Genomic DNA, 72,089 nt, shown 5'->3' with positions numbered 1-72,089 from the left:
CTGTGTTGTACCAGCCAGCTCTATATAGTACAGTACCATCAGCTCTGTGTTATACCAGCTCTATACAGTACAGTACCATCAGCTCTGTGTTATACTAGCCAGCTCTATACAGTACAGTACCATCAGCTCTGTGTAATACGATCCAGCTCTATACAGTACAGTACCATCAGCTCTGTGTTATACCAGCTCTATACAGTACAGTACAATCAGCTCTGTGTTGTACCAGACAGCTCTATGTAGTAGAGTACCATCAGCTCTGTGTTATACCAGCCAGCTCTATACAGTACAGTACCATCAGCACTGTGTTATACCAGCTCTATACAGTACAGTACCATCAGCTCTGTGATATACCAGCCAGCTCTATACAGTACAGTACCATCAGCTCTGTGTTGTATCAGCTCTATACAGTACAGTACCATCAGCTCTGTGTTATACCAGCTCTATACAGTACAGTACAATCAGCTCTGTGTTGTACCAGCTCTATATAGTACAGTACCATCAGCTCTGTGTTATACCAGCCAGCTCTATACAGTACAGTACCATCAGCTCTGTGTTGTACCAGCTCTATACAGTACAGTACCATCAACTCTGTGTTGTACCAGCTCTATACAGTACAGTACCATCAGCTCTGTGATATACCAGCTCTATACAGTACAGTACCATCAGCACTGTGTTGTACCAGCTCTATACAGTACAGTACCATGTGCTCTGTGTTGTACCAGCTCTATACAGTACAGTACCATCAGCTCTGTGTTGTACCAGCTCTATACAGTAGAGTACCATCAGCTCTGTGTTGTACCAGCTCTATACAGTACAGTACCATCAGCTCTGTGATATACCAGCTCTATACAGTACAGTGCCATCAGGTCTGTGTTGTACCAGTTCTATACAGTACAGTACCATCAGCTCTGTGATATACCAGCTCTATACAGTACAGTACCATCAGCTCTGTGTTGTACCAGCCAGCTCTATACAGTACAGTACCATCAGCTCTGTGTTATACCAGCTCCATACAGTACAGTACCATCAGCTCTGTCTTATACCAGCTCTATACAGTACAGTACCATCAGCACAGTGTTATACCAGCTCTATATAGAACAGTACCATCAGCTCTGTGTTGTACCAGCTCTATACAGTACAGTACCATCAGCTCTGTGTTGTACCAGCTCTATACAGTACAGTACCATCAGCTCTGTGTTGTACCAGCTCTATACAGTACAGTAACATCAGCTCTGTGATATACCAGCTCTATATAGTACAGTACCACCAGCTCTGTGTTATACCAGCTCTATACAGTACAGTACCATCAGCTCTGTGTTGTACCAGCTCTATACAGTACAGTACCATTAGCTCTGTGTTATACCAGCCAGCTCTATACAGTACAGTACCATCAGCTCAGTGTTATAAAAGCTCTATACAGTACAGTACCATCAGCTCTGTGTTTTACAAGCAAGCTCTATATAGTACAGTACCATCAGCTCTGTGTTATACCAGCTCTATACAGTACAGTACCATCAGCTCTGTGTTATACTAGCCAGCTCTATACAGTACAGTACCATCAGCTCTGTGTAATACGATCCAGCTCTATACAGTACAGTACCATCAGCTCTGTGTTATACCAGCTCTATACAGTACAGTACAATCAGCTCTGTGTTGTACCAGACAGCTCTATATAGTAGAGTACCATCAGCTCTGTGTTATACCAGCCAGCTCTATACAGTACAGTACCATCAGCACTGTGTTATACCAGCTCTATACAGTACAGTACCATCAGCTCTGTGATATACCAGCCAGCTCTATACAGTACAGTACCATCAGCTCTGTGTTGTATCAGCTCTATACAGTACAGCACCATCAGCTCTGTGTTATACCAGCTCTATACAGTACAGTACAATCAGCTCTGTGTTGTACCAGCTCTATATAGTACAGTACCATCAGCTCTGTGTTATACCAGCCAGCTCTATACAGTACAGTACCATCAGCTCTGTGTTGTACCAGCTCTATACAGTACAGTACCATCAACTCTGTGTTGTACCAGCTCTATACAGTACAGTACCATCAGCTCTGTGATATACCAGCTCTATACAGTACAGTACCATCAGCACTGTGTTGTACCAGCTCTATACAGTACAGTACCATGTGCTCTGTGTTGTACCAGCTCTATACAGTACAGTACCATCAGCTCTGTGTTGTACCAGCTCTATACAGTAGAGTACCATCAGCTCTGTGTTGTACCAGCTCTATACAGTACAGTACCATCAGCTCTGTGATATACCAGCTCTATACAGTACAGTGCCATTAGGTCTGTGTTGTACCAGTTCTATACAGTACAGTACCATCAGCTCTGTGTTATACCAGCTCTATACAGTACAGTACCATCAGCTATGTGTTATACCAGCCAGCTCTATACAGTACAGTACCATCAGCTCTGTTTTATACCAGCTCTATACAGTACAGTACCATGAACTCTGTGTTATCCAGCCAGCTCTATACAGTACAATACCATCAGCTCTGTGTTATACCAACCAGCTCTATAGAGTACAGCACCATCAGCTCTGTGTTATACCAGCTCTATACAGTACAGTACCATCAGCTCTGTGTTGTACCAGCCAGCTATATTCAGTACAGTACCATCAACTCTGTGTTATACCAGCCAGCTCTATACAGTACAGTACCATCAGCTCTGTGTTATACCAGCCAGCTCTATACAGTACAGTACCATCAGCTCTGTGTTATACGAGCTCTGTACAGTACAGAACCATCAACTCTGTGTTATACCAGCCAGCTCTATACAGTACAGTACCATCAGCTCTGTGATATACCAGCTCTATACAGTACAGTACCATCAGCACTGTGATATGCCAGCTCTATACAGTACAGTACCATCAGCTCTGTGTTATACCAGCTCTATACAGTACAGTAACATGAGCTCTGTGATATACCAGCCAGCTCTATACAGTACAGTACCATCAGCTCTGTGATATACCAGCTCTATACAGTACAGTACCATCAGCTCTGTGATAGACCAGCTCTATACAGTACAGTACCATCAGCTCTGTGATATACCAGCTCTATACAGTACAGTACCATCAGCTCTGTGTTATACCAACCAGCTCTATACAGTACAGTATCATCAGCTCTGTGATATACCAGCTCTATATAGTAGAGTACCATCATCTCTGTGTTATACCAGCCAGCTCTAAACAGTACAGTACCATCAGCTCTGTGTTATACCAGCTCTATACAGTACAGTACCATCAGCTCTGTGTTGTACCAGCTCTATATAGTACAGTACCATCAGCTCTGTGTTATACCAGCTCTATACAGTATAGTACCATCAGCTCTGTGTTATACCAGCTCTATATAGTACAGTACCATCAACTCTGTGTTATACCAGCTCTATATAGTACAGTACAATCAGCTCTGTGTGATACCAGCTCTATACAGTACAGTACCATCAGCTCTGTGTTATACCAGCTCTATACAGTACAGTACCATCAGCTCTGTGTTATACCAGCTCTATACATTACAGTACCATCAGCTCTGTGTTATACCAGCTCTATACAGTACAGTACCATTAGCTCTGTGATATACCAGCTCTATACAGTACAGTACAATCAGCTCTGTGATATACCAGCTCTATATAGTACAGTACCATCAGCTCTGTGTTATACCGGCTCTATATAGTACAGTACCATCAGCTCTGTGTTATACCAGCTCTATACAGTACAGTACCATCAGCTCTGTGTTATACCAGCTCTATACAGTACAGTACCATCAGCTCTGTGTTATACTAGCCAGCTCTATAAAGTACAGTACCATCAGCTCTGTGTAATACGATCCAGCTCTATACAGTACAGTACCATCAGCTCTGTGTTATACCAGCTCTATACAGTACAGTACAATCAGCTCTGTGTTGTACCAGACAGCTCTATATAGTAGAGTACCATCAGCTCTGTGTTATACCAGCCAGCTCTATACAGTACAGTACCATCAGCTCTGTGTTATACCAGCTCTATACAGTACAGTACCATCAGCTCTGTGATATACCAGCCAGCTCTATACAGTACAGTACCATCAGCTCTGTGTTGTATCAGCTCTATACAGTACAGTACCATCAGCTCTGTGTTATACCAGCTCTATACAGTACAGTACCATCAGCTCTGTGTTGTACCAGCTCTATATAGTACAGTACCATCAGCTCTGTGTTATACCAGCCAGCTCTATACAGTACAGTACCATCAGCTCTGTGTTGTACCAGCTCTATACAGTACAGTACCATCAACTCTGTGTTGTACCAGCTCTATACAGTACAGTACCATCAGCTCTGTGATATACCAGCTCTATACAGTACAGTACCATCAGCACTGTGTTGTACCAGCTCTATCCAGTACAGTACCATGTGCTCTGTGTTGTACCAGCTCTATACAGTACAGTACCATCAGCTCTGTGTTGTACCAGCTCTATACAGTACAGTACCATCAGCTCTGTGTTATACCAGCTCTATATAGTACAGTACCATCAACTCTGTGTTATACCAGCTCTATATAGTACAGTACAATCAGCTCTGTGTGATACCAGCTCTATACAGTACAGTACCATCAGCTCTGTGTTATACCAGCTCTATACAGTACAGTACCATCAGCTCTGTGTTATACCAGCTCTATACAGTACAGTACCATCAGCTCTGTGATATACCAGACCGATACAGTACAGTACAATCAGCTCTGTGATACACCAGCTCTATATAGTACAGTACCATCAGCTCTGTGTTATACCGGCTCTATATAGTACAGTAACATCAGCTCTGTGTTATACCAGCTCTATACAGTACAGTACCATCAGCTCTGTGTTGTACCAGCCAGCTCTATATAGTACAGTACCATCAGCTCTGTGTTATACCAGCTCTATACAGTACAGTACCATCAGCTCTGTGTTATACTAGCCAGCTCTATACAGTACAGTACCATCAGCTCTGTGTTGTACCAGCTCTATACAGTACAGTACCATCAACTCTGTGTTGTACCAGCTCTATACAGTACAGTACCATCAGCTCTGTGATATACCAGCTCTATACAGTACAGTACCATCAGCACTGTGTTGTACCAGCTCTATCCAGTACAGTACCATGTGCTCTGTGTTGTACCAGCTCTATACAGTACAGTACCATCAGCTCTGTGTTGTACCAGCTCTATACAGTACAGTACCATCAGCTCTGTGTTATACCAGCTCTATATAGTACAGTACCATCAACTCTGTGTTATACCAGCTCTATATAGTACAGTACAATCAGCTCTGTGTGATACCAGCTCTATACAGTACAGTACCATCAGCTCTGTGTTATACCAGCTCTATACAGTACAGTACCATCAGCTCTGTGTTATACCAGCTCTATACAGTACAGTACCATCAGCTCTGTGATATACCAGACCGATACAGTACAGTACAATCAGCTCTGTGATACACCAGCTCTATATAGTACAGTACCTTCAGCTCTGTGTTATACCGGCTCTATATAGTACAGTAACATCAGCTCTGTGTTATACCAGCTCTATACAGTACAGTACCATCAGCTCTGTGTTGTACCAGCCAGCTCTATATAGTACAGTACCATCAGCTCTGTGTTATACCAGCTCTATACAGTACAGTACCATCAGCTCTGTGATATACCAGCCAGCTCTATACAGTACAGTACCATCAGCTCTGTGTTGTATCAGCTCTATACAGTACAGTACCATCAGCTCTGTGTTATACCAGCTCTATACAGTACAGTACAATCAGCTCTGTGTTGTACCAGCTCTATATAGTACAGTACCATCAGCTCTGTGTTATACCAGCCAGCTCTATACAGTACAGTACCATCAGCTCTGTGTTGTACCAGCTCTATACAGTACAGTACCATCAACTCTGTGTTGTACCAGCTCTATACAGTACAGTACCATCAGCTCTGTGATATACCAGCTCTATACAGTACAGTACCATCAGCACTGTGTTGTACCAGCTCTATACAGTACAGTACCATGTGCTCTGTGTTTTACCAGCTCTATACAGTACAGTACCATCAGCTCTGTGTTGTACCAGCTCTATACAGTAGCAGTACCATCAGCTCTGTGTTGTACCAGCTCTATACAGTACAGTACCATCAGCTCTGTGATATACCAGCTCGATACAGTACAGTACCATCAACTCTGTGTTATCCAGCCAGCTCTATACAGTACAATACCATCAGCTCTGTGTTATACCAACCAGCTCTATACAGTACAGCACCATCAGCTCTGTGTTATACCAGCTCTATACAGTACAGTACCATCAGCTCTGTGTTGTACCAGCCAGCTATATACAGTACAGTACCATCAACTCTGTGTTATACCAGCCAGCTCTATACAGTACAGTACCATCAGCTCTGTGTTATACCAGCCAGCTCTATACAGTACAGTACCATCAGCTCTGTGTTATACCAGCTCTGTACAGTACAGAACCATCAACTCTGTGTTATACCAGCCAGCTCTATACAGTACAGTACCATCAGCTCTGTGATATACCAGCTCTATACAGTACAGTACATTCAGCACTGTGATATGCCAGCTCTATACAGTACAGTACCATCAGCTCTGTGTTATACCAGCTCTATACAGTACAGTAACATGAGCTCTGTGATATACCAGCCAGCTCTATACAGTACAGTACCATCAGCTCTGTGATATACCAGCTCTATACAGTACAGTACCATCAGCTCTGTGTTATACCAACCAGCTCTATACAGTACAGTATCATCAGCTCTGTGATATACCAGCTCTATATAGTAGAGTACCATCAGCTCTGTGTTATACCAGCCAGCTCTAAACAGTACAGTACCATCAGCTCTGTGTTATACCAGCTCTATACAGTACAGTACCATCATCTCTGTGTTGTACCAGCTCTATATAGTACAGTACCATCAGCTCTGTGTTATACCAGCTCTATACAGTATAGTACCATCAGCTCTGTGTTATACCAGCTCTATATAGTACAGTACCATCAACTCTGTGTTATACCAGCTCTATATAGTACAGTACAATCAGCTCTGTGTGATACCAGCTCTATACAGTACAGTACCATCAGCTCTGTGTTATACCAGCTCTATACAGTACAGTACCATCAGCTCTGTGTTATACCAGCTCTATACATTACAGTACCATCAGCTCTGTGTTATACCAGCTCTATACAGTACAGTACCATTAGCTCTGTGATATACCAGCTCTATACAGTACAGTACAATCAGCTCTGTGATATACCAGCTCTATATAGTACAGTACCATCAGCTCTGTGTTATACCGGCTCTATATAGTACAGTACCATCAGCTCTGTGTTATACCAGCTCTATACAGTACAGTACCATCAGCTCTGTGTTATACCAGCTATATACAGTACAGTACCATCAGCTCTGTGTTATACTAGCCAGCTCTATAAAGTACAGTACCATCAGCTCTGTGTAATACGATCCAGCTCTATACAGTACAGTACCATAAGCTCTGTGTTATACCAGCTCTATACAGTACAGTACAATCAGCTCTGTGTTGTACCAGACAGCTCTATATAGTAGAGTACCATCAGCTCTGTGTTATACCAGCCAGCTCTATACAGTACAGTACCATCAGCTCTGTGTTATACCAGCTCTATACAGTACAGTACCATCAGCTCTGTGATATACCAGCCAGCTCTATACAGTACAGTACCATCAGCTCTGTGTTGTATCAGCTCTATACAGTACAGTACCATCAGCTCTGTGTTATACCAGCTCTATACAGTACAGTACCATCAGCTCTGTGTTGTACCAGCTCTATATAGTACAGTACCATCAGCTCTGTGTTATACCAGCCAGCTCTATACAGTACAGTACCATCAGCTATGTGTTGTACCAGCTCTATACAGTACAGTACCATCAACTCTGTGTTGTACCAGCTCTATACAGTACAGTACCATCAGCTCTGTGATATACCAGCTCTATACAGTACAGTACCATCAGCACTGTGTTGTACCAGCTCTATCCAGTACAGTACCATGTGCTCTGTGTTGTACCAGCTCTATACAGTACAGTACCATCAGCTCTGTGTTGTACCAGCTCTATACAGTAGAGTACCATCAGCTCTGTGTTGTACCAGCTCTATACAGTACAGTACCATCAGCTCTGTGATATACCAGCTCTATACAGTACAGTGCCATCAGGTCTGTGTTGTACCAGTTCTATACAGTACAGTACCATCAGCTCTGTGATATACCAGCTCTATACAGTACAGTACCATCAGCTCTGTGTTGTACCAGCCAGCTCTATACAGTACAGTACCACCAGCTCTGTGTTATACCAGCTCTATACAGTAGAGTACCATCAGCTCTGTGTTGTACCAGCTCTATACAGTACAGTACCATCAGCTCTGTGATATACCAGCTCTATACAGTACAGTGCCATCAGGTCTGTGTTGTACCAGTTCTATACAGTACAGTACCATCAGCTCTGTGATATACCAGCTCTATACAGTACAGTACCATCAGCTCTGTGTTGTACCAGCCAGCTCTATACAGTACAGTACCACCAGCTCTGTGTTATACCAGCTCTATACAGTACAGTACCATTAGCTCTGTGTTATACCAGCCAGCTCTATACAGTACAGTACCATCAGCTCAGTGTTATACCAGCTCTATACAGTACAGTACCATCAGCTCTGTGTTTTACAAGCTCTATACAGTACAGTACCATCAGCTCTGTGTTATACCAGCTCTATACAGTACAGTACCATCAGCTCTGTGATATACCAGCTCAATATAGTACAGTACCATCAGCTCTGTGTTTTACAAGCTCTATACAGTACAGTACCATCAGCTCTGTGTTATACCAGCTCTATACAGTACAATACCATCAGCTCTGTGTTATACCAACCAGCTCTATACAGTACAGCACCATCAGCTCTGTGTTATACCAGCTCTATACAGTACAGTACCATCAGCTCTGTGTTGTACCAGCCAGCTATATACAGTACAGTACCATCAACTCTGTGTTATACCAGCCAGCTCTATACAGTACAGTACCATCAGCTCTGTGTTATACCAGCCAGCTCTATACAGTACAGTACCATCAGCTCTGTGTTATACCAGCTCTATACAGTACAGTACCATCAGCACTGTGTTGTACCAGCTCTATCCAGTACAGTACCATGTGCTCTGTGTTGTACCAGCTCTATACAGTACAGTACCATCAGCTCTGTGTTGTACCAGCTCTATACAGTAGAGTACCATCAGCTCTGTGTTGTACCAGCTCTATACAGTACAGTACCATCAGCTCTGTGATATACCAGCTCTATACAGTACAGTGCCATCAGGTCTGTGTTGTACCAGTTCTATACAGTACAGTACCATCAGCTCTGTGATATACCAGCTCTATACAGTACAGTACCATCAGCTCTGTGTTGTACCAGCCAGCTCTATACAGTACAGTACCATCAGCTCTGTGTTATACCAGCTCTATACAGTACAGTACCATCAGCTCTGTGATATACCAGCTCAATATAGTACAGTACCATCAGCTCTGTGTTTTACAAGCTCTATACAGTACAGTACCATCAGCTCTGTGTTATACCAGCTCTATACAGTACAATACCATCAGCTCTGTGTTATACCAACCAGCTCTATACAGTACAGCACCATCAGCTCTGTGTTATACCAGCTCTATACAGTACAGTACCATCAGCTCTGTGTTGTACCAGCCAGCTATATACAGTACAGTACCATCAACTCTGTGTTATACCAGCCAGCTCTATACAGTACAGTACCATCAGCTCTGTGTTATACCAGCCAGCTCTATACAGTACAGTACCATCAGCTCTGTGTTATACCAGCTCTATACAGTACAGTACCATCAGCACTGTGTTGTACCAGCTCTATCCAGTACAGTACCATGTGCTCTGTGTTGTACCAGCTCTATACAGTACAGTACCATCAGCTCTGTGTTGTACCAGCTCTATACAGTAGAGTACCATCAGCTCTGTGTTGTACCAGCTCTATACAGTACAGTACCATCAGCTCTGTGATATACCAGCTCTATACAGTACAGTGCCATCAGGTCTGTGTTGTACCAGTTCTATACAGTACAGTACCATCAGCTCTGTGATATACCAGCTCTATACAGTACAGTACCATCAGCTCTGTGTTGTACCAGCCAGCTCTATACAGTACAGTACCATCAGCTCTGTGTTATACCAGCTCCATACAGTACAGTACCATCAGCTCTGTCTTATACCAGCTCTATACAGTACAGTACCATCAGCTCTGTGTTGTACCAGCTCTATACAGTACAGTACCATCAGCTCTGTGATATACCAGCTCTATATAGTACAGTACCACCAGCTCTGTGTTATACCAGCTCTATACAGTACAGTACCATTAGCTCTGTGTTATACCAGCCAGCTCTATACAGTACAGTACCATCAGCTCAGTGTTATACCAGCTCTATACAGTACAGTACCATCAGCTCTGTGTTTTACAAGCTCTATACAGTACAGTACCATCAGCTCTGTGTTATACCAGCTCTATACAGTACAGTACCATCAGCTCTGTGATATACCAGCTCAATATAGTACAGTACCATCAGCTCTGTGTTATACCAGCTCTATACAGTACAGTACCATCAGCTCTGTGTTATACAAGCTCTATACAGTACAGTACCATCAGCTCTGTGTTATACCAGCTCTATACAGTACAGTAACATCAGCTCTGTGTTATACCAGCCAGCTCTATACAGTACAGTACCATCAGCTCTGTGTTATACCAGCCAGCTATATACAGTACAGTACCATCAGCTCTGTGTTATACCAGCTCTATATAGTACAGTACCATCAGCTCTGTGTTATACCAGCTCTATACAGTACAGTAACATCAGCTCTGTGTTGTACCAGCCAGCTCTATACAGTACAGTACCATCAGCTCTGTGTTATACTAGCCAGCTCTATAAAGTACAGTACCATCAGCTCTGTGTAATACGATCCAGCTCTATACAGTACAGTACCATCAGCTCTGTGTTATACCAGCTCTATACAGTACAGTACAATCAGCTCTGTGTTGTACCAGACAGCTCTATATAGTAGAGTACCATCAGCTCTGTGTTATACCAGCCAGCTCTATACAGTACAGTACCATCAGCTCTGTGTTATACCAGCTCTATACAGTACAGTACCATCAGCTCTGTGATATACCAGCCAGCTCTATACAGTACAGTACCATCAGCTCTGTGTTGTATCAGCTCTATACAGTACAGTACCATCAGCTCTGTGTTATACCAGCTCTATACAGTACAGTACCATCAGCTCTGTGTTGTACCAGCTCTATATAGTACAGTACCATCAGCTCTGTGTTATACCAGCCAGCTCTATACAGTACAGTACCATCAGCTCTGTGTTGTACCAGCTCTATACAGTACAGTACCATCAACTCTGTGTTGTACCAGCTCTATACAGTACAGTACCATCAGCTCTGTGATATACCAGCTCTATACAGTACAGTACCATCAGCACTGTGTTGTACCAGCTCTATCCAGTACAGTACCATGTGCTCTGTGTTGTACCAGCTCTATACAGTACAGTACCATCAGCTCTGTGTTGTACCAGCTCTATACAGTAGAGTACCATCAGCTCTGTGTTGTACCAGCTCTATACAGTACAGTACCATCAGTTCTGTGTTGTACCAGCTCTATACAGTACAGTACCATCAGCTCTGTGATATACCAGCTCTATATAGTACAGTACCACCAGCTCTGTGTTATACCAGCTCTATACAGTACAGTACCATTAGCTCTGTGTTATACCAGCCAGCTCTATACAGTACAGTACCATCAGCTCAGTGTTATACCAGCTCTATACAGTACAGTACCATCAGCTCTGTGTTTTACAAGCTCTATACAGTACAGTACCATCAGCTCTGTGTTATACCAGCTCTATACAGTACAGTACCATCAGCTCTGTGATATACCAGCTCAATATAGTACAGTACCATCAGCTCTGTGTTTTACAAGCTCTATACAGTACAGTACCATCAGCTCTGTGTTATACCAGCTCTATACAGTACAATACCATCAGCTCTGTGTTATACCAACCAGCTCTATACAGTACAGCACCATCAGCTCTGTGTTATACCAGCTCTATACAGTACAGTACCATCAGCTCTGTGTTGTACCAGCCAGCTATATACAGTACAGTACCATCAACTCTGTGTTATACCAGCCAGCTCTATACAGTACAGTACCATCAGCTCTGTGTTATACCAGCCAGCTCTATACAGTACAGTACCATCAGCTCTGTGTTATACCAGCTCTATACAGTACAGTACCATCAGCACTGTGTTGTACCAGCTCTATCCAGTACAGTACCATGTGCTCTGTGTTGTACCAGCTCTATACAGTACAGTACCATCAGCTCTGTGTTGTACCAGCTCTATACAGTAGAGTACCATCAGCTCTGTTTTGTACCAGCTCTATACAGTACAGTACCATCAGCTCTGTGTTATACCAGCTCTATACAGTACAGTACCATCAGCTCTGTGTTGTACCAGCTCTATACAGTACAGTACCATCAGCTCTGTGATATACCAGCTCTATACAGTACAGTACCATCAGCTCTGTGTTGTACCAGCCAGCTCTATACAGTACAGTACCATCAGCTCTGTGTTATACCAGCTCTATACAGTACAGTACCATCAGCTCTGTGTTATACCAGCTCTATACAGTACAGTACCATCAGCTCTGTGTTGTACCAGCTCTATACAGTACAGTACCATCAGCTCTGTGATATACCAGCTCTATATAGTACAGTACCACCAGCTCTGTGTTATACCAGCTCTATACAGTACAGTACCATTAGCTCTGTGTTATACCAGCCAGCTCTATACAGTACAGTACCATCAGCTCAGTGTTATACCAGCTCTATACAGTACAGTACCATCAGCTCTGTGTTTTACAAGCTCTATACAGTACAGTACCATCAGCTCTGTGTTATACCAGCTCTATACAGTACAGTACCATCAGCTCTGTGATATACCAGCTCAATATAGTACAGTACCATCAGCTCTGTGTTATACCAGCTCTATACAGTACAGTACCATCAGCTCTGTGTTATACCAGCTCTATACAGTACAGTACCATCAGCTCTGTGTTATACCAGCTCTATACAGTACAGTACCATCAGCTCTGTGTTATACCAGCCAGCTCTATACAGTACAGTACCATCAGCTCTGTGTTATACCAGCCAGCTATATACAGTACAGTACCATCAGCTCTGTGTTATACCAGCTCTATATAGTACAGTACCATCAGCTCTGTGTTATACCAGCTCTATACAGTACAGTACCATCAGCTCTGTGTTGTACCAGCCAGCTCTATACAGTACAGTACCATCAGCTCTGTGTTATACTAGCCAGCTCTATAAAGTACAGTACCATCAGCTCTGTGTAATACGATCCAGCTCTATACAGTACAGTACCATCAGCTCTGTGTTATACCAGCTCTATACAGTACAGTACAATCAGCTCTGTGTTGTACCAGACAGCTCTATATAGTAGAGTACCATCAGCTCTGTGTTATACCAGCCAGCTCTATACAGTACAGTACCATCAGCTCTGTGTTATACCAGCTCTATACAGTACAGTACCATCAGCTCTGTGATATACCAGCCAGCTCTATACAGTACAGTACCATCAGCTCTGTGTTGTATCAGCTCTATACAGTACAGTACCATCAGCTCTGTGTTATACCAGCTCTATACAGTACAGTACCATCAGCTCTGTGTTGTACCAGCTCTATATAGTACAGTACCATCAGCTCTGTGTTATACCAGCCAGCTCTATACAGTACAGTACCATCAGCTCTGTGTTGTACCAGCTCTATACAGTACAGTACCATCAACTCTGTGTTGTACCAGCTCTATACAGTACAGTACCATCAGCTCTGTGTATATACCAGCTCTATACAGTACAGTACCATCAGCACTGTGTTGTACCAGCTCTATCCAGTACAGTACCATGTGCTCTGTGTTGTACCAGCTCTATACAGTACAGTACCATCAGCTCTGTGTTGTACCAGCTCTATACAGTAGAGTACCATCAGCTCTGTGTTGTACCAGCTCTATACAGTACAGTACCATCAGTTCTGTGTTGTACCAGCTCTATACAGTACAGTACCATCAGCTCTGTGATATACCAGCTCTATATAGTACAGTACCACCAGCTCTGTGTTATACCAGCTCTATACAGTACAGTACCATTAGCTCTGTGTTATACCAGCCAGCTCTATACAGTACAGTACCATCAGCTCAGTGTTATACCAGCTCTATACAGTACAGTACCATCAGCTCTGCGTTTTACAAGCTCTATACAGTACAGTACCATCAGCTCTGTGTTATACCAGCTCTATACAGTACAGTACCATCAGCTCTGTGATATACCAGCTCAATATAGTACAGTACCATCAGCTCTGTGTTTTACAAGCTCTATACAGTACAGTACCATCAGCTCTGTGTTATACCAGCTCTATACAGTACAGTACCATCAGCTCTGTGATATACCAGCTCAATATAGTACAGTACCATCAGCTCTGTGTTTTACAAGCTCTATACAGTACAGTACCATCAGCTCTGTGTTATACCAGCTCTATACAGTACAATACCATCAGCTCTGTGTTATACCAACCAGCTCTATACAGTACAGCACCATCAGCTCTGTGTTATACCAGCTCTATACAGTACAGTACCATCAGCTCTGTGTTGTACCAGCCAGCTATATACAGTACAGTACCATCAACTCTGTGTTATACCAGCCAGCTCTATACAGTACAGTACCATCAGCTCTGTGTTATACCAGCCAGCTCTATACAGTACAGTACCATCAGCTCTGTGTTATACCAGCTCTATACAGTACAGTACCATCAGCACTGTGTTGTACCAGCTCTATCCAGTACAGTACCATGTGCTCTGTGTTGTACCAGCTCTATACAGTACAGTACCATCAGCTCTGTGTTGTACCAGCTCTATACAGTAGAGTACCATCAGCTCTGTGTTGTACCAGCTCTATACAGTACAGTACCATCAGTTCTGTGTTGTACCAGCTCTATACAGTACAGTACCATCAGCTCTGTGATATACCAGCTCTATATAGTACAGTACCACCAGCTCTGTGTTATACCAGCTCTATACAGTACAGTACCATTAGCTCTGTGTTATACCAGCCAGCTCTATACAGTACAGTACCATCAGCTCAGTGTTATACCAGCTCTATACAGTACAGTACCATCAGCTCTGTGTTTTACAAGCTCTATACAGTACAGTACCATCAGCTCTGTGTTATACCAGCTCTATACAGTACAGTACCATCAGCTCTGTGATATACCAGCTCAATATAGTACAGTACCATCAGCTCTGTGTTTTACAAGCTCTATACAGTACAGTACCATCAGCTCTGTGTTATACCAGCTCTATACAGTACAATACCATCAGCTCTGTGTTATACCAACCAGCTCTATACAGTACAGCACCATCAGCTCTGTGTTATACCAGCTCTATACAGTACAGTACCATCAGCTCTGTGTTGTACCAGCCAGATATATACAGTACAGTACCATCAACTCTGTGTTATACCAGCCAGCTCTATACAGTACAGTACCATCAGCTCTGTGTTATACCAGCCAGCTCTATACAGTACAGTACCATCAGCTCTGTGTTATACCAGCTCTATACAGTACAGTACCATCAGCACTGTGTTGTACCAGCTCTATCCAGTACAGTACCATGTGCTCTGTGTTGTACCAGCTCTATACAGTACAGTACCATCAGCTCTGTGTTGTACCAGCTCTATACAGTAGAGTACCATCAGCTCTGTGTTGTACCAGCTCTATACAGTACAGTACCATCAGCTCTGTGATATACCAGCTCTATACAGTACAGTGCCATCAGGTCTGTGTTGTACCAGTTCTATACAGTACAGTACCATCAGCTCTGTGATATACCAGCTCTATACAGTACAGTACCATCAGCTCTGTGTTGTACCAGCCAGCTCTATACAGTACAGTACCATCAGCTCTGTGTTATACCAGCTCCATACAGTACATTACCATCAGCTCTGTCTTATACCAGCTCTATACAGTACAGTACCATCAGCTCTGTGTTGTACCAGCTCTATACAGTACAGTACCATCAGCTCTGTGATATACCAGCTCTATATAGTACAGTACCACCAGCTCTGTGTTATACCAGCTCTATACAGTACAGTACCATTAGCTCTGTGTTATACCAGCCAGCTCTATACAGTACAGTACCATCAGCTCAGTGTTATACCAGCTCTATACAGTACAGTACCATCAGCTCTGTGTTTTACAAGCTCTATACAGTACAGTACCATCAGCTCTGTGTTATACCAGCTCTATACAGTACAGTACCATCAGCTCTGTGATATACCAGCTCAATATAGTACAGTACCATCAGCTCTGTGTTATACCAGCTCTATACAGTACAGTACCATCAGCTCTGTGTTATACAAGCTCTATACAGTACAGTACCATCAGCTCTGTGTTATACCAGCTCTATACAGTACAGTAACATCAGCTCTGTGTTATACCAGCCAGCTCTATACAGTACAGTACCATCAGCTCTGTGTTATACCAGCCAGCTATATACAGTACAGTACCATCAGCTCTGTGTTATACCAGCTCTATATAGTACAGTACCATCAGCTCTGTGTTATACCAGCTCTATACAGTACAGTAACATCAGCTCTGTGTTGTACCAGCCAGCTCTATACAGTACAGTACCATCAGCTCTGTGTTATACCAGCTCTATACAGTAGAGTACCATCAACTCTGTGTTATACCAGCCAGCTCTATACAGTACAGTACCATCAGCTCTGTGTTATACCAGCCAGCTCTATACAGTACAGTACCATCAGCTCTGTGTTATACCATCCAGCTCTATAAAGTACAGTACCATCAGCTCTGTGATATACCAGCTCTATACAGTACAGTTCCATCAGCTCTGTGTTATACCTGCTCTATACCGTACAGTACCATCAGCTCTGTGTTATACCAGCTCTATACAGTACAGTACCATTAGCTCTGTGTTATACCAGCTCTATACATTACCATCAGCTCTGTGTTATACCAGCCAACTCTATACAGTACAGTACCATCAACTCTGTGTTATACCAGCCAGCTCTATACAGTACAGTACCATCAGCTCTGTGTTATACCAGCTCTATACAGTACAGTACCATCAGCTATGTGTTATACCAGCCAGCTCTATACAGTACAGTACCATCAGCTCTGTTTTATACCAGCTCTATACAGTACAGTACCATCAACTCTGTGTTATCCAGCCAGCTCTATACAGTACAATACCATCAGCTCTGTGATATACCAGCTCTATACAGTACAGTACCATCAGCTCTGTGTTGTACCAGCCAGCTCTATACAGTACAGTACCAGCCTTCCCTGTAGCTCAGTTGGTAGAGCGTGGTGTTTGCAACACCAGGGTTGTGGGTTCGATTCCCACGGGGGGCCAGCAAAAAAATTATGAAATTGTATGAAATGTATGCATTCACTACTGTAAGTCGCTCTGGATAAGAGCGTCTGCTAAATGACAAAAATGTAAATGTAAATACCAACCAGCTCTATACAGTACAGCACCATCAGCTCTGTGTTATACCAGCTCTATACAGTACAGTACCATCAGCTCTGTGTTGTACCAGCCAGCTATATACAGTACAGTACCATCAACTCTGTGTTATACCAGCCAGCTCTATACAGTACAGTACCATCAGCTCTGTGTTATACCAGCCAGCTCTATACAGTACAGTACCATCAGCTCCTTGTTATACCAGCTCTGTACAGTACAGAACCATCAACTCTGTGTTATACCAGCCAGCTCTATACAGTACAGTACCATCAGCTCTGTGATATACCAGCTCTATACAGTACAGTACCATCAGCACTGTGATATGCCAGCTCTATACAGTACAGTACCATCAGCTCTGTGTTATACCAGCTCTATACAGTACAGTAACATGAGCTCTGTGATATACCAGCCAGCTCTATACAGTACAGTACCATCAGCTCTGTGATATACCAGCTCTATACAGTACAGTACCATCAGCTCTGTGATAGACCAGCTCTATACAGTACAGTACCATCAGCTCTGTGATATACCAGCTCTATACAGTACAGTACCATCAGCTCTGTGTTATACCAACCAGCTCTATACAGTACAGTATCATCAGCTCTGTGATATACCAGCTCTATATAGTAGAGTACCATCAGCTCTGTGTTATACCAGCCAGCTCTAAACAGTACAGTACCATCAGCTCTGTGTTATACCAGCTCTATACAGTACAGTACCATCAGCTCTGTGTTGTACCAGCTCTATATAGTACAGTACCATCAGCTCTGTGTTATACCAGCTCTATACAGTATAGTACCATCAGCTCTGTGTTATACCAGCTCTATATAGTACAGTACCATCAACTCTGTGTTATACCAGCTCTATATAGTACAGTACAATCAGCTCTGTTTGATACCAGCTCTATACAGTACAGTACCATCAGCTCTGTGTTATACCAGCTCTATACAGTACAGTACCATCAGCTCTGTGTTATACCAGCTCTATACAGTACAGTACCATCAGCTCTGTGTTATACCAGCTCTATACAGTACAGTACCATTAGCTCTGTGATATACCAGCTCTATACAGTACAGTACAATCAGCTCTGTGATATACCAGCTCTATATAGTACAGTACCATCAGCTCTGTGTTATACCGGCTCTATATAGTACAGTACCATCAGCTCTGTGTTATACCAGCTCTATACAGTACAGTACCATCAGCTCTGTGTTATACCAGCTCTATACAGTACAGTACCATCAGCTCTGTGTTATACTAGCCAGCTCTATACAGTACAGTACCATCAGCTCTGTGTAATACGATCCAGCTCTATACAGTACAGTACCATCAGCTCTGTGTTATACCAGCTCTATACAGTACAGTACAATCAGCTCTGTGTTGTACCAGACAGCTCTATATAGTAGAGTACCATCAGCTCTGTGTTATACCAGCCAGCTCTATACAGTAGAGTACCATCAGCTCTGTGTTATACCAGCTCTATACAGTACAGTACCATCAGCTCTGTGATATACCAGCCAGCTCTATACAGTACAGTACCATCAGCTCTGTGTTGTATCAGCTCTATACAGTACAGTACCATCAGCTCTGTGTTATACCAGCTCTATACAGTACAGTACCATCAGCTCTGTGTTGTACCAGCTCTATATAGTACAGTACCATCAGCTCTGTGTTATACCAGCCAGCTCTATACAGTACTTTACCATCAGCTCTGTGTTGTACCAGCTCTATACAGTACAGTACCATCAACTCTGTGTTGTACCAGCTCTATACAGTACAGTACCATCAGCTCTGTGATATACCAGCTCTATACAGTACAGTACCATCAGCACTGTGTTGTACCAGCTCTATACAGTACAGTACCATGTGCTCTGTGTTGTACCAGCTCTATACAGTACAGTACCATCAGCTCTGTGTTGTACCAGCTCTATACAGTACAGTACCATCAGCTCTGTGATATACTAGCTCTATACAGTACAGTGCCATCAGGTCTGTGTTGTACCAGTTCTATACAGTACAGTACCATCAGCTCTGTGATATACCAGCTCTATACAGTACAGTACCATCAGCTCTGTGTAATACGATCCAGCTCTATACAGTACAGTACCATCAGCTCTGTGTTATACCAGCTCTATACAGTACAGTACAATCAGCTCTGTGTTGTATCAGCTCTATACAGTACAGTACCATCAGCTCTGTGTTATACCAGCTCTATACAGTACAGTACCATCAGCTCTGTGTTGTACCAGCTCTATATAGTACAGTACCATCAGCTCTGTGTAATACCAGCCAGCTCTATACAGTACTTTACCATCAGCTCTGTGTTGTACCAGCTCTATACAGTACAGTACCATCAACTCTGTGTTGTACCAGCTCTATACAGTACAGTACCATCAGCTCTGTGATATACCAGCTCTATACAGTACAGTACCATCAGCACTGTGTTGTACCAGCTCTATACAGTACAGTACCATGTGCTCTGTGTTGTACCAGCTCTATACAGTACAGTACCATCAGCTCTGTGTTGTACCAGCTCTATACAGTACAGTACCATCAGCTCTGTGATATACCAGCTCTATACAGTACAGTGCCATCAGGTCTGTGTTGTACCAGTTCTATACAGTACAGTACCATCAGCTCTGTGATATACCAGCTCTATACAGTACAGTACCATCAGCTCTGTGTTGTACCAGCCAGCTCTATACAGTACAGTACCATCAGCTCTGTGTTATACCAGCTCCATACAGTACAGTACCATCAGCTCTGTCTTATACCAGCTCTATACAGTACAGTACCATCAGCTCTGTGTTGTACCAGCTCTATACAGTACAGTACCATCAGCTCTGTGATATACCAGCTCTATATAGTACAGTACCACCAGCTCTGTGTTATACCAGCTCTATACAGTACAGTACCATCAGCTCTGTGTTGTACCAGCTCTATACAGTAGAGTACCATCAGCTCTGTGTTGTACCAGCTCTATACAGTACAGTACCATCAGCTCTGTGATATACCAGCTCTATACAGTACAGTACCATCAGCTCTGTGATAGACCAGCTCTATACAGTACAGTACCATCAGCTCTGTGATATACCAGCTCTATACAGTACAGTACCATCAGCTCTGTGTTATACCAACCAGCTCTATACAGTACAGTATCATCAGCTCTGTGATATACCAGCTCTATATAGTAGAGTACCATCAGCTCTGTGTTATACCAGCCAGCTCTAAACAGTACAGTACCATCAGCTCTGTGTTATACCAGCTCTATACAGTACAGTACCATCAGCTCTGTGTTGTACCAGCTCTATATAGTACAGTACCATCAGCTCTGTGTTATACCAGCTCTATACAGTATAGTACCATCAGCTCTGTGTTATACCAGCTCTATATAGTACAGTACCATCAACTCTGTGTTATACCAGCTCTATATAGTACAGTACAATCAGCTCTGTGTGATACCAGCTCTATACAGTACAGTACCATCAGCTCTGTGGTATACCAGCTCTATACAGTACAGTACCATCAGCTCTGTGTTATACCAGCTCTATACAGTACAGTACCATCAGCTCTGTGTTATACCAGCTCTATACAGTACAGTACCATTAGCTCTGTGATATACCAGCTCTATACAGTACAGTACAATCAGCTCTGTGATATACCAGCTCTATATAGTACAGTACCATCAGCTCTGTGTTATACTGGCTCTATATAGTACAGTACCATCAGCTCTGTGTTATACCAGCTCTATACAGTACAGTACCATCAGCTCTGTGTTATACCAGCTCTATACAGTACAGTACCATCAGCTCTGTGTTATACTAGCCAGCTCTATACAGTACAGTACCATCAGCTCTGTGTAATACGATCCAGCTCTATACAGTACAGTACCATCAGCGCTGTGTTATACCAGCTCTATACAGTACAGTACAATCAGCTCTGTGTTGTACCAGACAGCTCTATATAGTAGAGTACCATCAGCTCTGTGTTATACCAGCCAGCTCTATACAGTACAGTACCATCAGCTCTGTGTTATACCAGCTCTACACAGTACAGTACCATCAGCTCTGTGATATACCAGCCAGCTCTATACAGTACAGTACCATCAGCTCTGTGTTGTATCAGCTCTATACAGTACAGTACCATCAGCTCTGTGTTATACCAGCTCTATACAGTACAGTACCATCAGCTCTGTGTTGTACCAGCTCTATATAGTACAGTACCATCAGCTCTGTGTTATACCAGCCAGCTCTATACAGTACAGTACCATCAGCTCTGTGTTGTACCAGCTCTATACAGTACAGTACCATCAACTCTGTGTTGTACCAGCTCTATACAGTACAGTACCATCAGCTCTGTGATATACCAGCTCTATACAGTACAGTACCATCAGCACTGTGTTGTACCAGCTCTATACAGTACAGTACCATGTGCTCTGTGTTGTACCAGCTCTATACAGTACAGTACCATCAGCTCTGTGTTGTACCAGCTCTATACAGTAGAGTACCATCAGCTCTGTGTTGTACCAGCTCTATACAGTACAGTACCATCAGCTCTGTGATATACCAGCTCTATACAGTACAGTGCCATCAGGTCTGTGTTGTACCAGTTCTATACAGTACAGTACGATCAGCTCTGTGATATACCAGCTCTATACAGTACAGTACCATCAGCTCTGTGTTGTACCAGCCAGCTCTATACAGTACAGTACCATCAGCTCTGTGTTATACCAGCTCCATACAGTACAGTACCATCAGCTCTGTCTTATACCAGCTCTATACAGTACAGTACCATCAGCACAGTGTTATACCAGCTCTATATAGTACAGTACCATCAGCTCTGTGTTGTACCAGCTCTTTACAGTACAGTACCATCAGCTCTGTGTTATACCAGCTCTATACAGTACAGTACCATCAGCTCTGTGTTGTACCAGCTCTATACAGTACAGTACCATTAGCTCTGTGTTATACCAGCCAGCTCTATACAATACAGTAACATCAGCTCTGTGTTGTACCAGCCAGCTCTATACAGTACAGTAACATCAGCTCTGTGTTGTACCAGCCAGCTCTATACAGTACAGTACCATCAGCTCTGTGTTTTACAAGCTCTATACAGTACAGTACCATCAGCTCTGTGTTATACCAGCTCTATACAGTACAGTACCATCAGCTCTGTGTTATACCAGCTCTATACAGTAGAGTACCATCAACTCTGTGTTATACCATCCAGCTCTATATAGTACAGTACCATCAGCTCTGTGATATACCAGCTCTATACAGTACAGTTCCATCAGCTCTGTGTTATACCTGCTCTATACCGTACAGTACCATCAGCTCTGTGTTATACCAGCTCTATACAGTACAGTACCATTAGCTCTGTGTTATACCAGCTCTATACAGTACCATCAGCTCTGTGTTATACCAGCCAACTCTATACAGTACAGTACCATCAACTCTGTGTTATACCAGCCAGCTCTATACATTACAGTACCATCAGCTCTGTGTTATACCAGCTCTATACAGTACAGTACCATCAGCTATGTGTTATACCAGCCAGCTCTATACAGTACAGTACCATCAGCTCTGTTTTATACCAGCTCTATACAGTACAGTACCATCAACTCTGTGTTATCCAGCCAGCTCTATACAGTACAATACCATCAGCTCTGTGTTATACCAACCAGCTCTATACAGTACATCACCATCAGAACTGTGTTATACCAGCTCTATACAGTACAGTACCATCAGCTCTGTGTTGTACCAGCCAGCTATATACAGTACAGTACCATCAACTCTGTGTTATACCAGCCAGCTCTATACAGTACAGTACCATCAGCTCTGTGTTATACCAGCCAGCTCTATACAGTACAGTACCATCAGCTCTGTGTTATACCAGCTCTGTACAGTACAGAACCATCAACTCTGTGTTATACCAGCCAGCTCTATACAGTACAGTACCATCAGCTCTGTGATATACCAGCTCTATACAGTACAGTACCATCATCACTGTGATATGCCAGCTCTATACAGTACAGTACCATCAGCTCTGTGTTATACCAGCTCTATACAGTACAGTAACATGAGCTCTGTGATATACCAGCCAGCTCTATACAGTACAGTACCATCAGCTCTGTGATATACCAGCTCTATACAGTACAGTACCATCAGCTCTGTGATAGACCAGCTCTATACAGTACAGTACCATCAGCTCTGTGATATACCAGCTCTATACAGTACAGTACCATCAGCTCTGTGTTATACCAACCAGCTCTATACAGTACAGTATCATCAGCTCTGTGATATACCAGCTCTATATAGTAGAGTACCATCAGCTCTGTGTTATACCAGCCAGCTCTAAACAGTACAGTACCATCAGCTCTGTGTTATACCAGCTCTATACAGTACAGTACCATCAGCTCTGTGTTGTACCAGCTCTATATAGTACAGTACCATCAGCTCTGTGTTATACCAGCTCTATACAGTATAGTACCATCAGCTCTGTGTTATACCAGCTCTATACAGTACAGTACCATCAGCTCTGTGTTATACCAGCTCTATACAGTACAGTACCATCAGCTCTGTGTTATACCAGCTCTATACAGTACAGTACCATTAGCTCTGTGATATACCAGCTCTATACAGTACAGTACAATCAGCTCTGTGATATACCAGCTCTATATAGTACAGTACCATCAGCTCTGTGTTATACCGGCTCTATATAGTACAGTACCATCAGCTCTGTGTTATACCAGCTCTATACAGTACAGTACCATCAGCTCTGTGTTATACCAGCTCTATACAGTACAGTACCATCAGCTCTGTGTTATACTAGCCAGCTCTATACAGTACAGTACCATCAGCTCTGTGTAATACGATCCAGCTCTATACAGTACAGTACCATCAGCTCTGTGTTATACCAGCTCTATACAGTACAGTACAATCAGCTCTGTGTTGTACCAGACAGCTCTATATAGTAGAGTACCATCAGCTCTGTGTTATACCAGCCAGCTCTATACAGTACAGTACCATCAGCTCTGTGTTATACCAGCTCTATACAGTACAGTACCATCAGCTCTGTGATATACCAGCCAGCTCTATACAGTACAGTACCATCAGCTCTGTGTTGTATCAGCTCTATACAGTACAGTACCATCAGCTCTGTGTTATACCAGCTCTATACAGTACAGTACCATCAGCTCTGTGTTGTACCAGCTCTATATAGTACAGTACCATCAGCTCTGTGTTATACCAGCCAGCTCTTTACAGTACTTTACCATCAGCTCTGTGTTGTACCAGCTCTATACAGTACAGTACCATCAACTCTGTGTTGTACCAGCTCTATACAGTACAGTACCATCAGCTCTGTGATATACCAGCTCTATACAGTACAGTACCATCAGCACTGTGTTGTACCAGCTCTATACAGTACAGTACCATGTGCTCTGTGTTGTACCAGCTCTATACAGTACAGTACCATCAGCTCTGTGTTGTACCAGCTCTATACAGTAGAGTACCATCAGCTCTGTGTTGTACCAGCTCTATACAGTACAGTACCATCAGCTCTGTGATATACCAGCTCTATACAGTACAGTGCCATCAGGTCTGTGTTGTACCAGTTCTATACAGTACAGTACCATCAGCTCTGTGATATACCAGCTCTATACAGTACAGTACCATCAGCGCTGTGTTGTACCAGCCAGCTCTATACAGTACAGTACCATCAGCTCTGTGTTATACCAGCTCCATACAGTACAGTACCATCAGCTCTGTCTTATACCAGCTCTATACAGTACAGTACCATCAGCTCTGTGTTGTACCAGCTCTATACAGTACAGTACCATCAGCTCTGTGATATACCAGCTCTATATAGTACAGTACCACCAGCTCTGTGTTATACCAGCTCTATACAGTACAGTACCATCAGCTCTGTGTTGTACCAGCTCTATACAGTAGAGTACCATCAGCTCTGTGTTGTACCAGCTCTATACAGTACAGTACCATCAGCTCTGTGATATACCAGCTCTATACAGTACAGTACCATCAGCTCTGTGATAGACCAGCTCTATACAGTACAGTACCATCAGCTCTGTGATATACCAGCTCTATACAGTAGAGTACCATCAGCTCTGTGTTATACCAACCAGCTCTATACAGTACAGTATCATCAGCTCTGTGATATACCAGCTCTATATAGTAGAGTACCATCAGCTCTGTGTTATACCAGCCAGCTCTAAACAGTACAGTACCATCAGCTCTGTGTTATACCAGCTCTATAGAGTACAGTACCATCAGCTCTGTGTTGTACCAGCTCTATATAGTACAGTACCATCAGCTCTGTGTTATACCAGCTCTATACAGTATAGTACCATCAGCTCTGTGTTATACCAGCTCTATATAGTACAGTACAATCAGCTCTGTGTGATACCAGCTCTATACAGTACAGTACCATCAGCTCTGTGTTATACCAGCTCTATACAGTACAGTACCATCAGCTCTGTGTTATACCAGCTCTATACAGTACAGTACCATCAGCTCTGTGTTATACCAGCTCTATACAGTACAGTACCATTAGCTCTGTGATATACCAGCTCTATACAGTACAGTACAATCAGCTCTGTGATATACCAGCTCTATATAGTACAGTACCATCAGCTCTGTGTTATACCGGCTCTATATAGTACAGTACCATCAGCTCTGTGTTATACCAGCTCTATACAGTACAGTACCATCAGCTCTGTGTTATACCAGCTCTATACAGTACAGTACCACCAGCTCTGTGTTATACTAGCCAGCTCTATACAGTACAGTACCATCAGCTCTGTGTAATACGATCCAGCTCTATACAGTACAGTACCATCAGCGCTGTGTTATACCAGCTCTATACAGTACAGTACAATCAGCTCTGTGTTGTACCAGACAGCTCTATATAGTAGAGTACCATCAGCTCTGTGTTATACCAGCCAGCTCTATACAGTACAGTACCATCAGCTCTGTGTTATACCAGCTCTATACAGTACAGTACCATCAGCTCTGTGTTGTACCAGCTCTATACAGTAGAGTACCATCAGCTCTGTGTTGTACCAGCTCTATACAGTACAGTACCATCAGCTCTGTGATATACCAGCTCTATACAGTACAGTGCCATCAGGTCTGTGTTGTACCAGTTCTACACAGTACAGTACGATCAGCTCTGTGATATACCAGCTCTATACAGTACAGTACCATCAGCTCTGTGTTGTACCAGCCAGCTCTATACAGTACAGTACCATCAGCTCTGTGTTATACCAGCTCCATACAGTACAGTACCATCAGCTCTGTCTTATACCAGCTCTATACAGTACAGTACCATCAGCACAGTGTTATACCAGCTCTATATAGTACAGTACCATCAGCTCTGTGTTGTACCAGCTCTATACAGTACAGTACCATCAGCTCTGTGTTGTACCAGCTCTATACAGTACAGTACCATCAGCTCTGTGTTGTACCAGCTCTATACAGTACAGTACCATCAGCTCTGTGATATACCAGCTCTATATAGTACAGTACCACCAGCTCTGTGTTATACCAGCTCTATACAGTACAGTACCATCAGCTCTGTGTTGTACCAGCTCTATACAGTACAGTACCAGTAGCTCTGTGTTATACCAGCCAGCTCTATACAATACAGTAACATCAGCTCTGTGTTGTACCAGCCAGCTCTATACAGTACAGTAACATCAGCTCTGTGTTGTACCAGCCAGCTCTATACAGTACAGTACCATCAGCTCTGTGTTTTACAAGCTCTATACAGTACAGTACCATCAGCTCTGTGTTATACCAGCTCTATACAGTACAGTACCATCAGCTCTGTGATATACCAGCTCAATATAGTACAGTACCATCAGCTCTGTGTTATACCAGCTCTATACAGTACAGTACCATCAGCTCTGTGTTATACAAGCTCTATACAGTACAGTACCATCAGCTCTGTTATACCAGCTCTATACAGTACAGTAACATCAGCTCTGTGTTATACCAGCCAGCTCTATACAGTACAGTACCATCAGCTCTGTGTTATACCAGCCAGCTATATACAGTACAGTACCATCAGCTCTTTGTTATACCAGCTCTATATAGTACAGTACCATCAGCTCTGTGTTATACCAGCTCTATACAGTACAGTAACATCAGCTCTGTGTTGTACCAGCCAGCTCTATACAGTACAGTACCATCAGCTCTGTGTTATACCAGCTCTATACAGTAGAGTACCATCAACTCTGTGTTATACCAGCCAGCTCTATACAGTACAGTACCATCAGCTCTGTGTTATACCAGCCAGCTCTATACAGTACAGTACCATCAGCTCTGTGTTATACCATCCAGCTCTATAAAGTACAGTACCATCAGCTCTGTGATATACCAGCTCTATACAGTACAGTTCCATCAGCTCTGTGTTATACCTGCTCTATACCGTACAGTACCATCAGCTCTGTGTTATACCAGCTCTATACAGTACAGTACCATCAGCTCTGTGTTATACCAGCTCTATACAGTACCATCAGCTCTGTGTTATACCAGCCAATTCTATACAGTACAGTACCATCAACTCTGTGTTATACCAGCCAGCTCTATACAGTACAGTACCATCAGCTCTGTGTTATACCAGCTCTACACAGTACAGTACCATCAGCTATGTGTTATACCAGCCAGCTCTATACAGTACAGTACCATCAGCTCTGTTTTATACCAGCTCTATACAGTACAGTACCATTAACTCTGTGTTATCCAGCCAGCTCTATACAGTACAATACCATCAGCTCTGTGTTATACCAACCAGCTCTATAGAGTACAGCACCATCAGCTCTGTGTTATACCAGCTCTATACAGTACAGTACCATCAGCTCTGTGTTGTACCAGCCAGCTATATACAGTACAGTACCATCAACTCTGTGTTATACCAGCCAGCTCTATACAGTACAGTACCATCAGCTCTGTGTTATACCAGCCAGCTCTGTACAGTACAGTACCATCAGCTCTGTGTTATACCAGCTCTGTACAGTACAGAACCATCAACTCTGTGTTATACCAGCCAGCTCTATACAGTACAGTACCATCAGCTCTGTGATATACCAGCTCTATACAGTACAGTACCATCAGCACTGTGATATGCCAGCTCTATACAGTACAGTACCATCAGCTCTGTGTTATACCAGCTCTATACAGTACAGTAACATGAGCTCTGTGATATACCAGCCAGCTCTATACAGTACAGTACCATCAGCTCTGTGATATACCAGCTCTATACAGTACAGTACCATCAGCTCTGTGATAGACCAGCTCTATACAGTACAGTACCATCAGCTCTGTGATATACCAGCTCTATACAGTACAGTACCATCAGCTCTGTGTTATACCAACCAGCTCTATACAGTACAGTATCATCAGCTCTGTGATATACCAGCTCTATATAGTAGAGTACCATCAGCTCTGTGATATACCAGCCAGCTCTAAACAGTACAGTACCATCAGCTCTGTGTTATACCAGCTCTATACAGTACAGTACCATCAGCTCTGTGTTGTACCAGCTCTATATAGTACAGTACCATCAGCTCTGTGTTATACCAGCTCTACACAGTATAGTACCATCAGCTCTGTGTTATACCAGCTCTATATAGTACAGTACCATCAACTCTGTGTTATACCAGCTCTATATAGTACAGTACAATCAGCTCTGTGTGATACCAGCTCTATACAGTACAGTACCATCAGCTCTGTGTTATAACAGCTCTATACAGTACAGTACCATCAGCTCTGTGTTATACCAGCTCTATACAGTACAGTACCATCAGCTATGTGTTATACCAGCCAGCTCTATACAGTACAGTACCATCAGCTCTGTTTTATACCAGCTCTATACAGTACAGTACCATGAACTCTGTGTTATCCAGCCAGCTCTATACAGTACAATACCATCAGCTCTGTGTTATACCAACCAGCTCTATAGAGTACAGCACCATCAGCTCTGTGTTATACCAGCTCTATACAGTACAGTACCATCAGCTCTGTGTTGTACCAGCCAGCTATATACAGTACAGTACCATCAACTCTGTGTTATACCAGCCAGCTCTATACAGTACAGTACCATCAGCTCTGTGTTATACCAGCCAGCTCTATACAGTACAGTACCATCAGCTCTGTGTTATACCAGCTCTGTACAGTACAGAACCATCAACTCTGTGTTATACCAGCCAGCTCTATACAGTACAGTACCATCAGCTCTGTGATATACCAGCTCTATACAGTACAGTACCATCAGCACTGTGATATGCCAGCTCTATACAGTACAGTACCATCAGCTCTGTGTTATACCAGCTCTATACAGTACAGTAACATGAGCTCTGTGATATACCAGCCAGCTCTATACAGTACAGTACCATCAGCTCTGTGATATACCAGCTCTATACAGTACAGTACCATCAGCTCTGTGATAGACCAGCTCTATACAGTACAGTACCATCAGCTCTGTGATATACCAGCTCTATACAGTACAGTACCATCAGCTCTGTGTTATACCAACCAGCTCTATACAGTACAGTATCATCAGCTCTGTGATATACCAGCTCTATATAGTAGAGTACCATCAGCTCTGTGTTATACCAGCCAGCTCTAAACAGTACAGTACCATCAGCTCTGTGTTATACCAGCTCTATACAGTACAGTACCATCAGCTCTGTGTTGTACCAGCTCTATATAGTACAGTACCATCAGCTCTGTGTTATACCAGCTCTATACAGTATAGTACCATCAGCTCTGTGTTATACCAGCTCTATATAGTACAGTACCATCAACTCTGTGTTATACCAGCTCTATATAGTACAGTACAATCAGCTCTGTGATATACCAGCTCTATACAGTACAGTACCATCAGCTCTGTGATAGACCAGCTCTATACAGTACAGTACCATCAGCTCTGTGATATACCAGCTCTATACAGTACAGTACCATCAGCTCTGTGTTATACCAACCAGCTCTATACAGTACAGTATCATCAGCTCTGTGATATACCAGCTCTATATAGTAGAGTACCATCAGCTCTGTGTTATACCAGCCAGCTCTAAACAGTACAGTACCATCAGCTCTGTGTTATACCAGCTCTATACAGTACAGTACCATCAGCTCTGTGTTGTACCAGCTCTATATAGTACAGTACCATCAGCTCTGTGTTATACCAGCTCTATACAGTATAGTACCATCAGCTCTGTGTTATACCAGCTCTATATAGTACAGTACCATCAACTCTGTGTTATACCAGCTCTATATAGTACAGTACAATCAGCTCTGTGTGATACCAGCTCTATACAGTACAGTACCATCAGCTCTGTGTTATACCAGCTCTATACAGTACAGTACCATCAGCTCTGTGTTATACCAGCTCTATACAGTACAGTACCATCAGCTCTGTGTTATACCAGCTCTATACAGTACAGTACCATTAGCTCTGTGATATACCAGCTCTATACAGTACAGTACAATCAGCTCTGTGATATACCAGCTCTATATAGTACAGTACCATCAGCTCTGTGTTATACCGGCTCTATATAGTACAGTACCATCAGCTCTGTGTTATACCAGCTCTATACAGTACAGTACCATCAGCTCTGTGTTATACCAGCTCTATACAGTACAGTACCATCAGCTCTGTGTTATACTAGCCAGCTCTATACAGTACAATACAATCAGCTCTGTGTAATACGATCCAGCTCTATACAGTACAGTACCATCAGCTCTGTGTTATTCCAGCTCTATACAGTACAGTACAATCAGCTCTGTGTTGTACCAGACAGCTCTATATAGTAGAGTACCATGAGCTCTGTGTTATACCAGCCAGCTCTATACAGTACAGTACCATCAGCTCTGTGTTATACCAGCTCTATACAGTACAGTACCATCAGCTCTGTGATATACCAGCCAGCTCTATACAGTACATTACCATCAGCTCTGTGTTGTATCAGCTCTATACAGTACAGTACAATCAGCTCTGTGTTATACCAGCTCTATACAGTACAGTACCATCAGCTCTGTGTTGTACCAGCTCTATATAGTACAGTACCATCAGCTCTTTGTTATACCAGCCAGCTCTATACAGTACAGTACCATCAGCTCTGTGTTGTACCAGCTCTATACAGTACAGTACCATCAACTCTGTGTTGTACCAGCTCTATACAGTACAGTACCATCAGCTCTGTGATATACCAGCTCTATACAGTACAGTACCATCAGCACTGTGTTGTACCAGCTCTATACAGTACGGTACCATGTGCTCTGTGTTGTACCAGCTCTATACAGTACAGTACCATCAGCTCTGTGTTGTACCAGCTCTATACAGTAGAGTACCATCAGCTCTGTGTTGTACCAGCTCTATACAGTACAGTACCATCAGCTCTGTGATATACCAGCTCTATACAGTACAGTGCCATCAGGTCTGTGTTGTACCAGTTCTATACAGTACAGTACCATCAGCTCTGTGATATACCAGCTCTATACAGTACAGTACCATCAGCTCTGTGTTGTACCAGCCAGCTCTATACAGTACAGTACCATCAGCTCTGTGTTATACCAGCTCCATACAGTACAGTACCATCAGCTCTGTCTTATACCAGCTCTATACAGTACAGTACCATCAGCTCTGTGTTGTACCAGCTCTATACAGTACAGTACCATCAGCTCTGTGATATACCAGCTATATATAGTACAGTACCACCAGCTCTGTGTTATACCAGCTCTATACAGTACAGTACCATCAGCTCTGTGTTGTACCAGCTCTATACAGTACAGTACCATTAGCTCTGTGTTATACCAGCCAACTCTATACAGTACAGTACCATCAACTCTGTGTTATACCAGCCAGCTCTATACAGTACAGTACCATCAGCTCTGTGTTATACCAGCTCTATACAGTACAGTACCATCAGCTATGTGTTATACCAGCCAGCTCTATACAGTACAGTACCATCAGCTCTGTTTTATACCAGCTCTATACAGTACAGTACCATCAACTCTGTGTTATCCAGCCAGCTCTATACAGTACAATACCATCAGCTCTGTGTTATACCAACCAGCTCTATACAGTACAGCACCATCAGCTCTGTGTTATACCAGCTCTATACAGTACAGTACCATCAGCTCTGTGTTGTACCAGCCAGCTATATACAGTACAGTACCATCAACTCTGTGTTATACCAGCCAGCTCTATACAGCACAGTACCATCAGCTCTGTGTTATACCAGCCAGCTCTATACAGTACAGTACCATCAGCTCTGTGTTATACCAGCTCTGTACAGTACAGAACCATCAACTCTGTGTTATACCAGCCAGCTCTATACAGTACAGTACCATCAGCTCTGTGATATACCAGCTCTATACAGTACAGTACCATCAGCACTGTGATATGCCAGCTCTATACAGTACAGTACCATCAGCTCTGTGTTATACCAGCTCTATACAGTACAGTAACATGAGCTCTGTGATATACCAGCCAACTCTATACAGTACAGTACCATCAGCTCTGTGATATACCAGCTCTATACAGTACAGTACCATCAGCTCTGTGATAGACCAGCTCTATACAGTACAGTACCATCAGCTCTGTGATATACCAGCTCTATACAGTACAGTACCATCAGCTCTGTGTTATACCAACCAGCTCTATACAGTACAGTATCATCAGCTCTGTGATATACCAGCTCTATATAGTAGAGTACCATCAGCTCTGTGTTATACCAGCCAGCTCTAAACAGTACAGTATCATCAGCTCTGTGATATACCAGCTCTATATAGTACAGTACCATCAGCTCTGTGTTATACCAGCTCTATACAGTATAGTACCATCAGCTCTGTGTTATACCAGCTCTATATAGTACAGTACCATCAACTCTGTGTTATACCAGCTCTATATAGTACAGTACAATCAGCTCTGTGTGATACCAGCTCTATACAGTACAGTACCATCAGCTCTGTGTTATACCAGCTCTATACAGTACAGTACCATCAGCTCTGTGTTATACCAGCTCTATACAGTACAGTACCATCAGCTCTGTGTTATACCAGCTCTATACAGTACAGTACCATTAGCTCTGTGATATACCAGCTCTATACAGTACAGTACAATCAGCTCTGTGATATACCAGCTCTATATAGTACAGTACCATCAGCTCTGTGTTATACCGGCTCTATATAGTACAGTACCATCAGCTCTGTGTTATACCAGCTCTATACAGTACAGTACCATCAGCTCTGTGTTATACCAGCTCTATACAGTACAGTACCATCAGCTCTGTGTTATACTAGCCAGCTCTATACAGTACAGTACCATCAGCTCTGTGTAATACGATCCAGCTCTATACAGTACAGTACCATCAGCTCTGTGTTATACCAGCTCTATACAGTACAGTACAATCAGCTCTGTGTTGTACCAGACAGCTCTATATAGTAGAGTACCATCAGCTCTGTGTTATACCAGCCAGCTCTATACAGTACAGTACCATCAGCTCTGTGTTATACCAGCTCTATACAGTACAGTACCATCAGCTCTGTGATATACCAGCCAGCTCTATACAGTACAGTACCATCAGCTCTGTGTTGTATCAGCTCTATACAGTACAGTACCATCAGCTCTGTGTTATACCAGCTCTATACAGTACAGTACCATCAGCTCTGTGTTGTACCAGCTCTATATAGTACAGTACCATCAGCTCTGTGTTATACCAGCCGGCTCTATACAGTACAGTACCATCAGCTCTGTGTTGTACCAGCTCTATACAGTACAGTACCATCAACTCTGTGTTGTACCAGCTCTATACAGTACAGTACCATCAGCTCTGTGATATACCAGCTCTATACAGTACAGTACCATCAGCACTGTGTTGTACCAGCTCTATACAGTACAGTACCATGTGCTCTGTGTTGTACCAGCTCTATACAGTCCAGTACCATCAGCTCTGTGTTGTACCAGCTCTATACAGTAGAGTACCATCAGCTCTGTGTTGTACCAGCTCTATACAGTACAGTACCATCAGCTCTGTGATATACCAGCTCTATACAGTACAGTGCCATCAGGTCTGTGTTGTACCAGTTCTATACAGTACAGTACGATCAGCTCTGTGATATACCAGCTCTATACAGTACAGTACCATCAGCTCTGTGTTGTACCAGCCAGCTCTATACAGTACAGTACCATCAGCTCTGTGTTATACCAGCTCCATACAGTACAGTACCATCAGCTCTGTCTTATACCAGCTCTATACAGTACAGTACCATCAGCACAGTGTTATACCAGCTCTATATAGTACAGTACCATCAGCTCTGTGTTGTACCAGCTCTATACAGTACAGTACCATCAGCTCTGTGTTGTACCAGCTCTATACAGTACAGTACCATCAGCTCTGTGTTGTACCAGCTCTATACAGTACAGTACCATCAGCTCTGTGATATACCAGCTCTATATAGTACAGTACCACCAGCTCTGTGTTATACCAGCTCTATACAGTACAGTACCATCAGCTCTGTGTTGTACCAGCTCTATACAGTACAGTACCTTTAGCTCTGTGTTATACCAGCCAGCTCTATACAATACAGTAACATCAGCTCTGTGTTGTACCAGCCAGCTCTATACAGTACAGTAACATCAGCTCTGTGTTGTACCAGCCAGCTCTATACAGTACAGTACCATCAGCTCTGTGTTTTACAAGCTCTATACAGTACAGTACCATCAGCTCTGGGTTATACCAGCTCTATACAGTACATTACCATCAGCTCTGTTATATACCAGCTCAATATAGTACAGTACCATCAGCTCTGTGTTATACCAGCTCTATACAGTACAGTACCATCAGCTCTGTGTTATACAAGCTCTATACAGTACAGTACCATCAGCTCTGTTATACCAGCTCTATACAGTACAGTAACATCAGCTCTGTGTTATACCAGCCAGCTCTATACAGTACAGTACCATCAGCTCTGTGTTATACCAGCCAGCTATATACAGTACAGTACCATCAGCTCTGTGTTATACCAGCTCTATATAGTACAGTACCATCAGCTCTGTGTTATACAAGCTCTATACAGTACAGTAACATCAGCTCTGTGTTGTACCAGCCAGCTCTATACAGTACAGTACCATCAGCTCTGTGTTATACCAGCTCTATACAGTAGAGTACCATCAACTCTGTGTTATACCAGCCAGCTCTATACAGTACAGTACCATCAGCTCTGTGTTATACCAGCCAGCTCTATACAGTACAGTACCATCAGCTCTGTGTTATACCAGCCAGCTCTGTAAAGTACAGCACCATCAGCTCTGTGATATACCAGCTCTATACAGTACAGTTCCATCAGCTCTGTGTTATACCTGCTCTATACCGTACAGTACCATCATCTCTGTGTTATACCAGCTCTATACAGTACAGTACCATCAACTCTGTGTTATACCAGCCAGCTCTATTCAGTACAATACCATTAGCTCTGTGTTATACCAGCCAGCTCTATACAGTACAGTACCATCAGCTCTGTGTTATACCAGCTCTATACAGTACAGTACCATCAGCTCTGTGTTATACCAGCTCTATACAGTACAGTACCATCAGCTCTGTGTTATACCAGCTCTATACAGTACCATCAGCTCTGTGTTATACCAGCCAGCTCTATACAGTACAGTACCATCAATTCTGTGTTATACCAGCCAGCTCTATACAGTACAGTACCATCAGCTCTGTGTTATACCAGCTCTATACAGTACAGTACCATCAGCTATGTGTTATACCAGCCAGCTCTATACAGTACAGTACCATCAGCTCTGTTTTATACCAGCTCTATACAGTACAGTACCATCAACTCTGTGTTATCCAGCCAGCTCTATACAGTACAATACCATCAGCTCTGTGTTATACCAACCAGCTCTATACAGTACAGCACCATCAGCTCTGTGTTATACCAGCTAAATACAGTACAGTACCATCAGCTCTGTGTTTTACCAGCCAGCTCTATACAGTACAGTACCATCAACTCTGTGTTATACCAGCCAGCTCTATAGAGTACAGTACCATCAGCTCTGTGTTATACCAGCCAGCTCTATACAGTACAGTACCATCAGCTCTGTGTTATACCAGCTCTATACAGTACAGAACCATCAACTCTGTGTTATACAAGCCAGCTCTATACAGTACAGTACCATCAGCTCTGTGATATACCAGCTCTATACAGTACAGTACCATCAGCACTGTGATATGCCAGCTCTATACAGTACAGTACCATCAGCTCTGTGTTATACCAGCTCTATACAGTACAGTAACATGACCTCTGTGATATACCAGCCAGCTCTATACAGTACAGTACCATCAGCTCTGTGATATACCAGCTCTATACAGTACAGTACCATCAGCTCTGTGATATACCAGCTCTATACAGTACAGTAACATCAGCTCTGTTATATACCTGCCAGCTCTATACAGTACAGTACCATCAGCTCTGTGTTATACCAGCTCTATACAGTACAGAACCATCAACTCTGTGTTATACCAGCCAGCTCTATACAGTACAGTACCATCAGCTCTGTGATATACCAGCTCTATACAGTACAGTACCATCAGCACTGTGATATGCCAGCTCTATACAGTACAGTACCATCAGCTCTGTGTTATACCAGCTCTATACAGTACAGTAACATGACCTCTGTGATATACCAGCCAGCTCTATACAGTACAGTACCATCAGCTCTGTGATATACCAGCTCTATACAGTACAGTACCATCAGCTCTGTGATATACCAGCTCTATACAGTAAAGTACCATCAGCTCTGTGATATACCAGCTCTATACAGTACAGTACCATCAGCTCTGTGATAGACCAGCTCTATACAGTACAGTACCATCAGCTCTGTGATATACCAGCTCTATACAGTACAGTACCATCAGCTCTGTGATATACCAGCTCTATACAGTACAGTACCATCAGCACTGTGATATGCCAGCTCTATACAGTACAGTACCATCAGCACTGTGATATGCCAGCTCTATACAGTACAGTACCATCAGCTCTGTGTTATACCAGCTCTATACAGTACAGTAACATGACCTCTGTGATATACCAGCCAGCTCTATACAGTACAGTACCATCAGCTCTGTGATATACCAGCTCTATACAGTACAGTACCATCAGCTCTGTGATATACCAGCTCTATACAGTACAGTAACATCAGCTCTGTTATATACCTGCCAGCTCTATACAGTACAGTACCATCAGCTCTGTGTTATACCAGCTCTATACAGTACAGAACCATCAACTCTGTGTTATACCAGCCAGCTCTATACAGTACAGTACCATCAGCTCTGTGATATACCAGCTCTATACAGTACAGTACCATCAGCACTGTGATATGCCAGCTCTATACAGTACAGTACCATCAGCTCTGTGTTATACCAGCTCTATACAGTACAGTAACATGACCTCTGTGATATACCAGCCAGCTCTATACAGTACAGTACCATCAGCTCTGTGATATACCAGCTCTATACAGTACAGTACCATCAGCTCTGTGATATACCAGCTCTATACAGTAAAGTACCATCAGCTCTGTGATATACCAGCTCTATACAGTACAGTACCATCAGCTCTGTGATAGACCAGCTCTATACAGTACAGTACCATCAGCTCTGTGATATACCAGCTCTATACAGTACAGTACCATCAGCTCTGTGTTTTACCAACCAGCTCTATACAGTACAGTATCATCAGCTCTGTGATATACCAGCTCTATATAGTAGAGTACCATCAGCTCTGTGTTATACCAGCCAGCTCTAAACAGTACAGTACCATCAACTCTGTGTTATACCAGCTCTATACAGTACAGTACCATCAGCTCTGTGATATACCAGCCAGCTCTATACAGTACAGTACCATCAGCTCTGTGTTGTACCAGCTCTATACAGTACTGTACCATCAGCTCTGTGTTATACCAGCTCTATACAGTACAGTACCATCAGCTCTGTGTTGTACCAGCTCTATACAGTACAGTATCATCAGCTCTGTGTTATACCAGCCAGCTCCATACAGTACAGTACCATCAGCTCTGTGTTGTACCAGCTCTATACAGTACAGTATCATCAGCTCTGTGTTGTACCAGCTCTATACAGTACAATACCATCAGCTCTGTGTTGTACCAGCTCTACACAGTACAGTACCATCAGCTCTGTGATATACCAGCTCTATACAGTACAGTGCCATCAGCTCTGTGTTGTACCAGCTCTATACAGTACAGTACCATCAGCTCTGTGTTGTACCAGGTCTATACAGTACAATACCATCAGCTCCATGTTGTACGAGCTCTATACAGTACAGTACCATCAGCTCTTTATTGTACCAGCTCTATACAGTACAGTACAGTACCATCAGCTCTGTGATATACCAGCTCTATACAGTACAGTACCATCAGCTCTGTGTTGTACCCGGCCAGCTCTATACAGTACAGTACCATCAGCTCTGTGATATACCAGCTCTATACAGTACAGTACCATCAGCTCTGTGTTATACCAGCTCCATACAGTACAGTACTATAAGCTCTGTGTTATACCAGCTCTATACAGTACAGTACAATCAGCTCTGTGTTGTACCAGCTCTATACGGTACAGTACCATCAGCTCTGTGTTGTACCAGCTCTATACAGTACAGTACCATCAGCTCTGTGTTGTACCAGCTCTATACAGTACAGTACCATCAGCTCTGTGATATACCAGCCAGCTCTATACAGTACAGTACCATCAGCTCTGTGATACACCAGCTCTATACAGTACAGTACCATCAGCTCTGTGATATACCAGCTCTATACAGTACAGTACCATCAGCTCTGTGTTATACCAACCAGCTCTATACAGTATAGTACCATCAGCTCTGTGATATACCAGCTCTATATAGTAGAGTACCATCAGCTCTGTGTTATACCAGCCAGCTCTATACAGTACAGTACCATCAGCTCTGTGTTATACCAGCTCTATAGAGTACAGTACCATCAGCTCTGTGATATACCAGCCAGCTCTATACAGTACAGTACAATCAGCTCTGTGTTGTACCAGCTCTATACAGTACAGTACCATCAGCTCTGTGTTATACCAGCTCTATACAGTACAGTACCATCAGCTCTGTGTTGTACCAGCTCTATATAGTACAGTACCATCAGCTCTGAGTTATACCAGCCAGCTCTATACAGTACAGTACCATCAGCTCTGTGTTGTACCATCTTTATACAGTACAGTATCATCGGCTCTGTGTTGTACCAGCTCTATACAGTACAGTACCATCAGCACTGTGTTGTACCAGCTCTATATAGTACAGTACCATCAGCTCTGTGATATACCAGCTCTATACAGTACAGTGCCATCAGCTCTGTGTTGTACCAGCTCTATACAGTACAGTACCATCAGCTCTGTGTTGTACCAGCTCTATACAGTACAGTACCATCAGCTCTGTGTTATACCAGCTCTATACAGTACAGTACCATCAGCTCTGTGTTGTACCAGCTCTATACAGTACAGTACCATCAGCTCTGTGATATACCAGCTCTATACAGTACAGTACCATCAGCTCTGTGTTGTACCAGCTCTATACAGTACAGTACCATCAGCTGTGTTGTACCAGCCAGCTCTATACAGTACAGTACCATCAGCTCTGTGTTGTACCAGCCAGCTCTATACAGTACAGTACCATCAGCTCTGTGTTGTACCAGCTCTATACAGTACAGTACCATCAGCTCTGTGATATACCAGCTCTATACAGTACAGTACCATCAGCTGTGTTGTACCAGCCAGCTCTATACAGTACAGTACCATCAGCTCTGTGTTATACCAACTCCATACAGTACAGTACCATAAGCTCTGTGTTATACCAGCTCTATACAGTACAGTACCACCAGCACTGTGTTATACCAGCTCTATATAGTACAGTACCATCAGCTCTGTGTTGTACCAGCTCTATACAGTACAGTACCATCAGCTCTGTGTTGTACCAGCTCTATACAGTACAGTACCATCAGCTCTGTGATATACCAGCTCTATACAGTACAGTACCATCAGCTCTGTGTTGTACCAGCTCTATACAGTACAGTACCATGTGCTCTGTGTTGTACCAGCTCTATACAGTACAGTACCATCAGCTCTGTGTTGTACCAGCTCTATACAGTAGAGTACCATCAGCTCTGTGTTGTACCAGCTCTATACAGTACAGTACCATCAGCTCTGTGTTGTACCAGCCAGCTCTATACAGTACAGTACCATCAGCTGTGTCTTATACCAGCTCTATACAGTACAGTACCATCAGCTCTGTGTTGTACCAGCTCTATACAGTACAGTACCATCAGCTCTGTGATATACCAGCTCTATATAATACAGTACCACCAGCTCTGTGTTATACCAGCTCTATACAGTACAGTACCATCAGCTCTGTGTTGTACCAGCTCTATACAGTACAGTACCATCAGCTCTGTGTTATACCAGCCAGCTCTATACAGTACAGTAACATCACCTCTGTGTTATACCAGCCAGCTCTATACAGTACAGTAACATCAGCTCTGTATTGTACCAGCCAGCTCTATACAGTACAGTACCATCAGCTCTGTGATATACCAGCTCTATATAGTACAGTACCATCAGCTCTGTGTTATACCAGACAGCTCTATACAGTACAGTACCATCAGCTCTGTGTTATACCAGCTCTATACAGTACCATCAGCTCTGTGTTATACCAGCCAGCTCTATACAGTACAGTACCATCAATTCTGTGTTATACCAGCCAGCTCTATACAGTACAGTACCATCAGCTCTGTGTTATACCAGCTCTATACAGTACAGTACCATCAGCTATGTGTTATACCAGCCAGCTCTATACAGTACAGTACCATCAGCTCTGTTTTATACCAGCTCTATACAGTACAGTACCATCAACTCTGTGTTATCCAGCCAGCTCTATACAGTACAATACCATCAGCTCTGTGTTATACCAACCAGCTCTATACAGTACAGCACCATCAGCTCTGTGTTATACCAGCTAAATACAGTACAGTACCATCAGCTCTGTGTTGTACCAGCCAGCTCTATACAGTACAGTACCATCAACTCTGTGTTATACCAGCCAGCTCTATACAGTACAGTACCATCAGCTCTGTGTTATACCAGCTCTATACAGTACAGAACCATCAACTCTGTGTTATACCAGCCAGCTATATACAGTACAGTACCATCAGCTCTGTGATATACCAGCTCTATACAGTACAGTACCACCAGCTCTGTGTTATACCAGCTCTATACAGTACATTACCATCAGCTCTGTGTTGTACCAGCTCTATACAGTACAGTACCATCAGCTCTGTGTTATACCAGCCAGCTCTATACAGTACAGTAACATCACCTCTGTGTTATACCAGCCAGCTCTATACAGTACAGTAACATCAGCTCTGTGATTGTACCAGCTCTATACAGTACAGTACCATCAGCTCTGTGATATACCAGCTCTATACAGTACAGTACCATCAGCTCTGTGTTGTACCAGCTCTATACAGTACAGTACCATCAGCTCTGTGTTATACCAGCCAGCTCTATTCAGTACAATACCATTAGCTCTGTGTTATACCAGCCAGCTCTATACAGTACAGTACCATCAGCTCTGTGTTATACCAGCTCTATACAGTACAGTACCATCAGCTCTGTGTTATACCAGCTCTATACAGTACAGTACCATCAGCTCTGTGTTATACCAGCTCTATACAGTACCATCAGCTCTGTGTTATACCAGCCAGCTCTATACAGTACAGTACCATCAATTCTGTGTTATACCAGCCAGCTCTATACAGTACAGTACCATCAGCTCTGTGTTATACCAGCTCTATACAGTACAGTACCATCAGCTATGTGTTATACCAGCCAGCTCTATACAGTACAGTACCATCAGCTCTGTTTTATACCAGCTCTATACAGTACAGTACCATCAACTCTGTGTTATCCAGCCAGCTCTATACAGTACAATACCATCAGCTCTGTGTTATACCAACCAGCTCTATACAGTACAGCACCATCAGCTCTGTGTTATACCAGCTAAATACAGTACAGTACCATCAGCTCTGTGTTTTACCAGCCAGCTCTATACAGTACAGTACCATCAACTCTGTGTTATACCAGCCAGCTCTATACAGTACAGTACCATCAGCTCTGTGTTATCCAGCCAGCTCTATACAGTACAGTACCATCAGCTCTGTGTTATACCAGCTCTATACAGTACAGAACCATCAACTCTGTGTTATACAAGCCAGCTCTATACAGTACAGTACCATCAGCTCTGTGATATACCAGCTCTATACAGTACAGTACCATCAGCACTGTGATATGCCAGCTCTATACAGTACAGTACCATCAGCTCTGTGTTATACCAGCTCTATACAGTACAGTAACATGACCTCTGTGATATACCAGCCAGCTCTATACAGTACAGTACCATCAGCTCTGTGATATACCAGCTCTATACAGTACAGTACCATCAGCTCTGTGATATACCAGCTCTATACAGTACAGTACCATCAGCTCTGTTTGTACCTGCCAGCTCTATACAGTACAGTACCATCAGCTCTGTGTTATACCAGCTCTATACAGTACAGAACCATCAACTCTGTGTTATACCAGCCAGCTCTATACAGTACAGTACCATCAGCTCTGTGATATACCAGCTCTATACAGTACAGTACCATCAGCTCTGTGATATGACCAGCTCTATACAGTACAGTACCATCAGCTCTGTGTTGTACCAGCTCTATACAGTACAGTAACATGACCTCTGTGATATACCAGCCAGCTATATACAGTACAGTACCATCAGCTCTGTGATATACCAGCTCTATACAGTACAGTACCATCAGCTCTGTGTTATACCAGCTCTATACAGTACAGTACCATCAGCTCTGTGATATACCAGCTCTATACAGTACAGTACCATCAGCTCTGTGATAGACCAGCTCTATACAGTACAGTACCATCAGCTCTGTGATATACCAGCTCTATACAGTACAGTACCATCAGCTCTGTGATATACCAGCTCTATACAGTACAGTACCATCAGCACTGTGATATGCCAGCTCTATACAGTACAGTACCATCAGCTCTGTGTTATACCAGCTCTATACAGTACAGTAACATGACCTCTGTGATATACCAGCCAGCTCTATACAGTACAGTACCATCAGCTCTGTGATGTACCAGCTCTATACAGTACAGTACCATCAGCTCTGTGATATACCAGCTCTATACAGTACAGTAACATCAGCTCTGTGTATATACCTGCCAGCTCTATACAGTACAGTACCATCAGCTCTGTGTTATACCAGCTCTATACAGTACAGAACCATCAACACTGTGTTATACCAGCCAGCTCTATACAGTACAGTACCATCAGCTCTGTGATATACCAGCTCTATACAGTACAGTACCATCAGCACTGTGATATGCCAGCTCTATACAGTACAGTACCATCAGCTCTGTGTTATACCAGCTCTATACAGTACAGTAACATGACCTCTGTGATATACCAGCCAGCTCTATACAGTACAGTACCATCAGCTCTGTGATATACCAGCTCTATACAGTACACTACCATCAGCTCTGTGATATACCAGCTCTATACAGTAAAGTACCATCAGCTCTGTGATATACCAGCTCTATACAGTACAGTACCATCAGCTCTGTGATAGACCAGCTCTATACAGTACAGTACCATCAGCTCTGTGATATACCAGCTCTATACAGTACAGTACCATCAGCTCTGTGTTTTACCAACCAGCTCTATACAGTACAGTATCATCAGCTCTGTGATATACCAGCTCTATATAGTAGCGTACCATCAGCTCTGTGTTATACCAGCCAGCTCTAAACAGTACAGTACCATCAACTCTGTGTTATACCAGCTCTATACAGTACAGTACCATCAGCTCTGTGATATACCAGCCAGCTCTATACAGTACAGTACCATCAGCTCTGTGTTGTACCAGCTCTATACAGTACTGTACCATCAGCTCTGTGTTATACCAGCTCTATACAGTACAGTACCATCAGCTCTGTGTTGTACCAGCTCTATACAGTACAGTATCATCAGCTCTGTGTTATACCAGCCAGCTCCATACAGTACAGTACCATCAGCTCTGTGTTGTACCAGCTCTATACAGTACAGTATCATCAGCTCTGTGTTGTACCAGCTCTATACAGTACAATACCATCAGCTCTGTGTTGTACCAGCTCTACACAGTACAGTACCATCAGCTCTGTGATATACCAGCTCTATACAGTACAGTGCCATCAGCTCTGTGTTGTACCAGCTCTATACAGTACAGTACCATCAGCTCTGTGTTGTACCAGGTCTATACAGTACAATACCATCAGCTCCATGTTGTACGAGCTCTATACAGTACAGTACCATCAGCTCTTTATTGTACCAGCTCTATACAGTACAGTACAGTACCATCAGCTCTGTGATATACCAGCTCTATACAGTACAGTACCATCAGCTCTGTGTTGTACCCGGCCAGCTCTATACAGTACAGTACCATCAGCTCTGTGATATACCAGCTCTATACAGTACAGTACCATCAGCTCTGTGTTGTACCAGCCAGCTCTATACAGTACAGTACCATCAGCTCTGTGTTATACCAGCTCCATACAGTACAGTACTATAAGCTCTGTGTTATACCAGCTCTATACAGTACAGTACAATCAGCTCTGTGTTGTACCAGCTCTATACGGTACAGTACCATCAGCTCTGTGTTGTACCAGCTCTATACAGTACAGTACCATCAGCTCTGTGTTGTACCAGCTCTATACAGTACAGTACCATCAGCTCTGTGATATACCAGCCAGCTCTATACAGTACAGTACCATCAGCTCTGTGATACACCAGCTCTATACAGTACAGTACCATCAGCTCTGTGATATACCAGCTCTATACAGTACAGTACCATCAGCTCTGTGTTATACCAACCAGCTCTATACAGTATAGTACCATCAGCTCTGTGATATACCAGCTCTATATAGTAGAGTACCATCAGCTCTGTGTTATACCAGCCAGCTCTATACAGTACAGTACCATCAGCTCTGTGTTATACCAGCTCTATAGAGTACAGTACCATCAGCTCTGTGATATACCAGCCAGCTCTATACAGTACAGTACAATCAGCTCTGTGTTGTACCAGCTCTATACAGTACAGTACCATCAGCTCTGTGTTATACCAGCTCTATACAGTACAGTACCATCAGCTCTGTGTTGTACCAGCTCTATACAGTACAGTACCATCAGCACTGTGTTGTACCAGCTCTATATAGTACAGTACCATCAGCTCTGTGATATACCAGCTCTATACAGTACAGTGCCATCAGCTCTGTGTTGTACCAGCTCTATACAGTACAGTACCATCAGCTCTGTGTTGTACCAGCTCTATACAGTACAGTACCATCAGCTCTGTGTTATACCAGCTCTATACAGTACAGTACCATCAGCTCTGTGTTGTACCAGCTCTATACAGTACAGTACCATCAGCTCTGTGATATACCAGCTCTATACAGTACAGTACCATCAGCTCTGTGTTGTACCAGCTCTATACAGTACAGTACCATCAGCTGTGTTGTACCAGCCAGCTCTATACAGTACAGTACCATCAGCTCTGTGTTGTACCAGCCAGCTCTATACAGTACAGTACCATCAGCTCTGTGTTGTACCAGCTCTATACAGTACAGTACCATCAGCTCTGTGATATACCAGCTCTATACAGTACAGTACCATCAGCTGTGTTGTACCAGCCAGCTCTATACAGTACAGTACCATCAGCTCTGTGTTATACCAACTCCATACAGTACAGTACCATAAGCTCTGTGTTATACCAGCTCTATACAGTACAGTACCACCAGCACTGTGTTATACCAGCTCTATATAGTACAGTACCATCAGCTCTGTGTTGTACCAGCTCTATACAGTACAGTACCATCAGCTCTGTGTTGTACCAGCTCTATACAGTACAGTACCATCAGCTCTGTGATATACCAGCTCTATACAGTACAGTACCATCAGCTCTGTGTTGTACCAGCTCTATACAGTACAGTACCATGTGCTCTGTGTTGTACCAGCTCTATACAGTACAGTACCATCAGCTCTGTGTTGTACCAGCTCTATACAGTAGAGTACCATCAGCTCTGTGTTGTACCAGCTCTATACAGTACAGTACCATCAGCTCTGTGTTGTACCAGCCAGCTCTATACAGTACAGTACCATCAGCTGTGTCTTATACCAGCTCTATACAGTACAGTACCATCAGCTCTGTGTTGTACCAGCTCTATACAGTACAGTACCATCAGCTCTGTGATATACCAGCTCTATATAATACAGTACCACCAGCTCTGTGTTATACCAGCTCTATACAGTACAGTACCATCAGCTCTGTGTTGTACCAGCTCTATACAGTACAGTACCATCAGCTCTGTGTTATACCAGCCAGCTCTATACAGTACAGTAACATCACCTCTGTGTTATACCAGCCAGCTCTATACAGTACAGTAACATCAGCTCTGTATTGTACCAGCCAGCTCTATACAGTACAGTACCATCAGCTCTGTGATATACCAGCTCTATATAGTACAGTACCATCAGCTCTGTGTTATACCAGACAGCTCTATACAGTACAGTACCATCAGCTCTGTGTTATACCAGCTCTATACAGTACCATCAGCTCTGTGTTATACCAGCCAGCTCTATACAGTACAGTACCATCAATTCTGTGTTATACCAGCCAGCTCTATACAGTACAGTACCATCAGCTCTGTGTTATACCAGCTCTATACAGTACAGTACCATCAGCTATGTGTTATACCAGCCAGCTCTATACAGTACAGTACCATCAGCTCTGTTTTATACCAGCTCTATACAGTACAGTACCATCAACTCTGTGTTATCCAGCCAGCTCTATACAGTACAATACCATCAGCTCTGTGTTATACCAACCAGCTCTATACAGTACAGCACCATCAGCTCTGTGTTATACCAGCTAAATACAGTACAGTACCATCAGCTCTGTGTTGTACCAGCCAGCTCTATACAGTACAGTACCATCAACTCTGTGTTATACCAGCCAGCTCTATACAGTACAGTACCATCAGCTCTGTGTTATACCAGCTCTATACAGTACAGAACCATCAACTCTGTGTTATACCAGCCAGCTCTATACAGTACAGTACCATCAGCTCTGTGATATACCAGCTCTATACAGTACAGTACCACCAGCTCTGTGTTATACCAGCTCTATACAGTACAGTACCATCAGCTCTGTGTTGTACCAGCTCTATACAGTACAGTACCATCAGCTCTGTGTTATACCAGCCAGCTCTATACAGTACAGTAACATCACCTCTGTGTTATACCAGCCAGCTCTATACAGTACAGTAACATCAGCTCTGTATTGTACCAGCTCTATACAGTACAGTACCATCAGCTCTGTGATATACCAGCTCTATACAGTACAGTACCATCAGCTCTGTGTTGTACCAGCTCTATACAGTACAGTACCATCAGCTCTGTGATATACCAGCTCTATACAGTACAGTACCATCAGCTCTGTGTTGTACCAGCTCTATACAGTACAGTACCATCAGCTCTGTTATATACCAGCTCTATACAGTACAGTACCATCAGCTGTGTTGTACCAGCCAGCTCTATACAGTACAGTACCATCAGCTCTGTGATATACCAGCTCTATATAGTACAGTACCATCAGCTCTGTGTTATACCAGACAGCTCTATACAGTACAGTACCATCAGCTCTGTGTTATACCAGCTCTATACAGTACCATCAGCTCTGTGTTATACCAGCCAGCTCTATACAGTACAGTACCATCAATTCTGTGTTATACCAGCCAGCTCTATACAGTACAGTACCATCAGCTCTGTGTTATACCAGCTCTATACAGTACAGTACCATCAGCTATGTGTTATACCAGCCAGCTCTATACAGTACAGTACCATCAGCTCTGTTTTATACCAGCTCTATACAGTACAGTACCATCAACTCTGTGTTATCCAGCCAGCTCTATACAGTACAATACCATCAGCTCTGTGTTATACCAACCAGCTCTATACAGTACAGCACCATCAGCTCTGTGTTATACCAGCTAAATACAGTACAGTACCATCAGCTCTGTGTTGTACCAGCCAGCTCTATACAGTACAGTACCATCAACTCTGTGTTATACCAGCCAGCTCTATACAGTACAGTACCATCAGCTCTGTGTTATACCAGCTCTATACAGTACAGAACCATCAACTCTGTGTTATACCAGCCAGCTCTATACAGTACAGTACCATCAGCTCTGTGATATACCAGCTCTATACAGTACAGTACCACCAGCTCTGTGTTATACCAGCTCTATACAGTACAGTACCATCAGCTCTGTGTTGTACCAGCTCTATACAGTACAGTACCATCAGCTCTGTGTTATACCAGCCAGCTCTATACAGTACAGTAACATCACCTCTGTGTTATACCAGCCAGCTCTATACAGTACAGTAACATCAGCTCTGTATTGTACCAGCTCTATACAGTACAGTACCATCAGCTCTGTGATATACCAGCTCTATACAGTACAGTACCATCAGCTCTGTGTTGTACCAGCTCTATACAGTACAGTACCATCAGCTCTGTGATATACCAGCTCTATACAGTACAGTACCATCAGCTCTGTGTTGTACCAGCTCTATACAGTACAGTACCATCAGCTCTGTTATATACCAGCTCTATACAGTACAGTACCATCAGCTGTGTTGTACCAGCCAGCTCTATACAGTACAGTACCATCAGCTCTGTGTTGTACCAGCCAGCTCTATACAGTACAGTACCATCAGCTCTGTGTTGTACCAGCTCTATACAGTACAGTACCATCAGCTCTGTGATATACCAGCTCTATACAGTACAGTACCATCAGCTGTGTTGTACCAGCCAGCTCTATACAGTACAGTACCATCAGCTCTGTGTTATACCAACTCCATACAGTACAGTACCATCAGCTCTGTGTTATACCAGCTCTATACAGTACAGTACCACCAGCACTGTGTTATACCAGCTCTATATAGTACAGTACCATCAGCTCTGTGTTGTACCAGCTCTATACAGTACAGTACCATCAGCTCTGTGTTGTACCAGCTCTATACAGTACAGTACCATCAGCTCTGTGATATACCAGCTCTATACAGTACAGTACCATCAGCTCTGTGTTGTACCAGCTCTATACAGTACAGTACCATGTGCTCTGTGTTGTACCAGCTCTATACAGTACAGTACCATCAGCTCTGTGTTGTACCAGCTCTATACAGTAGAGTACCATCAGCTCTGTGTTGTACCAGCTCTATACAGTACAGTACCATCAGCTCTGTGTTGTACCAGCCAGCTCTATACAGTACAGTACCATCAGCTGTGTCTTATACCAGCTCTATACAGTACAGTACCATCAGCTCTGTGTTGTACCAGCTCTATACAGTACAGTACCATCAGCTCTGTGATATACCAGCTCTATATAGTACAGTACCACCAGCTCTGTGTTATACCAGCTCTATACAGTACAGTACCATCAGCTCTGTGTTGTACCAGCTCTATACAGTACAGTACCATCAGCTCTGTGTTATACCAGCCAGCTCTATACAGTACAGTAACATCACCTCTGTGTTATACCAGCCAGCTCTATACAGTACAGTAACATCAGCTCTGTATTGTACCAGCCAGCTCTATACAGTACAGTACCATCAGCTCTGTGATATACCAGCTCTATATAGTACAGTACCATCAGCTCTGTGTTATACCAGACAGCTCTATACAGTACAGTACCATCAGCTCTGTGTTATACCAGCTCTATACAGTACCATCAGCTCTGTGTTATACCAGCCAGCTCTATACAGTACAGTACCATCAATTCTGTGTTATACCAGCCAGCTCTATACAGTACAGTACCATCAGCTCTGTGTTATACCAGCTCTATACAGTACAGTACCATCAGCTATGTGTTATACCAGCCAGCTCTATACAGTACAGTACCATCAGCTCTGTTTTATACCAGCTCTATACAGTACAGTACCATCAACTCTGTGTTATCCAGCCAGCTCTATACAGTACAATACCATCAGCTCTGTGTTATACCAACCAGCTCTATACAGTACAGCACCATCAGCTCTGTGTTATACCAGCTAAATACAGTACAGTACCATCAGCTCTGTGTTGTACCAGCCAGCTCTATACAGTACAGTACCATCAACTCTGTGTTATACCAGCCAGCTCTATACAGTACAATACCATCAGCTCTGTGTTATACCAGCTCTATACAGTACAGAACCATCAACTCTGTGTTATACCAGCCAGCTCTATACAGTACAGTACCATCAGCTCTGTGATATACCAGCTCTATACAGTACAGTACCACCAGCTCTGTGTTATACCAGCTCTATACAGTACAGTACCATCAGCTCTGTGTTGTACCAGCTCTATACAGTACAGTACCATCAGCTCTGTGTTATACCAGCCAGCTCTATACAGTACAGTAACATCACCTCTGTGTTATACCAGCCAGCTCTATACAGTACAGTAACATCAGCTCTGTATTGTACCAGCCAGCTCTATACAGTACAGTACCATCAGCTCTGTGATATACCAGCTCTATATAGTACAGTACCATCAGCTCTGTGTTATACCAGACAGCTCTATACAGTACAGTACCATCAGCTCTGTGTTATACCAGCTCTATACAGTACCATCAGCTCTGTGTTATACCAGCCAGCTCTTTACAGTACAGTACCATCAATTCTGTGTTATACCAGCCAGCTCTATACAGTACAGTACCATCAGCTCTGTGTTATACCAGCTCTATACAGTACAGTACCATCAGCTATGTGTTATACCAGCCAGCTCTATACAGTACAGTACCATCAGCTCTGTTTTATACCAGCTCTATACAGTACAGTACCATCAACTCTGTGTTATCCAGCCAGCTCTATACAGTACAATACCATCAGCTCTGTGTTATACCAACCAGCTCTATACAGTACAGCACCATCAGCTCTGTGTTATACCAGCTAAATACAGTACAGTACCATCAGCTCTGTGTTGTACCAGCCAGCTCTATACAGTACAGTACCATCAACTCTGTGTTATACCAGCCAGCTCTATAGAGTACAGTACCATCAGCTCTGTGTTATACCAGCTCTATACAGTACAGAACCATCAACTCTGTGTTATACCAGCCAGCTCTATACAGTACAGTACCATCAGCTCTGTGATATACCAGCTCTATACAGTACAGTACCATCAGCACTGTGATATGCCAGCTCTATACAGTACAGTACCATCAGCTCTGTGTTATACCAGCTCTATACAGTACAGTAACATGACCTCTGTGATATACCAGCCAGCTCTATACAGTACAGTACCATCAGCTCTGTGATATACCAGCTCTATACAGTACAGTACCATCAGCTCTGTGATAGACCAGCTCTATACAGTACAGTACCATCAGCTCTGTGATATACCAGCTCTATACAGTACAGTACCATCAGCTCTGTGTTTTACCAACCAGCTCTATACAGTACAGTATCATCAGCTCTGTGATATACCAGCTCTATATAGTAGAGTACCATCAGCTCTGTGTTATACCAGCCAGCTCTATACAGTACAGTAACATCAGCTCTGTATTGTACCAGCCAGCTCTATACAGTACAGTACCATCAGCTCTGTGATATACCAGCTCTATATAGTACAGTACCATCAGCTCTGTGTTATACCAGACAGCTCTATACAGTACAGTACCATCAGCTCTGTGTTATACCAGCTCTATACAGTACCATCAGCTCTGTGTTATACCAGCCAGCTCTATACAGTACAGTACCATCAATTCTGTGTTATACCAGCCAGCTCTATACAGTACAGTACCATCAGCTCTGTGTTATACCAGCTCTATACAGTACAGTACCATCAGCTATGTGTTATACCAGCCAGCTCTATACAGTACAGTACCATCAGCTCTGTTTTATACCAGCTCTATACAGTACAGTACCATCAACTCTGTGTTATCCAGCCAGCTCTATACAGTACAATACCATCAGCTCTGTGTTATACCAACCAGCTCTATACAGTACAGCACCATCAGCTCTGTGTTATACCAGCTAAATACAGTACAGTACCATCAGCTCTGTGTTGTACCAGCCAGCTCTATACAGTACAGTACCATCAACTCTGTGTTATACCAGCCAGCTCTATACAGTACAGTACCATCAGCTCTGTGTTATACCAGCTCTATACAGTACAGAACCATCAACTCTGTGTTATACCAGCCAGCTCTATACAGTACAGTACCATCAGCTCTGTGATATACCAGCTCTATACAGTACAGTACCACCAGCTCTGTGTTATACCAGCTCTATACAGTACAGTACCATCAGCTCTGTGTTGTACCAGCTCTATACAGTACAGTACCATCAGCTCTGTGTTATCCCAGCCAGCTCTATACAGTACAGTAACATCACCTCTGTGTTATACCAGCCATCTCTATACAGTACAGTAACATCAGCTCTGTATTGTACCAGCCAGCTCTATACAGTACAGTACCATCAGCTCTGTGATATACCAGCTCTATATAGTACAGTACCATCAGCTCTGTGTTATACCAGACAGCTCTATACAGTACAGTACCATCAGCTCTGTGTTATACCAGCTCTATACAGTACCATCAGCTCTGTGTTATACCAGCCAGCTCTTTACAGTACAGTACCATCAATTCTGTGTTATACCAGCCAGCTCTATACAGTACAGTACCATCAGCTCTGTGTTATACCAGCTCTATACAGTACAGTACCATCAGCTATGTGTTATACCAGCCAGCTCTATACAGTACAGTACCATCAGCTCTGTTTTATACCAGCTCTATACAGTACAGTACCATCAACTCTGTGTTATCCAGCCAGCTCTATACAGTACAATACCATCAGCTCTGTGTTATACCAACCAGCTCTATACAGTACAGCACCATCAGCTCTGTGTTATACCAGCTAAATACAGTACAGTACCATCAGCTCTGTGTTGTACCAGCCAGCTCTATACAGTACAGTACCATCAACTCTGTGTTATACCAGCCAGCTCTATACAGTACAGTACCATCAGCTCTGTGTTATACCAGCTCTATACAGTACAGAACCATCAACTCTGTGTTATATCAGCCAGCTCTATACAGTACAGTACCATCAGCTCTGTGATATACCAGCTCTATACAGTACAGTACCATCAGCACTGTGATATGCCAGCTCTATACAGTACAGTACCATCAGCTCTGTGTTATACCAGCTCTATACAGTACAGTAACATGACCTCTGTGATATACCAGCCAGCTCTATACAGTACAGTACCATCAGCTCTGTGATATACCAGCTCTATACAGTACAGTACCATCAGCTCTGTGATAGACCAGCTCTATACAGTACAGTACCATCAGCTCTGTGATATACCAGCTCTATACAGTACAGTACCATCAGCTCTGTGTTTTACCAACCAGCTCTATACAGTACAGTATCATCAGCTCTGTGATATACCAGCTCTATATAGTAGAGTACCATCAGCTCTGTGTTATACCAGCCAGCTCTATACAGTACAGTACCATCAGCTCTGTGTTGTACCAGCTCTATACAGTACTGTACCATCAGCTCTGTGTTATACCAGCTCTATACAGTACAGTACCATCAGCTCTGTGTTGTACCAGCTCTATACAGTACAGTATCATCAGCTCTGTGTTATACCAGCCAGCTCTATACATTACAGTACCATCAGCTCTGTGTTGTACCAGCTCTATACAGTACAGTATCATCTGCTCTGTGTTGTACCAGCTCTATACAGTACAGTACCATCAGCTCTGTGTTGTACCAGCTCTATACAGTACAGTACCATCAGCTCTGTGATATACCAGCTCTATACAGTACAGTGCCATCAGCTCTGTGTTGCACCAGCTCTATACAGTACAGTACCATCAGCTCTGTGTTGTACCAGGTCTATACAGTACAATACCATCAGCTCCATGTTGTACGAGCTCTATACAGTACAGTACCATCAGCTCTTTATTGTACCAGCTCTATACAGTACAGTACCATCAGCTCTGTGATATACCAGCTCTATACAGTACAGTACCATCAGCTCTGTGTTGTACCAGCCAGCTCTATACAGTACAGTACCATCAGCTCTGTGATATACCAGCTCTATACAGTACAGTACCATCAGCTCTGTGTTGTACCAGCCAGCTCTATACAGTACAGTACCATCAGCTCTGTGTTATACAAGCTCCATACAGTACTGTACTATAAGCTCTGTGTTATACCAGCTCTATACAGTACTGCACCATCAGCTCTGTGTTATACCAGCTCTATACAGTACAGTACCATCAGCTCTGTGTTGTACCAGCTTTATACAGTACAGTATCATCAGCTCTGTGTTATACAAGCCAGCTCTATACAGTACAGTACCATCAGCTCTGTGTTATACCAGCTCTATACAGTACAGTACCATCAGCTCTGTGATATACCAGCCAGCTCTATACAGTACAGTACCATCAGCTCTGTGTTGTACCAGCTCTATACAGTACAGTATCATCAGCTCTGTGTTATACCAGCCAGCTCTATACAGTACAGTACCATCAGCTCTGTGTTATACCAGCTCTATACAGTACAGTACCATCAGCTCTGTGATATACCAGCTCTATACAGTACAGTACCATCAGCTCTGTGTTATACCAACCAGCTCTATACAGTATAGTACCATCAGCTCTGTGATATACCAGCTCTATATAGTAGAGTACCATCAGCTCTGTGTTATACCAGCCAGCTCTATACAGTACAGTACCATCAGCTCTGTGTTATACCAGCTCTATACAGTACAGTACCATCAGCTCTGTGATATACCAGCCAGCTCTATACAGTACAGTACAATCAGCTCTGTGTTGTACCAGCTCTATACAGTACAGTACCATCAGCTCTGTGTTATACCAGCTCTATACAGTACAGTACCATCAGCTCTGTGATATACCAGCTCTATACAGTACAGTACCATCAGCTCTGTGTTGTACCAGCTCTATACAGTACAGTACCATCAGCTCTGTGAGATACCAGCTCTATACAGTACAGTACCATCAGCTCTGTGTTGTACCAGCTCTATACAGTACAGTACCATCAGCTCTGTGATATACCAGCTCTATACAGTACAGTACCATCAGCTCTGTGATATACCAGCTCTATACAGTACAGTAACATCAGCTCTGTTATATACCTGCCAGCTCTATACAGTACAGTACCATCAGCTCTGTGATATACCAGCTCTATACAGTAAAGTACCATCAGCTCTGTGATATACCAGCTCTATACAGTACAGTACCATCAGCTCTGTGATAGACCAGCTCTATACAGTACAGTACCATCAGCTCTGTGATATACCAGCTCTATACAGTACAGTACCATCAGCTCTGTGTTTTACCAACCAGCTCTATACAGTACAGTATCATCAGCTCTGTGATATACCAGCTCTATATAGTAGAGTACCATCAGCTCTGTGTTATACCAGCCAGCTCTAAACAGTACAGTACCATCAGCTTTGTGTTATACCAGCTCTATACAGTACAGTACCATCAGCTCTGTGATATACCAGCCAGCTCTATACAGTACAGTACCATCAGCTCTGTGTTGTACCAGCTCTATACAGTACTGTACCATCAGCTCTGTGTTATACCAGCTCTATACAGTACAGTACCATCAGCTCTGTGTTGTACCAGCTCTATACAGTACAGTATCATCAGCTCTGTGTTATACCAGCCAGCTCCATACATTACAGTACCATCAGCTCTGTGATGTACCAGCTCTATACAGTACAGTATCATCAGCTCTGTGTTGTACCAGCTCTATACAGTACAATACCATCAGCTCTGTGTTGTACCAGCTCTACACAGTACAGTACCATCAGCTCTGTGATATATCAGCTCTATACAGTACAGTGCCATCAGCTCTGTGTTGTACCAGCTCTATACAGTACAGTACCATCAGCTCTGTGTTGTACCAGGTCTATACAGTACAATACCATCAGCTCCATGTTGTACGAGCTCTATACAGTACAGTACCATCAGCTCTTTATTGTACCAGCTCTATACAGTACAGTACCATCAGCTCTGTGATATACCAGCTCTATACAGTACAGTACCATCAGCTCTGTGTTGTACCAGCCAGCTCTATACAGTACAGTACCATCAGCTCTGTGATATACCAGCTCTATACAGTACAGTACCATCAGCTCTGTGTTGTACCAGCCAGCTCTATACAGTACAGTACCATCAGCTCTGAGTTATACCAGCTCCATACAGTACAGTACTATAAGCTCTGTGTTATTCCAGCTCTATACAGTACAGTACAATCAGCTCTGTGTTGTACCAGCTCTATACGGTACAGTACCATCAGCTCTGTGTTGTACCAGCTCTATACAGTACAGTACCATCAGCTCTGTGTTGTACCAGCTCTATACAGTACAGTACCATCAGCTCTGTGATATACCAGCCAGCTCTATACAGTACAGTACCATCAGCTCTGTGATACACCAGCTCTATACAGTACAGTACCATCAGCTCTGTGATATACCAGCTCTATACAGTACAGTACCATCAGCTCTGTGTTATACCAACCAGCTCTATACAGTATAGTACCATCAGCTCTATGATATACCAGCTCTATATAGTAGAGTACCATCAGCTCTGTGTTATACCAGCCAGCTCTATACAGTACAGTACCATCAGCTCTGTGTTATACCAGCTCTATAGAGTACAGTACCATCAGCTCTGTGATATACCAGCCAGCTCTATACAGTACAGTACAATCAGCTCTGTGTTGTACCAGCTCTATACAGTACAGTACCATCAGCTCTGTGTTATACCAGCTCTATACAGTACAGTACCATCAGCTCTGTGTTGTACCAGCTCTATATAGTACAGTACCATCAGCTCTGAGTTATACCAGCCAGCTCTATACAGTACAGTACCATCAGCTCTGTGTTGTACCAGCTTTATACAGTACAGTATCATCGGCTCTGTGTTGTACCAGCTCTATACAGTACAGTACCATCAGCACTGTGTTGTACCAGCTCTATACAGTACAGTACCATCAGCTCTGTGATATACCAGCTCTATACAGTACAGTGCCATCAGCTCTGTGTTGTACCAGCTCTATACAGTACAGTACCATCAGCTCTGTGTTGTACCAGCTCTATACAGTACAGTACCATCAGCTCTGTGTTATACCAGCTCTATACAGTACAGTACCATCAGCTCTGTGTTGTACCAGCTCTATACAGTACAGTACCATCAGCTCTGTGATATACCAGCTCTATACAGTACAGTACCATCAGCTCTGTGTTGTACCAGCTCTATACAGTACAGTACCATCAGCTCTTTTATATACCAGCTCTATACAGTACAGTACCATCAGCTCTGTGTTGTACCAGCTCTATACAGTACAGTACCATCAGCTCTATTATGTACCAGCTCTATACAGTTCAGTACCATCAGCTGTGTTGTACCAGCCAGCTCTATACAGTACAGTACCATCAGCTCTGTGTTGTACCAGCCAGCTCTATACAGTACAGTACCATCAGCTCTGTGTTGTACCAGCTCTATACAGTACAGTACTATCAGCTCTGTGATATACCAGCTCTATACAGTACAGTACCATCAGCTGTGTTGTACCAGCCAGCTCTATACAGTACAGTACCATCAGCTCTGTGTTATACCAACTCCATACAGTACAGTACCATCAGCTCTGTGTTATACCAGCTCTATACAGTACAGTACCACCAGCACTGTGTTATACCAGCTCTATATAGTACAGTACCATCAGCTCTGTGTTGTACCAGCTCTATACAGTACAGTACCATCAGCTCTGTGTTGTACCAGCTCTATACAGTACAGTACCATCAGCTCTGTGATATACCAGCTCTATACAGTACAGTACCATCAGCTCTGTGTTGTACCAGCTCTATACAGTACAGTACCATGTGCTCTGTGTTGTACCAGCTCTATACAGTATAGTACCATCAGCTCTGTGTTGTACCAGCTCTATACAGTAGAGTACCATCAGCTCTGTGTTGTACCAGCTCTATACAGTACAGTACCATCAGCTCTGTGTTGCACCAGCCAGCTCTATACAGTACAGTACCATCAGCTGTGTCTTATACCAGCTCTATACAGTACAGTACCATCAGCACAGTGTTATACCAGCTCTATATAGTACAGTACCATCAGCTCTGTGTTGTACCAGCTCTATACAGTACAGAACCATCAGCTCTGTGTTGTACCAGCTCTATACAGTACAGTACCATCAGCTCTGTGTTGTACCAGCTCTATACAGTACAGTACCATCTTCTCTGTCATATACCAGCTCTATATAGTACAGTACCACCAGCTCTGTGTTATACCAGCTCTATACAGTACAGTACCATCAGCTCTGTGTTGTACCAGCTCTATACAGTACAGTACCATCAGCTCTGTGTTATACCAGCCAGCTCTATACAGTACAGTAACATCACCTCTGTGTTATACCAGCCAGGTCTATACAGTACAGTAACATCAGCTCTGTATTGTACCAGCCAGCTCTATACAGTACAGTACCATCAGCTCTGTGATATACCAGCTCTATATAGTACAGTACCATCAGCTCTGTGTTATACCAGACAGCTCTATACAGTACAGTACCATCAGCTCTGTGTTATACCAGCTCTATACAGTACCATCAGCTCTGTGTTATACCAGCCAGCTCTATACAGTACAGTACCATCAATTCTGTGTTATACCAGCCAGCTCTATACAGTACAGTACCATCAGCTCTGTGTTATACAAGCTCTATACAGTACAGTACCATCAGCTATGTGTTATACAAGCCAGCTCTATACAGTACAGTACCATCAGCTCTGTGTTATACCAGCCAGCTCTATACAGTACAATACCATCAGCTCTGTGTTATACCAACCAGCTCTATACAGTACATCACCATCAGCTCTGTGTTATACCAGCTAAATACAGTACAGTACCATCAGCTCTGTGTTGTACCAGCCAGCTCTATACAGTACAGTACCATCAACTCTGTGTTATACAAGCCAGCTCTATACAGTACAGTACTATCAGCTCTGTGTTATACCAGCCAGCCCTAATACAGTACAGTACCATCAGCTCTGTGTTATACCAGCTCTATACAGTACAGAACCATCAACTCTGTGTTATACCAGCCAGCTCTATACAGTACAGTACCATCAGCTCTGTGATATACCAGCTCTATACAGTACAGTACCATCAGCACTGTGATATGCCAGCTCTATACAGTACAGTACCATCAGCTCTGTGTTATACCAGCTCTATACAGTACAGTAACATGACCTCTGTGATATACCAGCCAGCTCTATACAGTACAGTACCATCAGCTCTGTGATATACCAGCTCTATACAGTACAGTACCATCAGCTCTGTGATATACCAGCTCTATACAGTACAGTAACATCAGCTCTGTTATATACCTGCCAGCTCTATACAGTACAGTACCATCAGCTCTGTGATATACCAGCTCTATACAGTAAAGTACAATCAGCTCTGTGATATACCAGCTCTATACAGTACAGTACCATCAGCTCTGTGATAGACCAGCTCTATACAGTACAGTACCATCAGCTCTGTGATATACCAGCTCTATACAGTACAGTACCATCAACTCTGTGTTATACAAGCCAGCTCTATACAGTACAGTACCATCAGCTCTGTGTTATACCAGCCAGCTCTATACAGTACAGTACCATCAGCTCTGTGTTATACCAGCTCTATACAGTACAGAACCATCAACTCTGTGTTATACCAGCCAGCTCTATACAGTACAGTACCATCAGCTCTGTGATATACCAGCTCTATACAGTACAGTACCATCAGCACTGTGATATGCCAGCTCTATACAGTACAGTACCATCAGCTCTGTGTTATACCAGCTCTATACAGTACAGTAACATGACCTCTGTGATATACCAGCCAGCTCTATACAGTACAGTACCATCAGCTCTGTGATATACCAGCTCTATACAGTACAGTACCATCAGCTCTGTGATATACCAGCTCTATACAGTACAGTAACATCAGCTCTGTTATATACCTGCCAGCTCTATACAGTACAGTACCATCAGCTCTGTGATATACCAGCTCTATACAGTAAAGTACAATCAGCTCTGTGATATACCAGCTCTATACAGTACAGTACCATCAGCTCTGTGATAGACCAGCTCTATACAGTACAGTACCATCAGCTCTGTGATATACCAGCTCTATACAGTACAGTACCATCAGCTCTGTGTTTTACCAACCAGCTCTATACAGTACAGTATCATCAGCTCTGTGATATACCAGCTCTATATAGTAGAGTACCATCAGCTCTGTGTTATACCAGCCAGCTCTAAACAGTACAGTACCATCAGCTCTGTGTTATACCAGCTCTATACAGTACAGTACCATCAGCTCTGTGATATACCAGCCAGCTCTATACAGTACAGTACCATCAGCTCTGTGTTGTACCAGCTCTATACAGTACTGTACCATCAGCTCTGTGTTATACCAGCTCTATACAGTACAGTACCATCAGCTCTGTGTTGTACCAGCTCTATACAGTACAGTATCATCAGCTCTGTGTTGTACCAACTCTATACAGTACAGTACCATCAGCTCTGTGTTGTACCAGCTCTATACAGTACAGTACCATCAGCTCTGTGATATGCCAGCTCTATACAGTACAGTGCCATCAGCTCTGTGTTGCACCAGCTCTATACAGTACAGTACCATCAGCTCTGTGTTGTACCAGGTCTATACAGTACAATACCATCAGCTCCATGTTGTACGAGCTCTATACAGTACAGTACCATCAGCTCTTTATTGTACCAGCTCTATACAGTACAGTACCATCAGCTCTGTGATATACCAGCTCTATACAGTACAGTACCATCAGCTCTGTGTTGTACCAGCCAGCTCTATACAGTACAGTACCATCAGCTCTGTGATATACCAGCTCTATACAGTACAGTACCATCAGCTCTGTGTTGTACCAGCCAGCTCTATACAGTACAGTACCATCAGCTCTGTGTTATACCAGCTCCATACAGTACAGTACTATAAGCTCTGTGTTATACCAGCTCTATACAGTACAGTACAATCAGCTCTGTGTTGTACCAGCTCTATACGGTACAGTACCATCAGCTCTGTGTTGTACCAGCTCTATACAGTACAGTACCATCAGCTCTGTGTTGTACCAGCTCTATACAGTACAGTACCATCAGCTCTGTGATATACCAGCCAGCTCTATACAGTACAGTACCATCAGCTCTGTGATATACCAGCCAGCTCTATACAGTACAGTACCATCAGCTCTGTGATACACCAGCTCTATACAGTACAGTACCATCAGCTCTGTGATATACCAGCTCTATACATTACAGTACCATCAGCTCTGTGTTATACCAACCAGCTCTATACAGTATAGTACCATCAGCTCTGTGATATACCAGCTCTATATAGTAGAGTACCATCAGCTCTGTGTTATACCAGCCAGCTCTATACAGTACAGTACCATCAGCTCTGTGTTATACCAGCTCTATACAGTACAGTACCATCAGCTCTGTGATATACCAGCCAGCTCTATACAGTACAGTACAATCAGCTCTGTGTTGTACCATTTCTATACAGTACAGTACCATCAGCTCTGTGTTATACCAGCTCTATACAGTACAGTACCATCAGCTCTGTGTTGTACCAGCTCTATATAGTACAGTACCATCAGCTCTGAGTTATACCAGCCAGCTCTATACAGTACAGTACCATCAGCTCTGTGTTGTACCAGCTTTATACAGTACAGTATCATCGGCTCTGTGTTGTACCAGCTCTATACAGTACAGTACCATCAGCACTGTGTTGTACCAGCTCTATATAGTACAGTACCATCAGCTCTGTGATATACCAGCTCTATACAGTACAGTGCCATCAGCTCTGTGTTGTACCAGCTCTATACAGTACAGTACCATCAGCTCTGTGTTGTACCAGCTCTATACAGTACAGTACCATCAGCTCTGTGTTGTACCAGCCAGCTCTATACAGTACAGTACCATCAGCTCTGAGTTATACCAGCTCCATACAGTACAGTACTATAAGCTCTGTGTTATTCCAGCTCTATACAGTACAGTACAATCAGCTCTGTGTTGTACCAGCTCTATACGGTACAGTACCATCAGCTCTGTGTTGTACCAGCTCTATACAGTACAGTACCATCAGCTCTGTGTTGTACCAGCTCTATACAGTACAGTACCATCAGCTCTGTGATATACCAGCCAGCTCTATACAGTACAGTACCATCAGCTCTGTGATACACCAGCTCTATACAGTACAGTACCATCAGCTCTGTGATATACCAGCTCTATACAGTACAGTACCATCAGCTCTGTGTTATACCAACCAGCTCTATACAGTATAGTACCATCAGCTCTGTGATATACCAGCTCTATATAGTAGAGTACCATCAGCTCTGTGTTATACCAGCCAGCTCTATACAGTACAGTACCATCAGCTCTGTGTTATACCAGCTCTATAGAGTACAGTACCATCAGCTCTGTGATATACCAGCCAGCTCTATACAGTACAGTACAATCAGCTCTGTGTTGTACCAGCTCTATACAGTACAGTACCATCAGCTCTGTGTTATACCAGCTCTATACAGTACAGTACCATCAGCTCTGTGTTGTACCAGCTCTATATAGTACAGTACCATCAGCTCTGAGTTATACCAGCCAGCTCTATACAGTACAGTACCATCAGCTCTGTGTTGTACCAGCTTTATACAGTACAGTATCATCGGCTCTGTGTTGTACCAGCTCTATACAGTACAGTACCATCAGCACTGTGTTGTACCAGCTCTATACAGTACAGTACCATCAGCTCTGTGATATACCAGCTCTATACAGTACAGTGCCATCAGCTCTGTGTTGTACCAGCTCTATACAGTACAGTACCATCAGCTCTGTGTTGTACCAGCTCTATACAGTACAGTACCATCAGCTCTGTGTTATACCAGCTCTATACAGTACAGTACCATCAGCTCTGTGTTGTACCAGCTCTATACAGTACAGTACCATCAGCTCTGTGATATACCAGCTCTATACAGTACAGTACCATCAGCTCTGTGTTGTACCAGCTCTATACAGTACAGTACCATCAGCTCTTTTATATACCAGCTCTATACAGTACAGTACCATCAGCTCTGTGTTGTACCAGCTCTATACAGTACAGTACCATCAGCTCTATTATGTACCAGCTCTATACAGTTCAGTACCATCAGCTGTGTTGTACCAGCCAGCTCTATACAGTACAGTACCATCAGCTCTGTGTTGTACCAGCCAGCTCTATACAGTACAGTACCATCAGCTCTGTGTTGTACCAGCTCTATACAGTACAGTACTATCAGCTCTGTGATATACCAGCTCTATACAGTACAGTACCATCAGCTGTGTTGTACCAGCCAGCTCTATACAGTACAGTACCATCAGCTCTGTGTTATACCAACTCCATACAGTACAGTACCATCAGCTCTGTGTTATACCAGCTCTATACAGTACAGTACCACCAGCACTGTGTTATACCAGCTCTATATAGTACAGTACCATCAGCTCTGTGTTGTACCAGCTCTATACAGTACAGTACCATCAGCTCTGTGTTGTACCAGCTCTATACAGTACAGTACCATCAGCTCTGTGATATACCAGCTCTATACAGTACAGTACCATCAGCTCTGTGTTGTACCAGCTCTATACAGTACAGTACCATGTGCTCTGTGTTGTACCAGCTCTATACAGTATAGTACCATCAGCTCTGTGTTGTACCAGCTCTATACAGTAGAGTACCATCAGCTCTGTGTTGTACCAGCTCTATACAGTACAGTACCATCAGCTCTGTGTTGCACCAGCCAGCTCTATACAGTACAGTACCATCAGCTGTGTCTTATACCAGCTCTATACAGTACAGTACCATCAGCACAGTGTTATACCAGCTCTATATAGTACAGTACCATCAGCTCTGTGTTGTACCAGCTCTATACAGTACAGAACCATCAGCTCTGTGTTGTACCAGCTCTATACAGTACAGTACCATCAGCTCTGTGTTGTACCAGCTCTATACAGTACAGTACCATCTTCTCTGTCATATACCAGCTCTATATAGTACAGTACCACCAGCTCTGTGTTATACCAGCTCTATACAGTACAGTACCATCAGCTCTGTGTTGTACCAGCTCTATACAGTACAGTACCATCAGCTCTGTGTTATACCAGCCAGCTCTATACAGTACAGTAACATCACCTCTGTGTTATACCAGCCAGGTCTATACAGTACAGTAACATCAGCTCTGTATTGTACCAGCCAGCTCTATACAGTACAGTACCATCAGCTCTGTGATATACCAGCTCTATATAGTACAGTACCATCAGCTCTGTGTTATACCAGACAGCTCTATACAGTACAGTACCATCAGCTCTGTGTTATACCAGCTCTATACAGTACCATCAGCTCTGAGTTATACCAGCCAGCTCTATACAGTACAGTACCATCAGCTCTGTGTTGTACCAGCTTTATACAGTACAGTATCATCGGCTCTGTGTTGTACCAGCTCTATACAGTACAGTACCATCAGCACTGTGTTGTACCAGCTCTATACAGTACAGTACCATCAGCTCTGTGATATACCAGCTCTATACAGTACAGTGCCATCAGCTCTGTGTTGTACCAGCTCTATACAGTACAGTACCATCAGCTCTGTGTTGTACCAGCTCTATACAGTACAGTACCATCAGCTCTGTGTTATACCAGCTCTATACAGTACAGTACCATCAGCTCTGTGTTGTACCAGCTCTATACAGTACAGTACCATCAGCTCTGTGATATACCAGCTCTATACAGTACAGTACCATCAGCTCTGTGTTGTACCAGCTCTATACAGTACAGTACCATCAGCTCTTTTATATACCAGCTCTATACAGTACAGTACCATCAGCTCTGTGTTGTACCAGCTCTATACAGTACAGTACCATCAGCTCTATTATGTACCAGCTCTATACAGTTCAGTACCATCAGCTGTGTTGTACCAGCCAGCTCTATACAGTACAGTACCATCAGCTCTGTGTTGTACCAGCCAGCTCTATACAGTACAGTACCATCAGCTCTGTGTTGTACCAGCTCTATACAGTACAGTACTATCAGCTCTGTGATATACCAGCTCTATACAGTACAGTACCATCAGCTGTGTTGTACCAGCCAGCTCTATACAGTACAGTACCATCAGCTCTGTGTTATACCAACTCCATACAGTACAGTACCATCAGCTCTGTGTTATACCAGCTCTATACAGTACAGTACCACCAGCACTGTGTTATACCAGCTCTATATAGTACAGTACCATCAGCTCTGTGTTGTACCAGCTCTATACAGTACAGTACCATCAGCTCTGTGTTGTACCAGCTCTATACAGTACAGTACCATCAGCTCTGTGATATACCAGCTCTATACAGTACAGTACCATCAGCTCTGTGTTGTACCAGCTCTATACAGTACAGTACCATGTGCTCTGTGTTGTACCAGCTCTATACAGTATAGTACCATCAGCTCTGTGTTGTACCAGCTCTATACAGTAGAGTACCATCAGCTCTGTGTTGTACCAGCTCTATACAGTACAGTACCATCAGCTCTGTGTTGCACCAGCCAGCTCTATACAGTACAGTACCATCAGCTGTGTCTTATACCAGCTCTATACAGTACAGTACCATCAGCACAGTGTTATACCAGCTCTATATAGTACAGTACCATCAGCTCTGTGTTGTACCAGCTCTATACAGTACAGAACCATCAGCTCTGTGTTGTACCAGCTCTATACAGTACAGTACCATCAGCTCTGTGTTGTACCAGCTCTATACAGTACAGTACCATCTTCTCTGTCATATACCAGCTCTATATAGTACAGTACCACCAGCTCTGTGTTATACCAGCTCTATACAGTACAGTACCATCAGCTCTGTGTTGTACCAGCTCTATACAGTACAGTACCATCAGCTCTGTGTTATACCAGCCAGCTCTATACAGTACAGTAACATCACCTCTGTGTTATACCAGCCAGGTCTATACAGTACAGTAACATCAGCTCTGTATTGTACCAGCCAGCTCTATACAGTACAGTACCATCAGCTCTGTGATATACCAGCTCTATATAGTACAGTACCATCAGCTCTGTGTTATACCAGACAGCTCTATACAGTACAGTACCATCAGCTCTGTGTTATACCAGCTCTATACAGTACCATCAGCTCTGTGTTATACCAGCCAGCTCTATACAGTACAGTACCATCAATTCTGTGTTATACCAGCCAGCTCTATACAGTACAGTACCATCAGCTCTGTGTTATACAAGCTCTATACAGTACAGTACCATCAGCTATGTGTTATACAAGCCAGCTCTATACAGTACAGTACCATCAGCTCTGTGTTATACCAGCCAGCTCTATACAGTACAATACCATCAGCTCTGTGTTATACCAACCAGCTCTATACAGTACATCACCATCAGCTCTGTGTTATACCAGCTAAATACAGTACAGTACCATCAGCTCTGTGTTGTACCAGCCAGCTCTATACAGTACAGTACCATCAACTCTGTGTTATACAAGCCAGCTCTATACAGTACAGTACTATTAGCTCTGTGTTATACCAGCCAGCCCTAATACAGTACAGTACCATCAGCTCTGTGTTATACCAGCTCTATACAGTACAGAACCATCAACTCTGTGTTATACCAGCCAGCTCTATACAGTACAGTACCATCAGCTCTGTGATATACCAGCTCTATACAGTACAGTACCATCAGCACTGTGATATGCCAGCTCTATACAGTACAGTACCATCAGCTCTGTGTTATACCAGCTCTATACAGTACAGTAACATGACCTCTGTGATATACCAGCCAGCTCTATACAGTACAGTACCATCAGCTCTGTGATATACCAGCTCTATACAGTACAGTACCATCAGCTCTGTGATATACCAGCTCTATACAGTACAGTAACATCAGCTCTGTTATATACCTGCCAGCTCTATACAGTACAGTACCATCAGCTCTGTGATATACCAGCTCTATACAGTAAAGTACAATCAGCTCTGTGATATACCAGCTCTATACAGTACAGTACCATCAGCTCTGTGATAGACCAGCTCTATACAGTACAGTACCATCAGCTCTGTGATATACCAGCTCTATACAGTACAGTACCATCAACTCTGTGTTATACAAGCCAGCTCTATACAGTACAGTACCATCAGCTCTGTGTTATACCAGCCAGCTCTATACAGTACAGTACCATCAGCTCTGTGTTATACCAGCTCTATACAGTACAGAACCATCAACTCTGTGTTATACCAGCCAGCTCTATACAGTACAGTACCATCAGCTCTGTGATATACCAGCTCTATACAGTACAGTACCATCAGCACTGTGATATGCCAGCTCTATACAGTACAGTACCATCAGCTCTGTGTTATACCAGCTCTATACAGTACAGTAACATGACCTCTGTGATATACCAGCCAGCTCTATACAGTACAGTACCATCAGCTCTGTGATATACCAGCTCTATACAGTACAGTACCATCAGCTCTGTGATATACCAGCTCTATACAGTACAGTAACATCAGCTCTGTTATATACCTGCCAGCTCTATACAGTACAGTACCATCAGCTCTGTGATATACCAGCTCTATACAGTAAAGTACAATCAGCTCTGTGATATACCAGCTCTATACAGTACAGTACCATCAGCTCTGTGATAGACCAGCTCTATACAGTACAGTACCATCAGCTCTGTGATATACCAGCTCTATACAGTACAGTACCATCAGCTCTGTGTTTTACCAACCAGCTCTATACAGTACAGTATCATCAGCTCTGTGATATACCAGCTCTATATAGTAGAGTACCATCAGCTCTGTGTTATACCAGCCAGCTCTAAACAGTACAGTACCATCAGCTCTGTGTTATACCAGCTCTATACAGTACAGTACCATCAGCTCTGTGATATACCAGCCAGCTCTATACAGTACAGTACCATCAGCTCTGTGTTGTACCAGCTCTATACAGTACTGTACCATCAGCTCTGTGTTATACCAGCTCTATACAGTACAGTACCATCAGCTCTGTGTTGTACCAGCTCTATACAGTACAGTATCATCAGCTCTGTGTTGTACCAACTCTATACAGTACAGTACCATCAGCTCTGTGTTGTACCAGCTCTATACAGTACAGTACCATCAGCTCTGTGATATGCCAGCTCTATACAGTACAGTGCCATCAGCTCTGTGTTGCACCAGCTCTATACAGTACAGTACCATCAGCTCTGTGTTGTACCAGGTCTATACAGTACAATACCATCAGCTCCATGTTGTACGAGCTCTATACAGTACAGTACCATCAGCTCTTTATTGTACCAGCTCTATACAGTACAGTACCATCAGCTCTGTGATATACCAGCTCTATACAGTACAGTACCATCAGCTCTGTGTTGTACCAGCCAGCTCTATACAGTACAGCACCATCAGCTCTGTGATATACCAGCTCTATACAGTACAGTACCATCAGCTCTGTGTTGTACCAGCCAGCTCTATACAGTACAGTACCATCAGCTCTGTGTTATACCAGCTCCATACAGTACAGTACTATAAGCTCTGTGTTATACCAGCTCTATACAGTACAGTACAATCAGCTCTGTGTTGTACCAGCTCTATACGGTACAGTACCATCAGCTCTGTGTTGTACCAGCTCTATACAGTACAGTACCATCAGCTCTGTGTTGTACCAGCTCTATACAGTACAGTACCATCAGCTCTGTGATATACCAGCCAGCTCTATACAGTACAGTACCATCAGCTCTGTGATATACCAGCCAGCTCTATACAGTACAGTACCATCAGCTCTGTGATACACCAGCTCTATACAGTACAGTACCATCAGCTCTGTGATATACCAGCTCTATACATTACAGTACCATCAGCTCTGTGTTATACCAACCAGCTCTATACAGTATAGTACCATCAGCTCTGTGATATACCAGCTCTATATAGTAGAGTACCATCAGCTCTGTGTTATACCAGCCAGCTCTATACAGTACAGTACCATCAGCTCTGTGTTATACCAGCTCTATACAGTACAGTACCATCAGCTCTGTGATATACCAGCCAGCTCTATACAGTACAGTACAATCAGCTCTGTGTTGTACCATTTCTATACAGTACAGTACCATCAGCTCTGTGTTATACCAGCTCTATACAGTACAGTACCATCAGCTCTGTGTTGTACCAGCTCTATATAGTACAGTACCATCAGCTCTGAGTTATACCAGCCAGCTCTATACAGTACAGTACCATCAGCTCTGTGTTGTACCAGCTTTATACAGTACAGTATCATCGGCTCTGTGTTGTACCAGCTCTATACAGTACAGTACCATCAGCACTGTGTTGTACCAGCTCTATATAGTACAGTACCATCAGCTCTGTGATATACCAGCTCTATACAGTACAGTGCCATCAGCTCTGTGTTGTACCAGCTCTATACAGTACAGTACCATCAGCTCTGTGTTGTACCAGCTCTATACAGTACAGTACCATCAGCTCTGTGTTATACCAGCTCTATACAGTACAGTACCATCAGCTCTGTGTTGTACCAGCTCTATACAGTACAGTACCATCAGCTCTGTGATATACCAGCTCTATACAGTACAGTACCATCAGCTCTGTGTTGTACCAGCTCTATACAGTACAGTACCATCAGCTCTGTGATATACCAGCTCTATACAGTACAGTACCATCAGCTCTGTGTTGTACCAGCTCTATACAGTACAGTACCATCAGCTCTGTTATATACCAGCTCTATACAGTACAGTACCATCAGCTGTGTTGTACCAGCCAGCTCTATACAGTACAGTACCATCAGCTCTGTGTTATACCAACTCCATACAGTACAGTACCATCAGCTCTGTGTTGTACCAGCCAGCTCTATACAGTACAGTACCATCAGCTCTGTGTTGTACCAGCTCTATACAGTACAGTACCATCAGCTCTGTGATATACAAGCTCTATACAGTACAGTACCATCAGCTGTGTTGTACCAGCCAGCTCTATACAGTACAGTACCATCAGCTCTGTGTTATACCAACTCCATACAGTACAGTACCATCAGCTCTGTGTTATACCAGCTCTATACAGTACAGTACCACCAGCACTGTGTTATACCAGCTCTATATAGTACAGTACCATCAGCTCTGTGTTGTACCAGCTCTATACAGTACAGTACCATCAGCTCTGTGTTGTACCAGCTCTATACAGTACAGTACCATCAGCTCTGTGATATACCAGCTCTATACAGTACAGTACCATCAGCTATGTGTTATACCAGCCAGCTCTATACAGTACAGTACCATCAGCTCTGTTTTATACCAGCTCTATACAGTACAGTACCATCAGCTCTGTGTTATACCAGCAAGCTCTATACAGTACAGTATCATCAACTCTTTGTTATCCAGCCAGCTCTATACAGTACAATACCATCAGCTCTGTGTTATACCAGCTCTATACAGTACAGTACCATCAGCTCTGTGTTGTACCAGCCAGCTCTATACAGTACAGTACCATCAACTCTGTGTTATACCAGCCAGCTCTATACAGTACAGTACCATCAGCTCTGTGTTATACCAGCCAGCTCTATACAGTAAAGTACCATCAGCTCTGTGATATACCAGCTCTATACAGTACAGTATCATCGGCTCTGTGTTATACCAGCTCTATACAGTACAGAAACATGAACTCTGTGTTATACCAGCCAGCTCTATACAGTACAGTACCATCAGCTCTGTGATATACCAGCTCTATACAGTACAGTATCATCGGCTCTGTGTTGTACCAGCTCTATATATTACAGTACCATCAGCTCTGTGTTGTACCAGCTCTATACAGTACAGTACCATCAGCTCTGTGATATTCCAGCTCTATACAGTACAGTGCCATCAGCTCTGTGTTGTACCAGCTCTATACAGTACAGTACCATCAGCTCTGTGTTGTACCAGCTCTTTACAGTACAGTACCATCAGCTCTGTGTTATACCAGCTCTATACAGTACAGTACCATCAGCTCTGTGTTGTACCAGCTCTATACAGTACAGTACCATCAGCTCTGTGATATACCAG

The sequence above is a fragment of the Salmo salar genome, chromosome 17 (genome assembly GCF_965601325.2).
Source record: "Salmo salar chromosome 17, fSalSal1, whole genome shotgun sequence".
NCBI classification, from domain to species: Eukaryota; Metazoa; Chordata; class Actinopteri; order Salmoniformes; family Salmonidae; genus Salmo; species Salmo salar.
The sequence above is the reverse complement of the archived record's forward strand: the minus strand, read 5'-3'. Positions refer to the sequence as shown.